The 72,089-nt window shown below is 47.3% G+C and overlaps 1 protein-coding gene and 1 pseudogene across 1 annotated transcript; both read left to right on the top strand.

Moving 5' to 3' along the window:
• Positions 1-2,826: 2,826 nt before the first annotated feature.
• On the top strand, positions 2,827-4,022 carry FOXL2 (forkhead box L2). Its single transcript, XM_036851235.1, has one exon. It carries the CDS (start codon positions 2,827-2,829, stop codon positions 3,961-3,963), a length of 1,137 nt encoding a protein of 378 aa, XP_036707130.1. The 3' UTR covers positions 3,964-4,022.
• Positions 4,023-30,880: 26,858 nt separating this feature from the next.
• Positions 30,881-71,386, top strand: LOC118894509 (annotated as a pseudogene).
• Positions 71,387-72,089: the final 703 nt, after the last annotated feature.

Raw genomic sequence — 72,089 nt, 5'->3', positions numbered from 1 at the left:
GACTCCTCTTCCTTCCTACTCAGAAAATCCTTGAGAGTAACCCCTTCCTTCACCCCCAACCCCTACACACACACACACACACACACACACACACACACACACACACACAGTCCTGAAAGGCTGAAAAGGGAGCCAAGTTTGGAATTCAGGGAAGTGATGACACACACAACAATGCTGTCACACCTGGCTGCTGCAGGCCAGCAGCGGAAATGCCTGCAAGGGGGAGAGAGGGAGAGGGAGAGAGCGAGGGCGCCAGCCTGGGTGGTCAGAAGAAAACAGAGGAGAGAGCAGCCCCCCACCCCCCAGCTGTATTTGCCCCTGCCAAGGCCCTGGGGGAGGATGGGCAGTGAAGTCAATCTGCAGCAGCCCCAAACCCAACTCACACCACTCCCACCCATAGCCTGGGCACTAATGGGGGTAAGGAAGAAGAAAACACCTTCGCTCTTGCTCAGGAAGCAACCACAGAAGTTTTGAAGAAGAGCTGCTTGCCCCGGTGTATGTTGGAAGCAGTGAAAGAAAACAATCAAGCCACTTGGGACCTTTTCAATGGCGGGTGGAGAAAGGTATTTAGTGAGGTGAGTTTACGAGAGCCCTGCTCGCTCTTACTGTGGTGCTCAGGCCAGGCTGCCCTGCTGAGCTCCCTGGAGTCACCTTCAAGATGCTGAATTCCAGAGAGCCTGATCACCCTGTCCTCCTTTCCTTTAATCTCAGAATGCAGAGCAGGGGCCTGAGTGGGAAGAGGCCGCACATGAGGGTGGCCTGTGGATGCTGGGGAAAAGGCCCATAGGCCACCAGTGGCTCTTCAGGCTTCCTCAGAGACTGGGCAGCTTGGGAGGAAGAGGTAGTGACAGGCATTGGGCCAGCCACTCCAGACATGCCAACCACTACACACACCCACATGACATCCATTCAGTTCACCTTCCTCCACAAAGTATCCTGGCCCCGTCGGCGACAAGGGGTTTGGGGCATGAAGACTCAAAACACCGGCCAGCTCTCTCACACTTTATGATTGCAGACTTTTTGTTAAGGCTGAGTTAACTGTTAAAAGACACACCTGACTATTTTGCCAGCACTGATTTCCCCTCAGACAACCTCCCTGCATGCAACTGGGTCCCAATCAGACCTCTGCTGAAAGTAGGTGAGAATTCACCCCTCAGCCCTGGAGAAAGATCGAACAAATGTCTTGTCAGGAGAGAGATTTGAACAAGTACCTCCCTTACAGCCTGTTGTTTTTCTTCCTAGGCTGTGATAGATTATATACACCGGCAGCGAGAGAGGCAGGAAGAATTGAGAAAGAAAGAAAAGGGGAAATGGGGAAGGGAAGGAAAGAATAAATAAAGGAGAGAGAGGAGGAGAGAGAAAAGAGGAAAAAGAAACAAGATGCAATATTCATGAGCCACATTTACTCTGATACATGATACACATATACCATTACGTATCTATAAGTATAAATGTGTTTTACCCCATAAATATAAATATCACACCTTGTATACGTGCATACCTGTGTTTCTGCACCAGCACACGCACACCCGGACAGCTGGTATCTCACATGTCACAAGAACAGACCCTCCCCATGACTTCTATTTGTGATGCGGTGCACATACATATACAGTCCCCCAAAGCCCCACGGCAACATCTGCGCCTGTGTCGGAGCAGGAGCAGAGTGGGGTCTACTTGGTTAAAGGGAGTCTCTGTGTGTTAAAGCACACATCCAACCCGTAGGATTACGAAGCGGTCACTGAGTAGGGGTCTGGTCCCTAGGTCCAGGAGCGGCGCAAGGAAGGGTGCAGGGGCTTCAGGCGGAGCCCCTGGGCCCCTCTTCCCAGCGATCTTCTTCCCTGGCTCCGTCCCGGCCCAGTCACTCTGAGAGCGCAAGGGACAGGCCAGGCCGAGGTTTCTTCGTTCAGTGACACGCGTTTCTGGGCTGAATTTCCCAAAGCCAACGCGCAGCTCTCTGCACCCCACCCTCGTCCGGCCCCCTCGCCGTCCCGCCCCTCCCCCGGACCGGAGCTAGAAGTTTAGCCCCAAGCCAGCAGCGAAGGGCAGAGCAAAGGAGTCGTTTTCTTTCACCTGGAAGCTGCGAGGAGGCTTGGCGCGCCTCTCCCCTTTAGGGCTCGAGCTCCCAGGACACGGGCCGAGTGCAGACGGACCCCGCCGAGGCCCTCGGCATCTCCCGGCCCAGTCCGCAGAGCGAGCACCGACAGATTCAAGGGCTTGTGAGAGCGTGAGCGCGGCTGTCCGCCGGGCCCCCTAAGCTCGCTGGGAGGGGGCAGGCCGGTCCGGGCTGTGCGGGGCGTTTACAAAAAGTGACTTGGAGATGAACTCTCCCATGCGCGACTGGCCGCCCCGCTATAGGGGCGAAGGCGCCTGACGCAAGCGGAACTCGGCGGAGCCCATACGAATCAGAACAGAGCGAGGCTCCTGGCGCACTAGGGACTCCAGGAGGCAGCTCCGCCAGAGACGCGGGTCTTGCCTCGGGAAACCGGAGGGTGGGGGGAGGGGAAGAGCGCAGAAAAGAAAACCCACCGAGGCGGGGACTGGCCTGGGCGGGGAGGGGCGGCGGAGCCGGAGCCCCTCTCTGTTGGGCGGACTCCCCATGGCCAGAGGCTGAGTTCCACTCCCGCCGACCTCTCCCTAGGGGAAGGGAAAGAAGAGAGAGGCGCGAGAGGCCGCCAGCGAGAGCGCGGGCGGCATCCGCAGTCTCCAGAAGTTTGAGACTCTGCCGTGAGCCGACTTGTGCGCCGGGACTCTTTGCCGCGCCAGCGCCAGCGCCAGCGCCAGCGGAAAAGAGCAGGGACTACCCGGCCGCGGCGCGCCGGCTTTGTCATGATGGCTAGCTATCCCGAGCCCGAGGACGCCGCGGGGGCCCTGCTGGCCCCGGAGACCGGCCGCGCAGCCAAGGAGCCCGAGGCGCCGCCGCCGCCGAGCCCGAGCAAGGGTGGCGGCGGCGGCGCCGGGACAGCCCCGGAGAAACCGGACCCGGCGCAGAAGCCCCCATACTCGTACGTGGCGCTCATCGCCATGGCGATCCGTGAGAGCGCAGAGAAGAGGCTCACGCTGTCCGGCATCTACCAGTACATTATCGCCAAGTTCCCGTTCTACGAGAAGAACAAGAAGGGCTGGCAGAATAGCATCCGCCACAACCTCAGCCTCAACGAGTGCTTCATCAAGGTGCCGCGCGAGGGCGGCGGCGAGCGCAAGGGCAACTACTGGACGCTGGACCCTGCCTGCGAGGACATGTTCGAGAAGGGCAACTACCGGCGCCGCCGCCGCATGAAACGACCCTTCAGGCCGCCGCCCGCGCACTTCCAGCCGGGCAAGGGGCTCTTTGGGGCCGGAGGTGCCGCGGGTGGCTGCGGCGTGGCAGGCGCGGGGACCGACGGCTACGGCTACCTGGCGCCCCCCAAGTACCTGCAGTCCGGCTTCCTCAACAACTCGTGGCCGCTACCGCAGCCGCCCTCGCCCATGCCCTACGCCTCGTGCCAGATGGCGGCGGCCGCTGCGGCGGCGGCCGCAGCAGCGGCGGCCGCAGGCCCGGGCAGCCCAGGCGCGGCCGCTGTGGTCAAGGGGCTGGCGGGCCCGGCTGCCTCGTACGGGCCGTACTCACGCGTGCAGAGCATGGCGCTGCCTCCCGGCGTAGTGAACTCGTACAACGGCCTGGGAGGCCCGCCCGCCGCGCCCCCGCCGCCGCCGCCTCACCCCCACTCACACCCGCACGCACACCATCTCCACGCGGCCGCCGCACCCCCGCCGGCCCCGCCGCACCACGGGGCCGCCGCACCGCCCCCCGGCCAGCTCAGCCCCGCCAGCCCGGCTACTGCCGCGCCCCCGGCGCCCGCGCCCACCAACGCACCCGGCCTGCAGTTCGCCTGCGCCCGGCAGCCCGAGCTCGCCATGATGCATTGCTCTTACTGGGACCACGACAGCAAGACCGGCGCGCTGCACTCGCGCCTCGATCTCTGAAAGGCCAGGGCCCGCCGGCTGCGAGGATGCAGGAACGCGCGACGCCGGCCTTGGACGCAGCCACCGCCGCCAGCCAGACCGCGCGCCCGCTGGGGCCGCCCCCTGAGCCAGCGCCCACGGCCCCTCTGCGCCTCCGCGCTCCCCTCGGCTCCTCTTTGTCTCCGCTTCTCCTCCTGTGCTCGCCTCCCTGCCCTCTATGCCCTTTCGCTCCTTCGGCCTGCAGGCCGCCTCTCCACCCGTTTTCTGCAGGCCTAGTCTTCTCCGGGCGCCCCAGCGTCCGGGCTGGACACCGGTTGCCAAAATTCACGGCGGAGAGGAAGTGCCCGGGGCCGAGGTGCAGCCGGGCGTCGGCGGCGCAGACCTCCTGGCCTTCTCTCACAGGTCGGTGCGCTCGCGCTCGGCTCTCTCCGTCCGGCTGCCGCGCCATCCTTGGCTAGAAGCGCCGGCCTGGGCGGGCAACGAGACCCGTGCCGACCGAGAAAGGGACGAAAGTGTGTGCTCCGCGTACCCTCTTGGAGCTGTTCAGAAGCCCCTTGCTGGGGCCCACTGGGCCGGGCGGGGGTTGGGCCGGAGCAGGGAGCCGGGGCCGCCTCTCTCGGCCGCCTGCGCTCGGTTTTACACGGCATCCGGGCTCGGAGAGAGGCTGCGTTTCCCCCGCTCTCCATCCCGGCGCTTCGGGCCCCTTCAGGCCCGGGCGGCTGGCTAATGTTTTGCTAAAAAGATGGGGAGGGCTATTTTAGATGATATCAAAAAATATATTTTTTAAAAGAAAAATCTCACCGGAAAACCGGCCAAGTATTGTGGCCTTGGAGTTTGCTAAAGCAAAACATGAAAATCTTCTCTACAGGAGATTTGAAGTAGAATTCCTGTCGGCCCTTCAAAAAGCTGTGTTCAGAGAGGTAGGAGAATATGCCCAGTAACAGACGGTTTCCTCTGCAAACCAGAGGATTTCCCCCCTCAACCTATCTTTTAAAAAAATATCAAAAATTTTCCCCTATCTTCCGCTGCAAACCCCCGAGCGCCGGGAGATCACTGCCTGCCTGGCGGAAGCTGCAGGGACAACTCATCCCCTCCCTGATTTTTGTTTTTCAAACGTCTTGCTTCTCCCACCTTGGGCAGGAGAAATGTGAAACCCGGCAGCAGTCGGACCAGGCGGGCTTGTGGCCCCGAGCCTGCTGGCCCAAAACTCTAGACCTGGTTGTTCTGTAGTGTGTCGTTTGGAGGACCAAATTTTTCTAGAAAGAACTAGAGCACTTTTGTTGTTTTGTTGTTTGTTTGTTGTTGTTTTGTCTTGTCGATTCCCGAATAAATTTTTTGTTCTTTCTTTTCACACGGACTTATATTATTTATGTCGCGCCTAAGTTTGTTCAGCAGCTAGTTAAAAGAGGGAGATTTTCAGCAAAAATTTATCCTTTTTCAGATAAACAAGGTTTGAGGGCAGCCGGAGTAGGGGACCTTTGTGGTTGTCGCTGCTGCTTTGTTTTCCCGGGGATTGTTTGTCTTCTGTGTCATCGCTGGTCTGTTGAGGCTGTTTCACGTCATCGCAGAGACATTATTTGCCGTGGTTCTTTCACAAGGCGTGACTGTATGTAGGATTTGTTCTATTTTTGCATCCATGCAAGTTTGAACTTTACCTCCTCCACAGCCGTGCTAGGTGTATGGGCCGTGTTTTTATTATATTGTCTTCATGCTTTTCAATTCTTCCAGTTAAATCTAACAGCCAGAAGAGTTTATTCCAAATAGATAAAATCCTGGTTGCGGAAATGCTCTGTAAGCTGCAAACCTCTGTACAAATGTAACGAGTGACTGATTGCCTTATTTTTAATGGTCAGAATTCATTTACCTTGAGATATGTGTAAGAGATTTGGGAATATCAGAGATAGGTGAACATACGGCCTGGCTGTAGAAATGTAATCTTTTCTCTCTCTTTTTCTTTACTGAGACTCTTCGAATAACGAATTCAGACCGGTGCTTCCGCGCAGGCACACGGGAGTTCGACCGGATTACAGGCCGGGGCTGAGAGGGGGATTAGAGGTGGTCGGCTTTCAGTCGTTCGGTGGGATGACAAGTATCAGCCAACTCTTGCTGCCACTGCAGCGGCGCAGCTTGAGCTGGACCCCGCTCCCAGCCACGTGTCGCTCACTGCCCCCCACTCAGCCTGTACAGCAGTGGCCACAGGTCCAGGCCGACCAGTAAGCCGGGAGGAGCTGCCCGCGGCAAGGAATGAGCCTGCAGGCCTCCCACTTCAGCCTGTACTGGTGGTTACGCCTTGGCAATGTTAGAGTGGGAGCCCTGTTATGTGTCGTTGGCCCCAAGGGGAAGTGGCTCAGGCTCAGAAATCCCACTTCTTCCTCGGGCATCCCGGGGAGGCTGGAAGGTGGAGGACGAAGCCGTGCGGGTTCTGAGGAACATCACCCTGAGACCGGCACTGGAGCCTGCCAGGGCCAGGGGAACCAGAGCAGGCTGCACATGAGGTCCAGCCCCGGCAGGCGAGAAACCCAGCAGGCTGGTCAGGCTTGGTGTCTGGGTGCTTCTGGCAACCTGCTGCACCTTTGTCTGGCTGACTAAGGTGAGGTGGGGAAAAGAAAGTAGATGGCTGCGTGGTTGCCCGTGCTTTCTGTGATGTGAACATGTATCTCATTGGTAGTTGTATAGTCTATGCTTGCCGCAAATGTGTGTGTACAGTGTAAGTCATGTCCTGGTGACAGGGAGAGAGGTGTGTATATCTGTCCTTCACCTTCAGAGAGGGCATATATTTTAGGCATTGTAATAATCATATGGCTAATATTCAGGGAATGGTTACTGGGACCACAGCGTGTGTTGCATTCATAAGTCATTGGTAACATATGCAGTTATGTTCTGGGTATATAATTTTGGTTTGTTGAATGAAAACAGAGAATACATACAGAGCCTTTGCTTCAGCTGGTTGAGGCTCTCTGCTCCAAGGCTGGCTCTCAGCACCTGACAACTGCTATTCCAAGCAGAGAAAGCAGAGAAGGGAAGTCTTCTGGGCAGAGCCTCCAGTGAGGTGGGGAAGTTGGCCTAGGCCAGCGCTGAAGGACAGAGCCTTTCTCTGTCCCCCAAGAACTGAAAGGCGAGAGGCACCCACGACTGGGGAAAGAGCAGTAGCCTCACCCAGTTCGGAGGATGAGATGGAGGAATCGGGGAGGGATTCCTGGTCTACACAGGGATTGGAGGAGTTGAGAGAAGGGAGCCAAACCATACCCCACTTCCCCACGGATGCCCGCAGAAAGACATCTGTCTCTAATTCCAGCCCCAGGAGGTTCTCCAAATCTCTACAGTTTGGTCATTTCCCCCCAGTGTTACAAGTTCGGGGCAATGGTTGATTTTCTTCATCTTTCATTTCCTTTCTTTCCTCTCCCTCTTTGCACTTTTGAGTTTCTGTTAGAGAAGATGATTTAAGGAATTCCCTAAGCAAGGACAAAAGTATTTAAGAGAGTTCCTGATATGTAGCAATTATGCCTTAGCACATACAGTCTGGTCTAGATGGCCAGACCATGTGGGTATATGTATATATGTTTGCCAGAGTGTATTGTAAATACAACGTAAATAGCTTGATATAAATACGCTGCCAATTTCTGCATGTCCTGGGTAATGAGTTGCTACACATGGCATTGAATGAGGAGTATGTGTGTACTTGCATGCGTGTAAACATCCTCACACTCAGCGCTGACAAGATGAGCCCCTCTCCTCACATTTACACACAAATTCTTGGTCATCCCCACCGCCTAGAACTGCCCAGCCAGAGTACTTGGGTTCGGCGGGGGAGAGTGTCCAGTCCTCAGGGGGACCTGGGAGGAATCTTTGCCAGTGCAGTACATGCACCAAGGGACTGTAAAATGGGGACCTAGGGGGTTCTCTGGGATGGCCCCGCACCCTACTCCAGAGGGTGTTCTGGCCTGTTTCCCCCTTGCCTAAGTAAAGTGTTTACTCCTCTGCCTCCTGGCTTTGGGCAGGCAGGAAGCCCAAGACCTTTCACCTGAGGTTAGGTGTCCTTCTGCCCTTGCCTGGGCCTCTCACTAGCCAAGGCTGGAGCTCCAGGCTGGGAAGAGCCCCCTGGTGGTGGGTGGAAACCAGGGGTGGACCAGGGCTTCTTGCAGCCAGATGGGCAGGAGAGGATGGGCCAGGAAACTGGGTCAGACCCAACACAGTCTGCCCATGAATAAGCTCTTCCCTTAATGGAGGTCTGGAGCACCGGAACCGCTGAGCCAGGCTCCTGGTCTCCAGGAGCGTGTCAGGGGCCAGGAAGAGCGGCCTGGTCAGGCTCAGGAGTCCTGCGGTGCTCCCACTCTGTGGAGATAAGCCAGTGGTGACTATGCCTTGTCAGTCCCGCTGCCTCTGGAGGGCAGCCCCTGCTTCTGGGAGTAGCCTGTGGAACCTGTATGAAGGGATGGGCCCAGGAGCCCACACCTCTCCTCTGTGGTGGGGACCGGAGGCCTGGAGTGGTTGGGAGCGACCTTCATGCCCCAGAACCACAACCAGAAGTGAAAGATTCTTCACTTCACTTCTGAAGGATTCTTGAAACCAAGCGGTCTGATTGGCTTTCTGCTTTCTGGAGAGAGGGCTCCATTCTGTCACAAGAGTGTCTGGGCCCCAGGAACCCCAAATCTTGTATACATTTAAGGAACCTGGGGTCCTGAGAAGAGAAGGAGCCAGCCAGAGGCCACCCAGCTGTCTGTCGGGCAAACAGCCTCAGAAATTTTAAGGAGAGACCTGAGAGTACCGAGCCCAGCTGCCCACTGGGCCCTGCCAACCGATGTTTGATGTTGGGGAGCTCAGTGGGTAAAGGGGGAGCCAGCCAGAGGAGAAGGAAGCACAGGGCTGGGTCTGAGCTGTAGGCTGATTTTACTCTGGAAACTTCTGCTATGCCAGCTGTTTGCTGCTCGCTCCTCGGTGGTAAGCTCTCACAAACTTGTTCTGGGGCCATGTCACGCCAGGGAGATGGTTTGTGCAGGACGGGGCAAGGACAGGGACTGTTCAGCCTGGAAGGACTAGTGTGGAGGCTGGTGACCTCCTTTAATAACTGTGGGACCTTGGGGGGAAAAAAAATTCTGAATTTCAGTTTTCTCATCTGTAAAATAGAATTATATATACCTTGCAGGGTTATTAAAATAATTAAATGTTCTAATGTGAAAATGCCCAGTTTATAATAGATAGTCAATATGGTTTTCCTTCCCCTGTTGAAAGAGGAAAGTAAGAAAGAAGGGAGGAAGGGAGGGAGGGATGAAGAGAAGGGGGAGAATGGGGAAAGGAGGGAAAGAGGAAGAAAGGAAAAGCCTTTGGTAGTAACTCTGTAGGGTATGACATCCGAATGCAGCGGCTATGGTCACCCCTGCACGCCCCAAGAGCCCAGGCCGCTGATCACCTTCGCCGTCCGGGCTCGGGGGCGATTGCGTCCACCCTGCCTCAGCCCCTTGACTCTGGGGGTGAGGCGCATTCTGTTGCTGGGAATACCCGATTCGTGGGGGCACAGATGGAGAGCCTGGTCCGGGCCTCCTCCAACCGCCCTCTCGCTTCTCCTAAGCCAGTCTTCACCGATATATGAGGTTTTCCCCGAGAAAGGCCCACAGACCTGCGAAGTGACACCGACTCAGGCGCTTGGGTCCAGGCGCAGCCGCCACTCTCAAGCTCTTGGGCCGACGCCCCACGCGCTCATGTGCCTCCCTCTGGAACGCGGGGCTGTTAGAACTTTTCCCCCCTTTTTCAGAAAAGCAGTAGGTAGCCACGAGGCGGGAGGTGGCGGAGGTCAGCTTGTGGGAGAGGCTCCCCCCGGTCTTTGTGGAGAAACGGGAAACCTGAGGGGTAAACGCAGGAAACGGGTTGGCCGAGCTGCGGCGGGCAGAGGCGCAGCCCGAGGATGACAGCGGAGACCGCATGGGGCCGTGGCTCCGCACAGCCGGGCCCGGGCGCCAGAGCCTCCAGTCCGCGGGCCTGGTGACGGCGCGCTGCAAGCGCGGATCACCAGGCGCGGACCCGGTGCCTCCTGGCAGCTATAAAACTTCGGTGAGAACGAATGGGCCCGTCTGAGCTCAGGGTGCTCCGGACAGCAGGGCGAGCAGGGGAAGCGCAGGAGACCCTGACCGTCCCCGGAGGTGGCGGAGCGCACCGGGCATTGGCCGCCCGAGCCCCCCGCCACGCCGGGAGACTGACTCCGCTTCTCCGCGTTAGGAACTCAACCTGACCTCGTTGTCCTTAGTAATAGCAAAGGACAACGAACCGAATAAAATAAAACTTTTTCCGGATTCTCCACGAAAAGTTTTCTTTAGGCAGGCGAAGAAAAGGAAAGGACAGGATCCCGGGAAACTTCAATCCCCATGGATGAGGAGGGAAGGTGAATGTGCTTTTTGCTTTTTTTGTTTGTTTCTAGGGAGAAAGAAGGAAATTCGACACATATTTTTAAAAATCTACCCCCAACAAGTCCCAAAGGCTGTGAGTGTGAGCAGAGTCAGGAAACCGAGCCCCCGCCCGCAGTGACATCGGGCCTTTGTCTTCTTTCCTGAAGCCCCCATGACTGCTGACCGCGCCAAGATAAAGGCCGGGTCAGAGCCCTGTGGAATCCCGAGGGAGGGGGCAGCGGGGCCGTCCATTGGCCGCTTCCAACAGGCCGGCCTTGCCGGAACGGGGCTACCCAGCCAGGGGCTGCTCCCCCAGCCCCAGGCCCAACTGAGGCACGGATCCGCGTTTCTCGACTTGCCCTGTGTCTTCTGCCACTAAATTCCCTGGACCCAGTCCCCAACAGCGTTACGTTTTCCTACTTAAGGGCTCCAGGAGGGGTGAGGGGCCATGCCGGCCATCTCCCCCCAACTCCCACCCCCGGGACGGACGTCGCCTGACTTGGTCCTCTAGAGTGGAATCGTGAGCAACTTCTGCTGCGTCTCTGGCGTTTGCGGCCGCTGGGCTCGGTTGGCCAACAGGATCCGAACCCGTGCCGTGACTTCGCCGCTGCGCCTCTGTGCCTTCTCGCGGCCCTGGAGACCCTTCCAGCTCTTGGCCTCAAATTTTCGGCGTTACGCCCTCCTGTCGGCCGAGCGGGTCTGCGGAGGTGGCGGGAGAGCTTTTCTGACCCTATCCTACCGCTTTTTGTGATTTAGAAACGCGGGTCGCCGCGGAGCTCAAGCCTCCGTGGTGTTGCCTTTGCACGGCGGCGCGGGGACCCCAGGGTACGCGTAGGGTCCGTTCTCCGCAGACACACGCAGGTGATGCGAGTGCTGCGCAGCTCAGACTTCTTCCGAAGAAAGAAGGGGGAGACGAGCCCGGCGACCTGCGCGTGCGGAGATGGAGGGATCTTCAGCAGTCAGGCTGCGCGCCTCCCACGTACACCAGGTTGTGCCCTGGGGCCCCCAGCCGGCGCTGCAGCCGCACATTTTCCCAAGCTGAGGGCGAATCCTCGGTTCCCCTCCCTTCATGATGGCTTGTGGGGGTAGGGGCCCGGGCCGTTCTCCCTGAGCCTACTGGAAGATCCGGGCGCCTCTTTTATCTTCCACGGGGACGCGACCTGGGGAGGAAAAGGAAAGGCGACAGACCGGGGAAGTCAGGCCCTGCAGCCTCGCGTGCCGGGAGCGCCCTCCACCTCTTCCTCTCTCGCCCCTGGCCCCCACCCGCTGACTCGGGGATCTTGGTCCCCACTGAAACTGGAGCTGCCCACCGGCCATCAGATGAGAGATAAAGGAGCCTGGCGGCGCCGAGGCGCTGACCGGATCCGGGCTTTGCCGCACCCTGGAGCGGCACCTGAGATCCTACTTCCCCAGGTGGCACTGACTCAGTTGGAGAGGAACGGGTCGGCTGAGCAGTGTGCACATTCTGCCGCCAGGCACAAACAGTCGCGTCCGCGTGCGCAGTGTGCATAGACACCTCTGCACGAGGGTATCCCGTATCCGTGTGCATGTACACGCATACGTGTGTGCATCTGTTATCAGTCTAGAAAGACAGGCAGACACATACACACACGCGTGATATACCTGTGCACACGTTTGAACTCTGTTCTTGCATCTGCCCTGTTCGCGCGCTGCGCAGACGCCGATGGAGCCGGCTGCTAGTGAGTAGTAATTATGCCTCATATTTACATAGGCCTTTACAGTTTCTAATCACGATTTTTACAACTACCCTGGAGATACTGTCCTTTCGAATTTTAAGTGGGGAAACAAGCCAAGACAAGTTAATGGGTGCCCGTTTGCATGCAGACTGTGAGAGAGCGGGGCCAGCCAAAGACCTCGCCCGCTGTTGAACGTGGATGTGTTTGCTAGACGCGCTCCGAGGTTGGCCCGTTTACCGCCCTAAGCTACCTCCAGGCCCGGCGGGCCTTGGCCTTTCGCCAGGCTTCCCGGGAAACCCACCGCGCCGGGTGTCTAGTCTCAATTCGTTCGCTGATAAAGTGCGCACTGCTAGAGCTCGGTGACCCTGGTGCCCAGAGGAGGGGAGCTCGGGGCTCGCCGGACTGCCTCGAAAGAGAGCCCTAAGATTCCAGGGCCGTGACTGCCCACGCGCAGCTGGGTCCCAAAAGTCTGGCTGGCCTGCATCCCCAAGGCAGCCACGATAGGCAAATGCGCGATCCTTTCACCCCAGCCGCAAAACCAGGAGCCCTGAGTTGTGCCAGAGCAGAAGCAGTGACGAACGAATTCTGCTGTCTTGAATCTCTAATGACCCTGCAAGACTCGGAGCTCACCATGCCCATTTTACAGAAGTGATTAGTTGGAGGCAAGAGAGGTACAGTAAGTTGCCCCAAATTCAACAGCCGGGAAGTGACCAGGGTCGGGACTGGAATCCCCAATTAGTTGAGTCTGGATCCCTAGACCGCGGCTCCGATGCCCCCAGCCGGGATCGCCAGGTCCTTCCTTGAGCCACGTCTCCTGCGCGCGGCTCGAGACATCCGGCTCTTAGCCTACGACTTCCCTCGCCAAGGACGCGAAAACTATTCTAGCTCTCACCAACATAATTAAAAAAGGTTCCTACACGCTTGGAACCTGTTTCTTATATATATATTCCCTGTGTGTTGGGCTTTGCTTCTTGCTTTTTCTCCTGGGGCATTTGGTTCCCCCCCCGCCGCCCCCCCCCGCTTCCCCGCCCCAAGCCTTCGCACTCGGAGACTAAGGTTGCCCGAGGGCTGCAGCCTGACCACATCTCTCCGGGTGCCCTTGGGCCTCGGCGCCCGACTCCGGCAGACTGAGGTCGCTGGTCCCCGGGCTCCAAGGCCGTCCCCATCCCGCCGAGCAAGGGCACTGGAAGGGAGCCCGCGGCACGGCGAGGTCGCCTTGCGGCCTCGCTGCCTCGAGGCTGCCCTCTGCTGGCATTAAGCGACATCATCGCAGCCTCCCTCAGCGGCCCAGGAGCTGAGCCCAAGAGAGGGGCTCGCACAAGGCAAGGCTACCCCACAGCGCAGAGTGGCTGACACCACTCTTGCTGGATCCCGGGAGTGCCCGACGCGCCTTCAACCACTGCCGATACCCTCTGATATCTCTCAGTTTCTGGTCCCTGCTCCCCGCCAGCCCCGGACTCCGGGTGCTCCAACCAGGGGCTGCTCAGAGAGCCGAAGCTCTGCGCTGGCAGTCCAGCTGCTCTGGGGCTACCGCCCGGATCCCGGACCCACCGTCCCTCGTGGGAAGCGGGGGAAGGGTGGGAAGCCGCAACCCGCAGGCGCCCACCAGGCACGTCACGGCAGGCCATTTGGCGGACTCTGGGGAGCCCGAGGAGAACCCCAGTCTGTGCTCAGGCCCCTTTATTCTCAGCACCATGGCACTGATTGGCACCCCTGGGTCAAGACCCAGAAAACCCTGCCCTCCCACTCCGTTCGACTTGCAACTCCACTAGATAGTCTCCTTGTCGCTTGGCTGCCTCTATTTCTTGCAGAGCACTTGTCTCCTCAACCAAATTAAGGGAGCCCCAAGGATCCGAAAGGACCGGTTCCCGACCCGCACGGCACACGGCCTCGCTCAGAGTTGGCCTACTGGTGACCGCGCCTCCGTCGTCACTCTCGAAACAAGCCTTGGGCCGTGAGGGGGGAAGACGCTTCCGCCTGCTGGAATCTAAGGTGGGATAAAAATTATTCAGTAATCATACCTGTGCCCTTCCAGTGCTACATATTAGGACTTTGCACGTTTTCACTTTTCCTCTTATTTACAAAGATAATTCAAGTTGAAGAAAACTGAGAAAATAGAAAATTGAGAAAACAAAACAAAAATTACAGGTGATCCCACCCCTCCTCCACGAGGTAACCACAGTGAACATTTTGGTGACTTTCCTCTGATCTTTTATTTATATATTTTAATAAGTCTAATTTCCATAATTACAAGAATATATTTTATATAGAATTTGCCATTTTGTATCCTGCTTCTTTTAACCTCTCACTATGAGAGTTTCTCCATATCTGATTCTTTGAAAGATGATTTGGAATGAATGCTTAATAATCCATCATATAGGTGAGCCATAATTTTTTAATATAACAGCACTATTCAGCTTTGTTTCAGGTCTAGGAATCACACTCTCTTGGTCATTAAATATGGAATCAGTAGTTGATCAAAAAATCTTGAGTCCCTTGCTGGCCCAAAAAGGAGTGTTGTGGTCCCACTCTCAGGGCACAAAGGATCCACCCAGAAATTTGGAATTGCCTTGAGCTGGGAGAGGGCCTTCCAGACTCTGCTGACAGCTGTTATTTCTCTTTGCTGGAGACCAGTGGAGCTGGGGTGCTGGAAGAAATGTCCTGAAAGAGAGCAGGGACCAGCAATGTGCCTGAAGAGCTGCCCTGGCCTGCCTCTAGGACCAAGCCCTGTATCCCCAGCTGGCACTCAAGATGGTATCTGCAGCTGGGGTTTCTGCATGCAGTGTCTTGTAATAGGAGTCAAACATGCATTTATTTGGATCCTGGATCTTCCCTCAGAGGATGTGTGACCTCAGAAAAGCTGCTCAACGTCTCTGAACCTCATTCTAAAAATCGGAATAATAATGCTATCACATTGAGCCTTTTTAAAGTATTCAGCTAAATGATTACATCACTTAGCCTGGTGCCTGAACAAAGAAATTCTCAATACATGGTAACTACTGCTCCTACTGCCTCTGCAGCTGCTATTGCTATTGCTTCTGGCATTAGCTTTGGTCTTGGGGATCACTGCAGTTGCCCTCTCCCTCAACTCCTGACCCCATTGCTACTGTTAAACACAAGCCTGAATCCTGGCACTAGGCCGGGTCCAGGTTCTCAGGGCTGAAGGAGTCATTTCCAGCACTCTGGTTGGGCTGCTCAGGACCTACTGACAATCAGGCCTGGGCTTGGGTTGTTTATACTAGAACCGTTAAAACAGGAAAATATGCAAACCCTTCATTCACAGGGATCCGGCTATTGTTGGGTCAGAAATGATATTTTTGTTTCTAAAATAAAAAGTACATTTGCTGCTTTACTCACACACACATACAAACACTTTTTTGGGGGTGGGGGTTGGGTGGGGAGGAGTTGAGTCTATAGGCAAAGTAAATGATCTAATTCATTTGACCAGTTCAACAAGCCTGAACTTCACTGGGCTCTTTTGTATATGTCCACAGACTAGGCTCTTATCCATCTCTCTAACAAAATGCCTTCACAATCCATCTCCCAGGGACTTCCCTGGTGGTCCAGTGGTTGAGACTCCACGCTTCCAATGTAGGGGGCGTGGGAACTAAGATCCTACATGCTACACGGGGCAGCCAAAAAAAAAAAAATCCATCTCCCAGACATGATGGAGGGACACCACCTCCAACCAGAAAAGAGGCTAAAGGGGAATTTCATAAGTTACACTAATTCAGCCCACCTGATCCCAGTAGACTCAAATGCACATCAAAATCTCAGAAAGGGGACTTCCCTGGTGGTCCAGTGGTTAAGATTCCATGCTCTCAATGCAGGGGGCACAGGTTCGATCCCTGGTCAGGGAGTTAACATGGTGTGGCCCCGCCCCCAGAAAAAAAAATCTCACAAAGAAAGTTTTTAAAGGGTGGATTTCATGATCCTCTTCATACTGGACAGCTTTTGCCTCTCTGGGGCTAGTGCTTGGCGATCCGTGTATGTGTATCTGTAAGTCAGTTCCTCCAGGTGATTCTGATGAAACCCATGGAGCCACATTAGGGAACCACTGCTGTTCCCAATTGAATTGAAGGCTGAGGTTTCTCCAAGTGGACTCCGGAAAATACAGATTCCAAAGAATCTTCCATTGGGACCACATGGAGTTACAAAAAGCCTGGTTCAAACACCGGATGTGTGTGCGAGTGTATGTGTGTATGTGTGGGGTGGTGGATACACGCTTGTTTTTGTGTGTTTTTGTTGTACTGTTGCCTGTGCATGTGTCAGGCTTCTTCGGTCACAAGTAATGTAAACCCACTAGAGCTGGCTTAAGCCAAACGGTAGGGGTGGGGGGAGATTGTCATAAGGGTTTGTGGGTGACCTTGGAGCCCCTGGCAGGGTGGCAGCCACCCTTCCCGAAGGACTGGGACAGGGGCTGAGGTGACGGCAGGAACAGAGGTAGTTTCTCTCTGCAGACCAACTTTTTTTTTTTTAATATATATATATTTTTTTCACTTTGTCAATCTTTTTTAAATTTATTTTTGGCTGTGTTGGGTCTTTGTTGCTGCAGGCGGGCTTTCTCTAGTTGCGGCGAGCAGGGGCTACTCTTCAGTGCAGTGCGCGGGCTTCTCATTGCAGTGGCTTCTCTTGTTGCGGAGCACGGGCTCTAGGCGCGCGGGCTTCAGTAGCTGTGGCACGCAGGCTCAGTAGTTGTGGCTCGCGGGCTCTAGAGCGCAGGCTCAGTAGTTGTGGCGCACGGGCTTAGTTGCTCCACGGCATGTGGGATCTTCCCGGACCAGGGCTCAAACCTGTGACCCCTGCATTGGCAGGCGGATTCTCAACCACTGCGCCACCAGGGAAGCCCCAGACCAACTTTTCTTGCTGCTCTGACCAGGCCTCTCCTCTGCTCTGTTCAAGGGAAGAGCCCAGTTATAGCTAAAATCTCTGGGTCCCAATTCCATTTTCCTGTGAGAGAGAAACTGGCCCCCCTGGGTTGGGTCTTGTCAACTGGAGCTGTTGGTGAGGGGGAGGGTCTTGTAGTAGTTTCTGATGGTTCCTTCCTGTGGGGAGAGAGCAGTCATGGCACTCATTGAAGGCTAAGCAGACACCCCAAAAGTCTGATTTGCTTCAGGATGTCCCCTTCAACCACTCAATCAGTAGCTCAGGGGTTCATGATACTAGCTGCACTCCAAAAATCACCCAGGGATCCTTAAAAAATATTGTGTCCAGGTTCCATATATGGGGTATAACCAGGGCATCAGGATTTTTCAAAGCAACCCTGGTGATCCCAACATACAATAGCAATAACTAAATAGGGAACCTAGAGCAAATTTAGCCATTTCCTAAATACGCAGTGTCAAAGTACAACCAATTAAAAGAAAAAGTTTGAAAACCTAATGGGCTGCACATGGCTTATTTTCATCTAAATTGGAGACTGACATCCTAATCCCAAAGTTAAATGCCATGATGATTCACATCTGACGTTTTCTAAACCTCCTGGTGTAACTGTTCAGTTATTCCTAAAGAATCTTGCCTTTTCTGGAGATCCTGAGCTACTAAAAACAAAGGATGCCTCCCTGTGGCTTTGGTTGACCCCAGCCCACGAAGGAGCACCTGCCCCTTCTTTTCCACGGTCTCCAGCTTGCTGACACAGTCCCAAAGCTCCCAGCACTGAAGCACGCTGACCTTGCTGACTCCTACTGCAGGCTGGTGCTTCAGGGTTCCCACCCAGGAGCCTCTGACACAGGAGACCAAAGAGGAGAGACCCTGCCTCCTTAGCCAAGCTGGCAAATGCCAATCAAAACTTTGTCCTAGTCCATGGCAGGCTTGAGGAGAATCATTTTATTCTATTTCCCCTCCTGGTAAGTTTCCCCAAACAGTTACTCAGCCGATCAGCAAATATTTCATAAATCGCTATGATGTTCATAGAAGGGAAAAAAAAAAAAGCATCACTCCCAGGACATCCTGTCACTGGCAGAAGTGCAACAGCGACCCCTCTAGGCCTGACCTTGCATGAATCTAAAGGAGCACATTAAAGGGATCCCTTCCTCAGGCCCTTTCCAGCCTGGCCCAGGGCTAGGTCTCAAGCACACCTAGAGGGTGAGGGATGGCAGGAAGGAGAAGGTAGCTATCATGCCTGGTTGTGTGCAAGAATGGGGGTAGGAGATGCTGCTCTTCCCACGCCTGAACCACCCTGAGAGCTGTTCCCTGCCCCAAGAACCAGAGAGCACAGACAGCAAGACCAAATTGCCTCTGAAAGCTGGGAAAGGCAGTCAACACAAAGGCCAGTGACTGATGAGGATGTACAGAGGGTGGGGCTGGGCACTCACACCATGACCACTTTGCAGCTACAGTAAGGGCTTAGAGATGCCCAAAAAAGCCTAGGGTACTGGTTTTCAAAGTGTGGAATCCAGATCATCAGCATCACCTGGGACCTTATTGAAATGTAAATTCTCAAATGACTCAAACCCACTGAATCAGCAACTCTGGGGGTGGGGACTGCAATCCAAGTCCTCAAGTTGGAGAACCAATGGTCTACTCTAGAGAATGCAGGGAGAGGAGGCACTCTTTCCAGACATGGGAAGTCTAACTCTTCCAGGTTCTTAGATCTCTAAATGGGTTCCATGAAGCCAGGCAGGACCTCAGAGATGTCACCCCAGCAAGAATTACTGCCCCTGTCTTCCCTATACCAACCCACTCACCCACCCAACACACACACACACACACACACACACTCACTCACTCCCTGCCAGGAACTTCTGGCACAGGCAGGGTGACGCAGAGCCAGGAGACTCTCTAGAGGCAGGGAAGTTGGAACAGAAACATCACCCAGATGCGTTGCCTAGAGTCTTGGAGCTGTTACCAGTTTTTTTCCAAAGGCCTTTGGCAGTTGCCAGCTTACCTGCACAGGCTGCTGGGAAATTCCAATCCTTGAGCTTTGGAGTGGGACTTGATTGGTTCACTTTTGGACAGAGGTCCTCTAAGCAGTTACTGGATAGCTGACCCCCTGTAGACCTCTGCGAGACTCAGCCATCTGAATGCCAGGGCCATATTTGTCAGATGGTTCTCAAAGTGCTGTCCGTGGACCAGCACCAGCATTACCTGGGACGTGCAAATTCTCAGACCCCACCCTACCTCACCTACAAATCCGAAATTCTGGGGATGGGGCTCAGCAATGCGCACTTTAACAAGGCCTCCAGGAGATTCTGAGACTCCCTAGCCCAAGTCTGAGGACCACTGGCCTGGGGGTGATTTCGGCTCAACCGGGAACCAGCCCAGAAGCAGGGTGTTTAAATGACTTAAAGGGTTCGGACCCCCGAGGGTCAGGGATCGCCTCTCCCCGCTGTAGTGCAGTGGGCGAGCAGCCCCCCCAGTGCACGGTCCCTGCGAAGCTTCGCGGGGTCGGCAGGTCCCGGGGCCGCCGGCAGCGGCCTTGCGGATTGGAATGACGGCCGTGAGACTCCACTCTGACTTGTTTTGTTCCATTCCGGGAGGAATAATTTGTTTCGTATTGGAATCAAAGCGCCTCTCGCGGCGCTTCCGTTTTATCTCGGAGGCTCTCCGGCCGGGGCGCGACGGCTGCTTCCCATTAGGGCGGGCATGGTCCCCATTACGCGCTGAGCCCGTCCCGCCGACGGGACTGCAGCTGACCCGCCTCTGCGCCGCGACATCCAGAGACCCACCCCTCCCCCCCGGTTACAGTTGGCCCCAGGGAGAAGCTGGATCTGCCCTGGCCATCCCAAGAGCTGGCCTCCGCTGCTTGGCTGTCCCGTGCCTGCCACTACACCATCAGGGCGCTCCTTGGGGTCAGGCACCGCCCTCCAAAAGGGCACTTACAGGCCTCTAGCTCTTCAGTGGAAGTAAACTCAAAGAGCTCTCAGATTCAGGACTTGGGCCTACCAAAAACGGCCCCTAAGGAGGAAAGCATCGCAGGGATTTTCTAGCCGGAGAAGAAAATGTTTGCAGTTTACCTGTTTACCCAATACCTGAGCCCAGACCCTTCATAGCTGCTCAGGGAAATCAGGCCGACCTGGTTTTCTCCTACTTTTGGTATCCATTTTACAAACAGTATAGAACATCAACGGGGAGAAGATTAAGAAAGAAAAGCCACACCCAATCCCCCTGACTTAATGTCCCCTGCAGATAAGGGGGACGCTGAAGGCTCTCCACCACCTACTGAAGAAGGAGGGGTCTCCACACACCCTGGCCAAATCAAGGAGCTGTGCCTGCCGCATCCTGGCTTCCCCAGGATGGCAAAACATCTGTGCTGGGGACCTGCCAGGGCTTGGGGAAACAGCCAGATATCCCAACAACCACCAGAGCAAAGTGTTAACAAATGGCCCTCATGTTCCCGTCAAACTTCACACTTATTTTCTTTGATTTCATTTATTTTTTTATTGCACAAACAATACTCTAATAATCACGACAACTTTAAATTAGGATGGAAAGCCTATAATCATCCTAAGTCTGACCACTAACAAAGCAATTATTTTCATTTTTCCATTTTGCTACACAGTTCACAATATTCAACAAGTGTGTGGTATTCAGCCATGTGGATGTGGCCCAATTTATTTAACTCTGCCATTTAGGATGCTCCCAAGTTGTTCACCATTATAAAATGGAAACATTTGTTGAGGAGTGTATACTATATCTTAATAACTTTTACGGGATTAGGCAATGGATTTTTTTGCAGGGAATTTGAAAAATTCAGAACATTATAAAAATTAACTATAATCCCAACTCCCCTTTTGTTCATCAAGCTTTTCTCACCTCTGTACTCCTATAGCACGTGTCTCTATATTCCTATGACTTTACTCCCTTTCATCCGTCAGGTTTTGCTTTGCATTTAATGGTGGTTTATCTTTTCCATACTCTTTGATTAACATTATTGCTTAACATTATTGAAGCAAAGACCATACCCTTTTCATCTCTATAATAACCATAAGAGCTAGTTTTTATTGGGTGCCTAGTCTGTGCCAGACATAATACAACATTATCTCACTGAATTCCCACAGGCTATATTTTATTTCCGTTTACTATATGAGGAAAGTGAGGCTGAGCAAGATTAAATAACTTGTGCGGGGTCACCCAGCTTGTAAACAGCAGCCAGGGGACAGAAGCTGACTTCACATTCATGCCCTTTCCACTGTATGAACTTAGAGTAGAATCGCATTGATAGATGACTTCTAAAGTCTTTACTGGTTCAGAATTATATTAATCTAGTTGGGATTAATAACCTGCTGTATCTTTGCATCAATTACAATGCTTTTGGATTTAAAAAAAAAAAAAGAATTTTAACGATGAGGTCTTTATTATCTCACAAAAGAGAAGACTCAGAGATTAGTGGCCCCTGGCTTTGGTTAGTCATTCAAAGATTTGGGTATGAGCCCCGCTCCTCGTCATCCTTCTCCTTTGTAGACTGTAGCCAGTCCAAGCATCACATTCAGATCTTTAAATGTCCGATGGGAAAAGGAACCATTTCCTCCAGGCCCTTTCTTAGGAATCTGGACCACTTTCCCAGAAGCCCCCAGCACACCTCCCCACTCATCTCATGGGCCAGGACTGAGCCACATGCTTGTTCCTATTTGCTGACAAAAAGATGAGAGCACCATGGCTGGCTCAGGAGTGCGGTCTGTGGTCTGCCCAGGAGTGCGGCCAGGGTCTCTGAAGTATTTGAGTTACCTGCATCACTGAAGAAAATTAGGGTTCTCTGAAGAAGGAAGAGAGCAGGAAAGGGCGGGCGGTTAGAGAGGCAGCTAGCTCGATAATCTTAAAGGGCAATGTACCGAAAAATTAATGCATGTGAGCTAAAGTGAAAGCAATTTGAAAATTTCTTCCCCCCACTTGAAATACTATTATTTGTCTTTAAATCTGTCTATAGTTTTAAGTAAATCAGTTAAACGTAAACTGTCAAATGATTGTGTTTTAGTTAGACTATGAAGTGACTTTGGGGAAAGAAAAGGGGTTCAACTGTATGGCCTTGAGACTGAACTGCCGCTGGGATCCGAGATTGCTCTGCTGTCCGGCCCTGTCTTTCTCCTTGACTGCCTGGTCTCTCCCAGGGCCGCCCTGCTTCCCTGGCACGTCCCCCTGCTTCCCCTGCTTTATCGAGTGCCCCCTCAGGCCACTGGCCCCCTTCTGGATTTGGTGGCCACCGAGGCCCCTCCAACCACCACTCCCACTGCAAATTAACAATCTCTCTTGCAAACTCCTAATTCCAGTCTCCAAGAGAGGTGGCTCTTTTTGGGGCTGCTCATCCTGTCAAAACAGCCACTTCAGAGGCTGCTGACCCGGCCAGCGTCTGGAGCGGCTGCCCTGGGGTCAAGAGTTACCCCAGGCCCAACTGGCTGACCAAGGAAGGGAGCAGGTTCACTTGTCACAAAAACTGACTGCTGAGATCGGCCCCTTTGGGAAGGCGCTGGCGCTGGCGGTGGCAGGGTGAGGCTGGGCACCTCCCATTAGAAGGTCTGACACTTGGAGTTCATTTTGCTTTTCTATGGCTGAACTTCCACTCCAGATGAGTCAGCTCCTTATCTCGTTCAAATCTGAGCACACAGTACGTGCTCCATAAATGCAAGCTGGTTGGTCTAGTCATCCTAAGGGGCTGTTAGAGGCCAGTGTTTATCCAACTTTAACATGCATGCAAATGACCTGGGTCTTATTAAAAATGCAGATTTTAATTCAGAAGGGCTGGGGTGGGGCCTGAGCTCTGCATTTCTAACAGGCTCTGCATCAGGCTCATGGGAGCAGTTGCAGCACATCTGGGGCAAGGTTGTAGGTGACCTTGGGACTTTCTTCCAACCCAGGACGTCTGTGGTTTTAAGATTCTATCGGCATGAACCCTCCCCTCCTGCCAGGCTGCCTATGACCTGCCCCCATCAACCAGACACTTCTTCCTCCTTCAGTTCCTTTGCTTGGGCACTTCCTCTGCTTAGAATGCCCTCCCTTGGTTCCATGCTCTCCAGACTGCCACATGACTACTGACATTTTCAATCAGGACTTGGCTGTGAAGGGCTGTCCCGTTTGCTGGACGACGTTTAGCAGCATCCCTGGTCTCCACCCATTAGATGCCAGGAGCCCCCTTCCTCAGGTGTGACAACCAAAAATGTCTGCAGACACTGCCAAATGTCTCCTGGTGGGGGGGGCGGGATGGGCGCAAAATCGTTCCTGGTTGAGAACTACTGCTCTAAGACCTTGAATCAGAATCTACATTTTAACAGGGCCCCAAGTGATTCACATGCATATTAAAATTTGAGAAGCACTGCTCTGTGACACAGCTCCAGTCCGAACATTCACTCCCTCCTCCGAGCTCTCACAGCCCTTGCTCTCTGTGCCTCACATCTGACGGGTCCTCGCACCTCTTCTGTACCGGTATTTAGCAGGATGCAGATGGGCCTGGACGTAGCACACACCTGAAATTTTGGTCCTACCTGACATCTGTTCTCCTTTCTTCTTCTAAGAGAACCTTGATTTTCTAGGGGAACTACCTCTCCCTCACTCTCACTCCAGTAGTTCAGAGGGAGCCATACACACTGCTATCTCCACTCTCATGGGAGGGGATGTATATTTCACCCCCATCTTCCACACGGATTGCCCCAATGGCAGGCAAGTGATTTAAGCCAAGAAGACCCAATTCCAGAACTTTTGTAGGGACTGAAGGCAAAGAGAAGCTCTCTTTCCACCAAGACTGATAGCTCTAGAGAAGACATAAGCCTGGAACTTTCTAGGGCACCCAAGTGGAGAAAGTCTGCCTGACAGTGAAGCCAACACAAAGGAAAGCAGACTAGACAGGAGAGACTGAGTTGCAACCACATTGTTTGAGCTCCTGGTTCCAGCCATACCTGAAGACTTGCCATGAGTTTTCAGTGATATAAACCAATAATTTTCTTTTTTAAAGAAAATTGTAAGCAGCTTGAGTTGAGTTTGCATCAACTGCAAACAACAGACTCATGATTAATACGCAGGGCCTTTCTGAGGAGCTAGGTCGTCATGGATGTATGGCAGGGTCCTATGGAACCACAGGCTGAGGCAGAAGAGTCCTCATCAGGAGGGTCCTCACAGCCCCAGGACAACAGGCAGCACTACCTCTGCGCCCAGGTCACCAGGTGCAACCCTGAGCAAGGGAGGGGGCATCCTCCCACTTCCGCCGAGGTCACTGCCTGGCTGCAGGGAGACCACAGCCGTGTGGCCCCCTGGATCCTCAAGGACTGCAGCTTTGAGAGGCTGGCTGATGCCCCCTGGACAGGAGAAGAGCCTCCCAGCCATCACAGGCCTGGGCAGCAATGGCAGTGAAGAGTCACCACCCTCAAGTGGCGTCACAGGCAGCCACATTCCACCAGGGGGCGGGGCAGACCAGAGTAGAAGACGGTGAGAGACATGTATGAGCTCTCCTGAAACGTCGCCTGGCGACCCCAGAAGCACGGAAGGCCCGCAATTTTGCAGCAAGTTGAGGTCTTGCATCCCGCAGATGGAGATCGAAACCACCCAAGTCGGGGTTAGAAGTAGGTACCCTTAGCACCCACACACAGAAAAGACTCCATAGCTCTAAGTTTCAATAAGTTTTCCTGAAGATGCCCTGGGGAGGTGGCAGATAGAGGGGATGACCACGGGCTACCTGTGACCTGGGCACTGGGGTTCCCAGCTCCACCAGCATGGCACTGAAACAGCAGAGATGCCAGGCCCAAAGGGACCGTGCAGTTTGGGACAGCAAATAACTTGGCAGTAACGTCTGAGGACTGATGTCGCAAGGCCCCTGATATCAGACAGGATGGGGGATTAGACAAAATTAGGATCATTTGAAGAGGACCACAGCTTGTGCTGTTTCTTTCACACCTGAGTTTGTGGAACAGCATTCAGTCCTCTGTGTGTAGTCTCTGCCCTGTCCAGGGCAAGCTGTCAGGGAAGGGAAGGTCCCTGAGCGCCTGAGCAGACTTAGGAAGGGTATCCCAGCAGCAGAGACCCGTAGGAGCCCAGCTTTCCCGTATCCCAGGGCCCCTGTCCCTGGGAGCCTGGGTGTGAGGTCTGAAACATCCTTTCCAGCCGGGAAAGGGCAGCCATGATTCAGCCACGCAGCCTCTCTCCTGAGCATAAATGCAAGTGCCCCAACCTGCCACCACTTAGGAAGCAGAAACCAAACTCCAGCAATAAATAAACAGACTGGCGGGAAACCTGCTCTGCAAGTGGAAGCATCAGAGGAAATTCTAGATTCAGAGGCTCTGAGATGGAAACCTCCTCACACATCACCCAGCCCAACCTGCTCAGGAAGCTAGAAACCAAAGAAGGCAGGGGACTTGCCTAAGGTCACACAATGAGTTGGTGGCACAGCCAGGAGCCAAAACCAGGCCTCCCAACCCCAGGTCTGGGGCTCTGTGCCCTGGGCTTCAGACACCCCCTCCCCACCCCAGGGAATCTCCACGTTTCGGAGGAAGAAAGGGACAAGGACTTCTATGCCATGTGTTTATCTTTGCACTTGGACTTCACCCTCTGGAACTTTATAGTGGGAGCTCATGGCTATCACTTCCTCGGGATAATGCCCATTGCCCTGACCTATAAAGCTGCAGCCTTATTTATTGCCTCAAACCAGCCTCAACCAGAATTCAGTTATATGGTAACAACAGTAGCCACTATTGATTGAACACTGTATTAGGGTTCTCCAGAGAAACAGAACCAATAGGGAGAGAGAAAGAGGGAGCGATTGATTTTAATGAATTGGGGGCTGGCAAATCTGAAATCCTGAAATCTGCAAGGCATGCCAGCAGGCTGGAAATTCCAGCAGGAATCCACATTGCAGTCTTGAGTAGAAAGGCAGTCTAAAGGCAGAATTGCTTCCCCATTGGGGGACCTCAGTCTTTTCCCCTAAGGTTTTCAACTGTTTCAAGGCCACTCACACTCTGGAAGGTAATGTGCTTTACTCAGACGCTACTGATTTAAATGTTAATCACATCTAAAAAGTAACTTCATATCAACATCTAGATTAGGGGACTTCCCTGGTGGTGCAGTGGTTAAGAATCCGCCTGCCAATGCATGGGACAGGGGTTCGATCCCTGGTCCGGGAAGATTCCACATGCCGTGGAGCAACTAAGTCTGTGCACCACGACTACTGAGCCTGCGCTTTGGAGCCCATGAGCCACAACTACTGAGCCCGCGTGCTGTAACTACTCAAGCCCACACTCCTAGAGCCCGTGCTCCGCAACAAGAGAAGCCACCACAATGAGAAGACCGTGCACTGCAAGGAAGAATAGCCCCCACTCGCCGCAACTAGAGAAAGCCTGAGCACAGCAACGAAGACCAAACGCAGACAAAAAAAAAAAAAACATCTAGACTGGTGTTGGACCAAGTAACTGGGTACCATCACCTAGGCGGGTGACACGTAAAACCAACCATCACAAGTACTTACACTGTGCCGGGTACTCAGATAATCTTGACAAGATGCTATGAGGGGACTTCCCTGGTGGCGCAATGGTTAAGAATCCACCTGCCAATGCAGGGGACACGGGTTTAATCCCTGGTCCAGGAAGACCCCACATGCCGCGGAGCAACAAAGCCCACGTGCCACAACTACTGAAGCCCGCGCACCTAGAGCCCGTGCTCTGCAACAAGAGAAGACACCGCAATGAGTAGCCCACACACCACAACGAAGAGTAGCCCCTGCTCGCCACAACTAGAGAAAGCCGGCACGCAGCAACGAAGACCCAACTCAGCCAAAAATAAATAAATTAAAAAAAAAAAAAAGAATGCTATGAGGTGCCCAGCATCATCCCCATCTCACAGAACGAAAACCGAGGGCTTAAGCCCACAGGAAGTTGTGGACCAGGCCTGGAACCCCAGTCTCCCTTCCTTGTTCATAATTTCCCCCTACCCCACCGTTTCCTCTCGCTCAGTTGCTAGAGCACAAAAAGATGCTTCTAGGCTACAGGCTCTCAGTCACTGATGCACATTAGAATCACTGGGGAAAACTACTTTAAAAAACAAAGATAGGGGAATTCTCTGGCAGTCCAGTGGTTAGGACCCCGCGCTTTCACAGCCGAGGGCGTGGGTTCCGTCCTAGTTAGGGAACTAAGGGCTGACAAGCGGTGGGGCATGGTCTAAATAAATAAATAAAACTACATAAACTTCTAAAAAAATTTTTTTAAAACAAAGACACACTATTATATATAAAATAAACAACAAGGACCTACTGTATAGCACAGGGAACTATATTCAATATCTTGTAATAACCTATAATGGAAAAGAATCTGAAAAAGAATTAATATATATATCATATATAACTGAATATACAACTGAATCACTTTGCTGTACACCTGAAACATTGTAAATCAACTATACTTCAATTTTAAAAAAAGAAAGCAAAAATAAATATAATTTTTTAAAATTTATTTATTTATTTATTTATTTATTTATTTATTTTTGGTTGCGTTGGGTCTTCATTGCTACCCGCGGGCTTTCTCTAGTTGTGGAGAGCGGGGGCTACTCTTTGTTGTGGTGCATGGGCTTCTCATTGCGGTGGCTTCTCTTGTTGTGGAGCACAGGCTCTAGGCACGCGGGCTTCAGTAGTTGTGGCACACGGGCTCACTAGTTGTGGCTCACGGGCTCTGGAGCACAGGCTCAGTAGTTGTGGCACACAGGCTTAGTTGCTCCGCGGCATGTGGGATCTTCCCAGACCAGGGATTGAACCCGTGTCCCCTGCATCGGCAGGCGGATTCTTATCCACTGCGCCACCAGGGAAGCCCAGTATAATTTTTAAAACAAATAAAAAATTAAAAACAAGACCAGAAAACAAACAAAAAACAAAGCCCAGACCCCATCCCCAGAGATTCTGATTCCATTGGTCAGAGGTGGAGCCCAGAGCATCAGTATTTTAACCTCTCCCAATTGATTCTAATGTGCAGCTGAGAACTTCATATCAACGTCTAGATTAGGGGACTACAGGCTGAGAACACCTGTGCCAGAAAATGGAGCAGTGAAAGGCATGAGTTCCTCTCTTTTGTGGAGTGTAGGTTGCCCAACAGAAAATATACATCCTAAAAGGAAATCAAATAGCTATAAAATACCCTGTGGGAAAAACTAGCAAATATATTTCCTCTCTCAGCATGAAATTAGCTATTTCCCCTCTCATTCAGAAGTAGCTTACAATGAGGACTTCCTTAATTATTTAATTGGAAATACAAAAGAGTGAAATGGAGTATAATTCATTCGGGCAATAAGCATCTGGTGAGCACCTGCTGAGTGCTGGGCACGGTGCCGGGCAGCCAGCAGCCAGATCTGAGGCAGTTCCTCTCTTTAGCCAGCAAGCCTTTGAGTGGGGCAGTCAGAACCGCAGAGTAATGCGGGGAGGGCAATGACAGACACCTGTCCTGAAGTTCCCAGATTCCAGAGATGGTGACCTGCCGCAGACCTGGCAGGTGAAAGTTTGATACAGTGGAGTCTGTGTTTTCAGAGACTTACACCCTAAATGGATGTCCCTTCTAGGTCAGCAAGACCTCAAGTGCTCAGGCCAGCCAGCCTCCTGTGAAGGAAATCAGCCAGGGCTCCCAGATGCCCAAGGAGCATATGGGAGCCCTGTTCTGCCAGTCCTTGGTGAAACGAGAAAAACTTCATTTTTTGAGTTTTCTTAAAACTCTTGGGGTTAAAATATCCCTTTTCTGAACCCATCATAGAATTTGTTCTTGCTAATGTCCTGGTGTGCCGAAGCAACAGTGGACAAGTCTATGTTGTTTCCCCAATAACCACAGGGGATACTTCACTGGTTTCCAAAACCTGGGAACCACCAGACTAGACAATGACCTGAGGCCTCATATGAGCAGAAATCTCTGGAAACATCGCCTTCTGCACCCAGACTTGTCCCCACCCTGTCCACCCACGGGCTCCTGAATAAATCGCGTGACATACATAGGTTGTCAGCTCTTTGAAAGAGGACGCCTGTGTTTTGGAGCATTTTCTGGGCGGAATTGTTGAACTGGTATTTTCAGGTGTTTATTAGGAAAAAATAAATACAATTTTGTACTATGTAAGGTAGAAAATGAGCATAACTTTGGTACTATTGGAACCTGGACTTCTGGGACTGGACACCCCTGACTAAACCGGGAGAGGGGGCCACAAACTTGGCCTCTGCCATCCCAGATCTGGGATACTGGCCCATCATTGATGTGGCCCTTTGTGAGCAACTCAGATCAACTGAGAAAAGGGCTCACCCATGGTATGAGTGGCTACTAATATGTCAAGGTAAACCTACTTCAATAAAATAAAACTGTCTTTGAGTAGGCAAGAACCTGACAAGGACAAAAAAAAAAAAAGTAATCAAGTTATGCAAAAAGAAAAAGAGAACAGTGAGAAACCTTGAGGGATGCCCCTTGCCTCCCCTCTGACTGCCCCCAGACTCCTCCAGTTCTAGAGCTGCCTCCAATGTTGTTTCCAGCCCTGGAGGCGGGTGGACCAGCCCTACCAAAATGAGGAAGGGAATGCTGACCCTGCGTTAACAGTTCTGCCAGGATCTAGGAAAGAGAACCAGCAACCTTGCACTTCCAGGGAGCACAGACCTACCTTCCAGTGAAGGGGAGGACTTCTAACAGAAACCATAAGATATTTTCTCCGTTTTTTTTTTCTTTTAACAATGATTATGCATTCCTTTTATAATCATACATGCCTTGTCAAAACTAGAATAAGAAGAACAATATAAGGACTTGCCTGGTGGTCCAGTGGTTAGGACTCCGTGCTTCCATTGCAGGGGGCACGGTTCCATCCTTGGTCGCGGAACTAAGATTCCACAGGCCGGTGGCAGTGGGGGAGAATCAGAGATACCAAAGGAAAGAAGAGTACAAAATACTAGAAACATGTAGGTAAATAAAAGTAACTATTAAAAACAAAAAAAGAACAATACAGATGGGGGCAGGAGACAGTGTAGAGGGGAGGGAGGCTCACTTGGAGCCCTCACACCATCCACGAAGGCAGGAAACTAGAGTGCCAACACCAACAGGAACCATCCTGTTTTTGTCAATCCTCAGCAATCCAAAACCTGATCCCACCTTAACGTGCCCAGTTCCAATGATCCAGGACCCCGACCACTAAGTGAAATGGACCCGGGGATCCTGCGTTAAGGGCAGGGCCTGGGAAGAGACGCCCCAACCAGGATCCCTCTGAGCAAATAGCCCCTAAGGCGCACCTGGGCTGCGGGACGCGGGCTGCGACCGCCAGGTGGCGTCCTGACCTCGGCTGGGGTGGCCGCCGGCTCTTCCCTCCCAATAGTTCGTGGGGCAGGGCTTCCACCAAATCGTGCCCGAGGGGACGCGCCTAGTGCCCGCAGACCGTGGAGCTCGATCCCAAACACAGAGGCACCGCCTCCCTTGACCTCAAAGCCCTTGGACAGGGCCGAGGGACGTCAGGTCCCAGGGAGGACACGGGCACGGCCCTCGCCTCCGCCTTCTGACCTCGCAGCCCCTCGCCTCCCGGGGTGGGGGGCGGGGGAAGGCACGGAAGATAAGACCGGAGGGGGGCCGAGGGAAAAGCAAGGCTGTCCCAAAATGAGGAGGCCTCGCACTTGAAAAAACATTTCTTTTTTTTTCTTTATTAAAAATTTATTTATTTATTTATTTTTGGCTCTGTTGGGTCTTCCTTGCGGTCCGCGGGCTTCTCATTGTCGTGGCTTCTCTTGTTGCGGAGCACGGGCTCTAGGCGCGCAGGCTTCAGTAGTTGTGGCCCATGGGCTCAGTAGTTGTGGCTCACGGGCTCTAGAGCTCAGGCTCAGTAGTTGTGGCGCAGGGGCTTAGTTGCTCCATGGCATGTGGTATCTTCCCGGGCCGGGGCTCGAACCCATGTCCCTTGCATTGGCAGAAGGATTCTTAACCACTGCGCCACCAGGGAAGGCCGAAAAAACACTTTTTGCGGATGACGCGGTCGAAAAAGGCGCAGGACCCCGACCTCCCTCCCGCTTCCCCGCCGGCCCCGCGCTTCGCCCTTCCCCAGTCCTCCTTCCTCTTCCCGCGCTGGGCAAAAGCAGAAGCGTCTCCAAGTCCGCAGGAAGCGGGCCCGGGAACTCTAGGGCTTTCCAACGCGCCGGCGGTAGGGAGGTCCCTCCGCAGCCCAGCGCGGCGCCCGCTCCGGCCTCAGGGAGGCCGCCAGAGGGCGCTGTGGGGCAGGCAGTCCGCGCCCCTTAAGAGCACTTGCTGCCCTTTTCCCGTTTCCTTAGAAACGCACCCAGTGATCTTGAGCCCAGCGGCGGAGACCCTCTCCGGGCTTCTAACCCCGGGCAGGATTCCTGTCGGGCCCTGAGGGCAGGTCCTCTGTCCCACTGGCTGCTGCAGCTCCAGCTCCTCGAACAGAGAAGAATAAGTGCCATATTCACCAAAAATTGATTGAAAGCCTGCTAAGGCCAGGAAATGTCCTCGGCACTGATGATAAATGAGTGATCGAAACAGACAAAGCCACTACCCTTGTGAGGTTAATATTCTGTTGTGGAAGCGGGGAGGGGAGACAAGGAAGATAGGCAATAAACAAAATGGAAGTGTTAAAAACTAGTAAATAACCAAAAAAAAAAAAAAAACTAGTAAATAGGTGTCTGAAGAGGATAGGTGCTATGGAGAAAAAGCGGAGTAAGAGGGATACGGAGACAGAGACCTAGGGTGAGGTGGGGTTTCTTATTTTATACAGGATGATTACAGAAGGCCTCTCTTATCTGAGGGAGACACTTCAGCAGATACCTAAAGGAGGGGCCGAGGGCAGCCAAGCAGCTGTCTGAGGTAATAAGGAACACTTCACCCTTGTGTTAAATGAATGAGTTCTCAAAGCAGGAGCCCACACTGGGCAGTGGCCCCTCTGATGTGATCTAGGTCACACCTGTCTGCCCCATTTCATCCATGCATCCATCCGACCACTTCTGAGCAGTCCTCAGGCACCCTACCTTCTTTATGGTAGACCTTATGCTGGGTGTATTTCATTTCTATATCCTCAAAACCCAGGATACGGAAATGAAGAAGACATAGTCCTTGGAGGAAAAAGAGGCATTCATGGTCGCTCTGGTAGGATCAGAGAATGAAACAGCCTTATTGGAAAGGAATTTGACGGCATCTCACTCTTAAATGTGGGCACCCTTTGAACCAAATTCTCAGTCTGGGACTCCAGGCCAGGCATCTCAGCATGGTGGTCAGGACCACTGGTTGGAGCTAGACTGACTGGGTTTTAACTCCAGCAGCAACTCTTATCAGGTCTAGGACCCTGAAAATATTATTCACCTGTGCCTGAGCTTTCACATCAGTAACATTAAGCTAATAATAATATTACCTAACTCATAAGATTTTTGAGAAAATACATCTCAAATGGTTTAGAGCAGTGCCTGGCTGATTGCCAGTATTTGATACACGTTAGCTATTATTATTTGCTTAGGCAACTGTTTGCACAAAAGTGCAAACTGACCTGTTCACCAAAATGCTCTCTGCAGGATTATCCACATAGCTCCAGATTAGAGCAACCTCAGTAAATATCCAACAATAGGGAGATGACTAAGCAGATTATAGTGCATCCATTCTATAGAAGAAAATGTAATTTTAGAAAGGTTGTGCTGGGACGTCTGTGGTGGTCCAGCGGGTAAGAGTCCGTGCTCCCAATGCAGGGGGCCTGGGTTAGATCCCTGGTCAGGGAACTAGATCCCGCATGCTGCAACTAAAGATCCCGCATGCTGCAACTCAGCCAAATAAATAAATAATTTTTTTAAAAAAGAAAGATTGTGCCAACGAGAGACATCATATCAGCAAGTCAGACCAAATGTCAGGAAGTGGTGAGTCTCATGGTATGCTGGGATGTGTGTCATGGAGGACTGGGGGAGACTTGTCTTTGGGGGTCTCTGTTCCTCTGATAAGAGCTATTTTGCCATGTTACTTGAATAGTCAGTCAATATCAATCAAAATTTTAAAATGCACATATCTTTTGACCCAGCAATTCTACTTCTAGGAGCTTATCCTAAAGATATACTTGCACATTTGCACAAAGACTCATTAACAAGAAGGTTTGTGGCAGCATTGTCAAAGATAGAAAGAACATTATTGTCCATCAACAGAGGATTAGTTAAATAAATTATGATGCATCCATCCCGTGAAAGATTGGGCAGCCATTAAAGTTAAAGAAGCAGATCTATATGTGCTGACGTGGAAAAATCTCCAAGATGCATTGAGTTAAAAACACAACATGACAACAATGAGATACCACTTTATACCCATTAAAATGGCTAAAATTAAAAATACTGACAACACCAAACATTTGTAAAAATTTGGTACAACTACAACTTATACACTCTACCAGTGGTTGTATAAAATGGCACAACCATTTTGGAAAACAGTTTGGAGGGTTGTGTTTGTCTGTTTTTTATTTATTTATTTATTTATTTATTTTTCTCTGTGTTGGGTCATCGTTGTGGTGCGCAGGCTTTCTGTAGTTGCGGTGAGCGGGGGCTACTCTTCATTGTGGTGTGCAGGCTTCTCATTGCAGTGGATTCTCTTATTGCGGAGCACAGGCTCTAGGTGCGCAGGCTCAGTAGTTGTGGTGCGCAGGCTTCAGTAGTTGTGACTTGCAGGCTCTAGAGCGCAAGCTCAGTAGTTGTGGTGCACGGGCTTAGTTGCTCCGCGGCATGTGAGATCTTCCTGGACGACCAGGGCTCAAACCCGTGGCCCCTGCGTTGGCAGGCGGACTCTTAACCACTGTGCCACCAAGGAAGCCCTGTTTGTTTGTTTCTAATAAAGTTAAACATGCACATAAGCAGAGACCTAGCAAATCCACTCCTAAGTATTACCCAAGAGAAATAAAAATATATGTCCTCATATGTTGTACACAGATGTTGATAGCAACTTTATTTGTAATAGCTCCAAACTAGAAACAACTCAAATGTCCATCAGCAGATAAGTGGATAAATGGATTGTGGTATAACTATTCAACTATAAAAATGGTGTTCTTGGGACTTCCCTGGCGGTCCAGTGGTTAAGACTTCTCCTTCCAATGCAGGGGGTGCAGGTTCGAGCCCTGGTCGGGGATCTAAGATCCCACATGCCTCGAGGCCAAAAATACCACAAAACATAAAACAGAAGCACTATTGTAACAAATTCAATGAAGACCTTAAAATGGTCCACATCAAAAAAAATCTTTAAAAAAACGGTATTCTTCCTCTAGGAGTTCACCACTATGAACTTACATCTCCCAGTCAACAATAAAAAGGAATGCACTGCTCATATGCAACAACATGAATGAATCTCAAAATTATTATTCTGAGTGAAAGAAGCTAGAACAAAAAGAGTTCCATTTTTTGAAGTTCTATAACAGGCAAAACTAAGCTAAGGCAATAGAAATCTGACCAATGGGTTAGGGTTGGGGAGGTTTAACTGGAAGTGTCAACCGGGAACTTTCTGTGGTGACTGAAAGTTTCCATGTCTTGATTGGGATTTGGGTTGTAAGGGTGTACGCATTATCAAAAGTCAGAAAACTCTTAAGATTTGTGCATTTTATTGAATGTAAAATATTCCTTAATTTGGAAAAAAGAAAAGAAAAGAAAGGAAAAGCTAAGCCATCACAACAGGAGTCATGAAGAATTTGAGGGAGAGGGGGCTGCCCTGGGGACCCCAGGGAGAGGTGCGCTCTCATAGTGGTGAGCTCCTGGGGGCAGAACCCCATTGGATTCTGCACTGTTCTTCTCTCCACCCTCAGTGCCCAGTACAGGACAGGGCAGGACAAGTATTTACAGAGCACCCCAGGGAAGGGGGAGACCATGAGACGGGCACCAGGTCCTCTGAGCCTCACAAACGACAGAAAGGACAGAATGTGATGGGGCAGCCCTTGGAGTGATGCCAAGTCAGAGCTCAGGAGGGCGAGTTCTGTGGGCCTGCGAGAAGGCTGAATGTGTAGACCCCAAGGCTCCCATCCCTTGTCCCTGCTGGTGCTCGGGGCTGGGCTGCAGCAGCTTGTTCTGGTAGATTTGGAACAAACACGAGAGCTTGGAGGTGGCCTAGTAAGACACACTGACCCTCTCATGGCTAGCCGAGCCCAAGGACTCCCTGGCTTTCTCACCATACCTACCCTCTGAGGCTTCTTATCTGGTTCCTGTAAGTCTTGGTCTCCAGCCCACCTCCTGGCAGAGGGTCATCTCAATCCCAAACACCCAGAACCTCTCCCCTCGATATCCTGAAGTCCATAAACTTTCAGTGAAGCAAGGCAGATCCCTTGCTGCTGCAGTTTTCAGTCCCAGAGCAGCGATTCCTGAAATGACTGATTTCACCTAGTACACGTGCTCCGGTATGAGAAGAAATCACAACAAAATTCTCATATAATCTTGGAGGGGAAAAAAAGGCATTTTTAACTATGACCTCAATCACATTCCATAAAACAAAAACTGAGAAATTCAACTAAATTTTAAAAATCTTAATTTTTATAAAAATTCATTTATTTATTTATCTTTGGCTGCCTTGGGTCTTGTTGCTGCGCGCGGGTTTTCTCTAGTTGCGGCGAGCGGGGGCTACTCTTCGTTGCAGTGCACGGGATTCTCATTGCAGTGGCCTCTCTTGTTGCAGAGCACGGGCTCTAGGCACACGGGCTTCAGTAGTTGTGGCACGGGCTTAGTTGCTCCTCGGCATGTGGGATCTTCCTGGACCAGGGCTTGAACCCGTGTCCCCTGCATTGGCAGGTGGATTCTTAACCACTGCGCCACCAGGGAAGCCCTAAAATTTTAATTTTTAAAGTGGTTTTTTTTTTTTTTTTCTTTAATTTCTCTTTGGTCGAGCCGTGTGGCTTGTGGGATCTTAGTTCCCTGAACAGAACGGTGATCGAACCCGGGCCCTTAAGTAGTGAAAGCGCTGAGTCCTAACCACTGGACACCCAGGGAATCCCCTAAAAAATTTAATTCTTGCCTGTAAAACCTGTGTAAACAAATTCAGAAGACAAGTAGCAAACTGGGAAAATACTTTAAAATTCATATAACAGAAGAAGAGCTTAATTTCTCTAATATAAAAAGAGATCCTCTAAATAGGTAAAGAGCAACCCCTAAATTTTAAAATGGCAAAAGTTCTGAGAAGAAAATTATAGGTAAATGACTCTTAAAAATTAAAATATTCTCAGGACTTTCCTGGCGGTCCAGTGGTTAAGACCTCGCCTTCCAATGCAGGGGGTGCGGGTTCAATCCCTGGTCGGGGAGCTAAGATCCCATATGCCTCTCGGCCAATAAACCAAATCATGAAACAGAAGCAATATTGTAACAAATTCAATAAAGACTTTAAAAATTGTCCACATCAAAAAAAAAAATCTTTAAAAACAAAGATTAAAATATTCTCAGTCTTACAATGAGAGAAATAAAACTACGTAAAATTGGTGATAGTCAACCATTATTTTTACCTAAAATTCACGGCAATTTCATATGGCTGACATTAATACATATTAAAACAACATTGAGGTACTAGTTTCATCCTTTCGTATTGGCAAAGATTTATGTTGGCAAAACTGTAAAGTAACACAGACCTTGAGGGCAGAAGGCTGACTCAGACAATCTCTATGGAAGGTGATTCAGCAGTTGTCTCTCAAACGACAAACGTAAATACCCTTCCACCCAGCTATTCCTCCACTAGGAAATGCCTCTACAGATCTACTCACATACTTGAAATGTACACAGTTATTTGCCACATTGTTTGCAATCTCAAATGATTAGGAAAAAACTAAATGCTCGTCCATTGGTAGACTGGTTAAATAAATTATGGTACATTCACACACACACACACGCATACAACAAAGCAACAGAAAAAATAGAATGAAATGATCTCTAAGATACACTGATAGATTTTTTTAAAACCATACACACAAGGTTCAGAACAATGTGTTACCATCTGGGTAAACAAATATAAGCGTGTGTGTTATAGTATCTGGAAGAACTGAAGACGTTTGTTTTGCCTAGAAAGGGGACCTAGGGTGAATGAAAAACAGAGGTAGTAGGGAAACATTTCACTAAATATTGTTTTGTGCCTCTTGGATTTTGAACCCTGTGAATAATTACCCATTCAAAACAAACAACAAACAAAACAACCAGCCCTGGCAGGGCTCTCAGTATATCCTATCAAATACCTCACTCTAACCAAGGCATTAGCGTAACAAGAATTAGAAAGATAGATAATCTCAGCAATTCGGGGTCCCTCCTCCAAAAGTCTGCTCTATTATTGTTTTGTGTATTGTCCCGGGACATTCTGACCGGGCAAAGGTCTGTGGAGCCATTTGGTAACACTAGACTTAAGATCTTAAGCAGATGCTAGTCTGAGCTTCCTGAGCTCCTGCTGGGCTGGCCCTGGCCCTTGAGGAATCAATGAGGCAGGAAGCCAGGGACCTGGTGGCAGGAGCTTAGAGGCAACCTGAGGAGTCAAAACTAATCCAAGCTGGAGACTGAGTTGAGAGACAAGGTAGGAAAGCTGCAAAGTGAGACTGGGGAGCAGGCTGCCAAGAGACAACAGGCCAGCTAAGCCTGAGAAGGTGATCTGCAGTGGACCAGGAAGTCCTCCTGGGTCTGGGAGCCAAAGCGAGGAAGCAGGAGTGGCCCCATTAACCATCACTCCCAGGACCCACTTTTGTGCTTCCCATGCCTGCAACTCAGCTCTGCATGGCTGAAGGTTCTGGCCCCCAAAGGGGCTGTGCTCTAGCCAGGGTAGCACAAGCAGGGTCCCACTGAACTACAAACCACAGCTCCTCCTCAGGGTCCTGCCAATGAGAGGAGTCACCACACTGGCAAGAGAACTTGACCCTGCTGAGCAGATGGAGGTAGAACTGCTTTTCCACCGTGACGGGGGTGAGGGGGTGGGAACCCACGTGACCCACATCAGTGCCGCTTGGTACCCCCTGTGAATGGACACGTGTAGCAACCCCGGCCTCGGGTGGTCATGATTATATTGACTGAAAAAACTGCAAAAATTCTCAACCTAAAAGTTGAGAGTTATGTTTTATTTGGCAGACCTTAGGAGGACTTCAAGCCCGGCAGGCAGCCTCTCAGATAGCTCTAGGGACTGTTCCGAAGAGGGAGAGGAGGAACCAGGATATATAGGAGTTTTGCAACAAAAATCAGATAAAGAAAACCAGACACCAAGTTAATTTAGTGCTTTTCCATGTATGGGAAGATGCAAGAGTCAGGGCTCTTTGAAATCATTCCTTTGATATGCACCTTAGCTATGTAGGGCGTGTATCCTGTTCTTCCCATCCCCAGTCCCCTCAGGGTGTGCCGTTGGGGGCAGCTGTAGTGGCTGATGGCTTGATAGCCAACATCCTTTGTTTGCTGATATGGCAAGCAGCATTCTTAGTCCACAAGTAACAAGAGTCATACCACCAGGTAAGCTACAACCTGCAGAGGTGACCAATGAGGGTGAGTGAAATTTAGAGTAAGTAGTGGAGCAGAGAGAGGATAAGTACCAGTTGTAACCAAGAGATCAGCTGCATGAATGGGGACTGTCCAATAAGCTCCTTCTGTTTCCCCTCAGAAAGAGAGACCTCCAGGAGCCAAGCAGGAGCTGCTCCCTGGACCTGTGGACAAGAGAATTTGTACAGTGAAGTGGCCATGAGACTGTGCCTCTCATATCTCCATCTGCGGGAGTGTGTTTGACCATCACGATTTCCCTCAGGCCGCTCACAGTCAGTGACTGAGCACAACAGGGACCCCAAGGTGGGCCTGTACCCTGGAGACATGGGACTCTTCTGACAGGCAACTTCAGCTCAAGGACTCCTCATCAGCAGAGCCAGAACTTTTTTAGACGTGCACTGCCCTCTGAGACTTCGTGTCTACCCTTCCCCCTCCTTCTTTCTCCTCCACACAGCCTGATGCTCTCCCAACCTCTTCCTCCAGCTTCCTAACTGGTCCCCTCTCAGGTCTTTTCCCGGTGAATCTCTTGGGGTCTAACCTCATCTTGGCATCTACTTCTTGGAAGACAACAAACACAAACATTATTGCTATTGTGTATAAAACATAGTTCTGAGCTTCTTGGCAACCAAAGGAAAAAGCCTGTATTATTGTGCAATAATCATTAGTGCTCTTCATCAAATAATTCCAGTTCCCCCGCTTCCAGGCACATTGGTAAGATCGCTTCCTTGAAATAAGTTGCTCCAAGTCAATAAGGTTCTTGGGATCCTTTTTATAACCTTAACCCAGCCTTTCCTGACTAATATACATTGGTTCTTTTTATCTAATTCATTGTTTGCCAATAGCCACACTACTGCCATTTTGGATCAGACTATTCTTTGCTGTGGGAGACAGAACTTTGCATTGTAGGATGTTTAACAGCATCACTGGCCTCCACTTACTAGATACCAGTAGCCCTCCCACAGTTGTGACAACCAAAAATATCTCCAGACACTGGCAGATGTCACCTAGGGAACAAAATCACTGTCAGTTCAGAATCACTAACATAACTAATAGCAGCAAAACTTCTTCAAAAAGAGATAAAGTTTAAAATGGAATTATATAAATGCTCAATTAAAACCAGACGGTAGGGACTTCCCTGGTGGCGCAGTGGTTAAGAATCCGCCTGCCAATGCAGGGGACATGGGTTCGAGCCCTGGTCCAGGAAGATCCCACATGCCGCGGAGCAACTAAGCCCGTGTGCCACATCTACTGAGCCCGCGCTCTAGAGCCCGTGCTCTAGAGCCCGCGAGCCACAACTACTGAGCCCATGCGCCACAAGTACTGAAGCCCTCACGCCTAGAGCCCGTGCTCCACAACAAGAGAAGCCACCGAGCACACTGCAACAAAGAGTAGCCCCCGCTCGCCACAACTAGAGAAAGCCCGCACGCAGCAATGAAGTCCCAACGCAGCCAAAAATAATAAAATAAATAAATTTATATATATAAAAAAAAAACAGACGGTAGAAAGAAGAGGAGAGGAAAGAAGTAAAGAACAGGTACAGCAAAGAAAAAACAGTTACCAGCATGGTGGATATTAATCTGATGATACCAATAATCACTTTATTTTATTTTTTTATTTTGACTGTGCCGTGAGGCTTGTGGATCTTAGTTCCCTAAACAGGGATCGAACCCGTGACCCCTGTAGTGGGAGCGTAGAATCCTAACCACTGCACAGCCAGGGAATTTCCCCCCAGTAATCACTTTAAATGTGAATTGTCTCAAGCGAATGAGAAGGCAAGCCACAAACTGGGGGAAATATCTGGGAACCCTCTGCTTTCTGCTCAGTTTTTGCTGTAAGCATAAGACTGCCCTAAGAAATAAAGTATATTTTTAAAATAGTTTAAAAATGTAAGTGGGCTAAAAACACAGATTAAAAGACAGAGATTGTCCAAATGGACCAAAAAAAACAAAACAAAACAAAAAACCTTCATCTAACATCATATTTAACAGTGAGAAACTGGATGTTTTCCCCCGATAATTGGGTACAAAGCAAGGATGTCTTTTCTCAACACTCTTGATCAACATTGTACTTGCAGTCCTAGCTACTGTAACACAAGAGAAGGAAATAAAAGATATGCAGATTGGGAAGGAGTTACAGATGACATGATTGTTCATGTGGAAAATCCCAGAACAACTTCTGGAGCCAATAAACAGGTATAGCAAGGCAGCAGTTCATACTGATATAAATAAATGATTAAATAAATAAACATGGATTGGCCTAGAGATTATCACACTAAGTGAATTAAGTCAGACATAGAAAGACAAATACCATATGATATCACTTATATGTAGAGTCTAAAATATGATACAAATGAACTTATTTACAAAACAGAAACAGACTCACAGACATAGAAAACAAACTTATGGTTACCAAAGGGGAAAGGTGGGGGGGGGAGGGGATAAATTAGGAGTTTGAAATTAGAAGATACAAACTATTATATATAAGATAGATAAACAACAAGGTCCTACTGTATAGCACAGGGAACTATACTCAATATCCCATAGTAAACTATAATGGAAAAGAGTATATCTATATGGAGCTGGAGGACTCAGACTCCCTGGCTTCAGACTATACTATAAAGTTACAGTCATCAAGAAAGTATGGGGCTTCCCCGGTGGCGCAGTGGTTGAGAGTCTGCCTGCCAATGCAGGGGACACGGGTTCGAGCCCTGGTCTGGGAAGATCCCACATGCCGCGGAGCGGCTGGGCCCATGAGCCACAATTACTGAGCCTGCGCGTCTGGAGCCTGTGCTCCGCAGCAAGAGAGGCCGCGATGGTGAGAGGCCCGCACACCGCGATGAAGAGTGGCCCCCGCTTGCCGCAACAAGAGAAAGCCCTCGCACAGAAACGAAGACCCAACACAGCCATAAAAAAAAAAAAAAAAAAGTATGGTACTAGTTCCCCAGTGGCCTAGTGGTTAGGATCCCAGGCTTTCACTGCAGTGGCCCAGAGTTAAATCCAAGGTTGGGAAACTGAGATTCTGCAAGCTGCATGGTGTGGCCAAAGAAAAGAAAACAGTATGATACTGGCACAAAAACAGAAATATAGATCAATGGAACAGGATAGAAAGCCCAGAAATAGGGGGTTTCCCTGGTGGCGCAGTGGTTAAGAATCTGCCTGCCAATGCAGGGGACACGGGTTTGAGCCCTGGCCCAGGAAGATCCCACATGCTGCGGAGCAACTAAGCCCAGAGTCACAACTACTGAGCCTGTGCTCTATAGCCCGTGAGCCACAACTATTGAGCCCACGTGCCACAACTACAAAAGCCCACGCACCTAGAGCCCCTACCCTGCAACAAGAGAAACCACTGCAATGAGAAGCCCGTGCAGCGCAAAGAAGAGTAGCCCCCACTCGCCACAACTAGAGAAAGCCCACACACAGCAACGAAGACCCAATGCAGCCAAAAATAAATAAATAAAAAAAAATTTTTTTTTAAAAGAAGAAAGCCCAGAAATATGGTCAATTACTCTAAAACAAAGGAGGCAAGAATATACAATGGAGAAAAGACAATCTCTTCAATAAGTGGACAGATACCTGTGAAAGAATGAAATCAGAACATTCTCTAACACCATACACAAAAATAAAGTCAAAATGGATTAAAGACCTAAATATAAGACTGGATACTATAAAACTCCTAGAGGAAAACATAGGCAGAACACTCTTTGACACAAATAGCAGCAATATCTTTTTGGATCCACCTCCTAGAGTAATGAAAATAAAAATAAACAGATGGGAACTAATTAAACTTAAAAACTTTTGCACAGCAAAGGAAACCATAAACAAAACAAAAAGAAAACCCACAGAATGGGAGAAAATATTTGCAAACAAAGTGATTAACAAGGGATAAATCTCCAAAATATACAAATGTTAGTGCAAGTTCATGTACCCGGTGCACAGTGAGGCCAAACAAACCAAATGTCAGAGTTTGGAGCAGAGAAAGGTTTATTGCAGGGCCATGAAAGGAGACGGGTGGCTCATGCCCTAAAAAGCCCCGAGCTCTCTGAAGGGTTTCAGCAAAGCATTTGTAAAATCCAGGTGAGGGAGTGGGGGTCCCAGGGTAAGTGATCAGCTGGTACACACTTCTCTGATTGGCTGAAGGTGAGGTAACCAGGCAGTGTCACAGGGGTTAACCTTATCAGCCCTTAGGCTCCAGGAGGCTATGTGCTCATGGTCATCAGGTAGTTAACATCTTCCATTTAATGGGGGGTTTTCACTTCTGTAAAACAACTCAGGAAATGTGCATCAAATACTGTTATCTAGGTACTTCAGAGAGGAGCTAAAGCAGAGGATATGGGGGAAGGCCTGTCCCGGGAAAGACCCATAGGGTTCTGCTGGGTTACACAAACAGCTCATGCAGCTCAGTATCAAAAAAATAAAAAACCCAACCAAAAAATGGGCAGAAAAAAACAAAAAAATGGGCAGAAGATCTAAATAGACATTTCTCAAAAGAAGACATACAGATGGCCAAAAACGCACATGAAAAGATGTTCAACATCACTAATTATTAGAAAAACGCAAATCAAAACTACAATGAGGTATCACCTCACACCGGTTGGAATGGCCATCATGAAAAAGAATACAAATAATAAATGCTGGAGAGGGTGTGGAGAAAAGGGAACCCTCCTATACTGTTGGTGGGAATGTAAATATTCTCCACTATGGAGAACAGTATGGAGGTTCCTTAAAAAACTAAAAATAGAACTACTGTATGATCCAGCAATCCCACTCCTGGGCATGTATCTGGAGTAAACCATAATTTGAAAAGACACATGCACCCCAATGTTCATAGCAGCACTATTTGCAATAGCCAGGACATGGAAGCAACCTAAATGTCTATCAACAGCTGAATTGGTAAAGAAGATGTGGTGTATAAATAAACAATGGAATATTATTCAGCCATAAAAAAAGAATGAAATAATGTCATTTGAAGCAACATGGATGGACCTAGAGATTATCATATTAAGTGAAGTAAGTCAGACAAAGACAAATAACATATGATATCACTTACATGCGGAATCTAGAAAATTGATACAAATGAACTTATTTACAAAACAGAAACAGACTCACAGATTTAGAAAACAAATTTATGGTTACCAAAGGGGAAAAGTGGGGGGGAGGGATAAATTAGGAGTATGGGATTAACATACACACACTACTATATATAAAATAGATAATCAACAAGGACCTACTGTATAGAACAGGGAACTCTTCTCAATACTCCGTAGTGAACTATATGGGAAAAGAATCTGAGAAAGAATGGTTATATGTATATGTATAATTGAATCACTTTGCTGTGCACCTAAAACTAACACAACATTGTAAATCAACTATACTTCAATAAAAAATAAAAATAAAATAAATTAAATAAATACATAAATAGGAAAGAAGTGATAAATCTCCTTTGCAGAAGAATTCCAGATAATTTATGTAGATATTCCCCTGTGTTATGGGTTGAATTGTGTCCCTCAAAAAGATATTTTAAAGTCTTAAACCCCAGACTTTCTGCCTGTGACCTTCTTTGGAAAGAGTTTTGCGGATGGAATCAAGTTAAGATGACGTCATTAGTGTGGGCCCCAATCCAATGTAACTGGTGTTCGTATCAGAAGAAGAGAAGGCCGCAAAGACAACAGGGGGAGAACACTGTGTGCCAGTGGAGGTAGACTGGAGTGATGCATCTACAAGCCTGGCAATGCCAAGGGTCGCCAGCAGCACCTGATGCCAGGAGAGAGGCATGGAGCAAATTCTCCCCTAGAGGCTTCAGTGAGAACATGTGGGAGAATAAATTTCTGTCACTTAAAGTCACCCATTTATGGTACTTCGTTACAAAACCCTAGGAAACTAAGTCATTCATCAAGGAGCTAGAGCATAATTCCCCAGTCCTTAAGTGTGTGTTGGGCATAGTGGTTTCCTTCCAAAGAGCACAGTGTGGAAAGGGGGAAAAGAGTAACTTTCCGATGGAGAAACCTGACAGACATGACCTCAGCCAGGTGATCAAGGTCAGTATCAACAGAGATAACTCATGTTGATAGTGTGCACCTTCATATGATACAATGAATATTGGACTTTATCTTTGTGGTCTTCCTCGCAAGAACCCATAACTCCAGTCTAACCATGAGAAAAACACCAGACAAATTCCAACAGAAAAACATTGTACAAAAGGGACTCATGCTCCTCAAAATCGTCAAGGTCATCAAAACCAAGGAGAAATTCTCACAGCCAAGAGGAGCCTTAGGCATGATAACTCAGTGTAACTCAGTGTAATGGGATCTTGGATCAGAAAAAGGACATTAGGCAAAAATTAAGGAAATCTGAATAAAGCATAGTTAATGATTAATGATTATTTATCAATATTGGTTCATTAATTGGAGCAAAAGTACCATATTAACGTAAGACGTTAATAGTAGAGGAAGTTGGGTATGTGGGAACTCTCTGTACTAGCTCCTCAATTTGTATGTAAGTCTACAACTGCTCTAAAAAATAAAGCGTATTTAAAAAAAAATTTTTTTTAATGACAAAAAAAGCCAATGCTGCAAATATGTCAGTATTCTCCAAACTATAAAGGTTGACAGATTTTTTTTTAGAAAAGAGATCAAATTTTCTCTGGTGCTCACTCAAAGAAACTTTGGCCTTGGCTCTTCATACCAGTGCTGGTGGTCACTGTAACAGGGCCACTTGTCTTCTACTGAAGCTTTGTGTTTTTCGTGACAGGACTGTTCCCTGTGTCACTGTAGATGAAAGATCAGGGCCAGAAAACCGATCTGACCAGGTGATCTCTTAGGAATATGCAGAAGTAATAAACAATTCTAGGTAACACACAGAACTTGCTATGTAAGCATTTTAATTATAATGACTCTTTTTATCCTCACAATATCCTTATAGAATAAATATCATTAATTTCCCACATTACATTATGGAAACTAGGGCACAGAGAACTTTAATAACATGCCCAAATCATATAGCAAGTAAATAACCTAGCTGGGATTCGAACCCAAGCCAGCTAGCCCCAGACTCTGGATCTAGACATTATAGCATACTGTGGGAAGCCAAAATGTAATAGAGAATTTCATGATAACTTATGAAATCAGGGGAAAAGCGTGGCTGGAGGGATTATGCAAGTCATAATAAACTATTCCAAACCTGTTACTATACATTTGTACAGGAAGCATAACATAGGGATCAAATCAACTATACTTCAATAAAAATAAAAAATAAAAAACAAAGCAAAACATAGGGATCAAAAATGTGGGCCCTGGAACCAGACTTCCAGAGCCTAAATCCCAGCTCTGCTACTTACTTGCTGTGTGAACAAAGCAAGTTACCTTCTGTGGTAGCCAGAATAACGGCCCCTTCAAAGATGTCCATGTCCTAATCCCCAGAAACTGTGAATATATTAGGTTATATAGCAAAGGAGAATTAAGGTTGCAGGTGGAATTAAGGTGGACTAATCAGCTGGCTTTAAGATACGGAGGTTGTTCTGGGTTATGCAGGTAGGTCCAGTGTAATCACAAGGGTCCTTAAAAATGGATGAGGGAGACTCAAGTGAGATTCAGTCAGAGTCAGAAGAGATGTGACAATAGAAACAAGATCGGAGAGATGCTGTATGAGAAGAACTCGACCCAGCATTGCTGGCTTTGAAGCTGGAAGGGGACCATAAGGCAAGCAATGCAGGCAGCCACTAAAAGCTGGACAAGGTCAGGAAACAGATGTTTCCCTAGATCCTCCAGAAGTAAAGCAGCCCTGCCTGCACCTTGATTTTAGTCCAGTGAGATCCATTTCAAACTTCTGACCTCCAGAATGCTAAGGTAATAAATGTGTTGTTTTAAGCCACTGAGTTTGTGGAGTTTTGTTACAGCAGCAATAGGAAACTAATACACCTCTCTATGCCTCAGTTCCCTCATTTATAAAATGGAGAAAATAAAGTTATCTCATAGGGTTATGGTGATGATTAAAGAAAATACAGGTAAAACCCTTGGAAGAGGGCACAGTACATAGTAAGTTGCTCAAGAAATGCTAGAAAAATACTAAATATAAACAGTTGAGGGAAGGAACCACAGTGGATGCTAAAAATATTAGGTGAAATATTGTTCAGGAACAGGATGTCACAATGGTGACCAAAGGTTACCCCACAGTTTACATACTCATTGCAAAGGGGGAAGTGACTTTATGATGGAGAAATCTGCAACCACCACCTAAGCTCAGTCTTCAAACATAACATCACTGAAGGTGGGACCCCAGACGTTGATGTTCCTCCTGATAGGATGCAATTTAAAGTACAACATTGACTTTGAAATACTTCTTACTAAAAAAAGTTAACCTGAGTCGAATCAAGCTACAGAGCTGACTTTCCATTTGCAGGAAATGCAAGGAATAGAGGAGGAAGTTAAATAACAACATGAAGAAACATTGAGATAAATCCTGTACGTGGGGATACTCTACAACTGTCCTTTTCTCTTCAAAACTGTTGTGTCATGAACCAAAAAAAAGGTTGTGAAGAGGTGGTTCTCGACTCTACCCGTCATTCAGGAGCCCAGGCCTCTCCCATCTGTGATGCTGCCATGGTTCACACTCCTCCTATAAGGAAGGAGAAGGGGGCAGGATGTTGTGGGATGGCTTTTAATACCATGCCTTAGAGTGGCATACTTCAGCTGCCACTTACATTTCTTTGGCCATCACTTCACCTGGCCCGTACCTAACTGGAAGAGAGCTGGGAGATGGGCCTGGACTCTTGGGAAGGTCAAGAAAGGGGTATGGTGACCATCCAACCCGACTCTCCACACACATTAACACCACTTACCCCCAGTAATGCAGCGCTCAGCGTGGCCTCTGCCAGGCAGTCCTAAGCCATGCACACCTTCATTGCCATGGTATTCCTCGCTCTGAGATGGACCAGCAATCCAGGGTCCTCCCTTCCCCCTTCACCCCACACAGCCAGTCAGTCACAAATACCAGTGTCTCCACCTTTACATATCGCTAAATAACCTTCACCTCTCCCACTGCAACTGCCAGAACCTAGTGCAACAGACTGTGGTCTGGCCTCCCTTCATGCAAAGATCCTGCTCTTGGAGGAGCGGGCGGGAGGTGGGACTATATTCTTGTAACAGGCGGCAAGTGAGCAAATAAATGGGCAAGACAACTTAACTTGCTGTGAATAAGCCAGAGACTGAAATGGTAAAGAATGACTCTTTGGGGTGAGGAGGAGGAGCGAATTTATATCGGGCTGTCAGGGAAGGCTGCACTGAGGAGGTAGCTGTGGCAGAGAGAATCATCCAGAAAAGCAATATTCCTATTTCTGTGTGCTGTTGCAGAACCCTGCCACTCCCCCTTCAAGTGGTAGAGCCTGTGTTTCCTCCACTTGAACTTGCACAGGTGTTTCTTTTTGTTTGTTTGTTTGTTTTAATATTTATTTATTTATTTACTTTTTGGCCACGCAGCGTGTGGGATCTTAGTTCTCTGACCAGGGATGGAACCTGCGCTCCCTGCAGTGGAAGCCCGGAGTCTTAACTGCTGGACCACCAGGGAAGTCCCTGGACAGGTGTTTCGACTTGCAAAATTAATAAAGTACAATAGAAGCGATGCTATGTGACTTCTTAGGCTGGGTCATAAAAGACATCACAGCTTCCACCTGACTCTCTTGGGACCCCTTGAACAACCAAGGTCCCTTGCCTTCAACCCTGGTTTAACTAACAGACGACTGCCAGCCCCAGTGTGCCAGCCATGGAAGAGAGCCATCTTTGAAGCAGATCCTCAGATCTCGGTTGATTTGCCCCAGCTGTTGCCATGTGGAACAAAAATGCATCTTCCTCATCAAGCCCTACCCATATTACAGACAGATAATAAGCGAAATAGATAACTGCTGTTCTGAAGCCACTGAGTTTGGGGGTGTTTCATTAGGGAGTGATAGTACTGAGTTAAGTTCTAAATACTAAGGAGCCAGCCATGAAGAAATCTTCACAAAGCATTTTAAGCATTGCTAGCAACAAATCCCATGGCTCTAAGGCAGGAACAAACTCGGCACACTGAAGGAGCAGGTGAGGCCATGTGGCTGAGAGGGAGAGCAATAAGACGTGTGGCTGGAGAGGAAGGCTGGAGCCATATCATGCAGAGCCTCGCGCACTGTGGTGAGAAGTCTGAAATGTATCAGAAGTTCTGTGGGAGCTTTTGGAGGGTTATGAGCAGGACAATAGCGGGATGGGCTTGTCCCTGAAAGATGGCTCTGGCTGCTCTGGGGAGAGTGATCTACAGCAGGACAAGAGTAGAAGCAGGAGGACCAGTTAGCACATCACTGCAGTTGTTCAACACGAACACAACGGTCACTAAGCGGTGAAGAGAAGAAAATAGATTCTGGGCATATTCTGTAGACACAACAGGCCTTGTTCTTTTGTTTTTAATGAATTTTTTTTTAAAGTATAGTTGATTTACAAAGTAGTGTTAATATCTGCTATACAGCAAAGTGATTCAGTTATATATATACACACACACACATATATATACCTTCTTTTTTTAATTTTTAAATTTTTGATTAAATTATTTATTTATTTATTTATTTATTTTTGGCTGCGTTGGGTCTTCGTTGCTGCGCACAGGCTTTCTCTAGTTGCAGCGAGTGGGGGCTGCTCCTCATTGTGGTGCGCGGGCTTCTCATTGCGGTAGCTTGTCTTTGTTGTGGAGCACGGGCTCTAGGCACACGGGCTTCAGTAGTTGTGGCGCATGGGCTCAGTAGTTGTGGCTCACGGACTTAGCTGCTCCGTGGCATGTGGGATCTTCCCGAACCAGGGGTCGAACCCATGTCCCTGCATTGGCAGGCAGATTCTCTTTTTTTTTTTCCTCTTCAAAACATTTTTTTTTATTATGAAACATATCATACACACAGAGAATTATTTAAAACTTACATGTTCAACTTAACAACTAGGTATAAAATAAACACCCTTGCCATATCACCCAGGTCAAGGCAAGAACATGGCCAACAGTCCAGAAGCACCCCCAGTTATAATTATTTTTCAGTTGAATTAGTTGTCAACACTTCAGATTTGGGAGATTTTATATAAAAACCCATTTTCTGGCCTCTCTTGAAAAATCAGACAATGCAGTCGCACTGGACCCACATCCAGCAGGCAGATTCTTAACCACTGTGCCACCAGGGAAGTCCCTATACCTTCTTTTTTTAAACATTCTTTTCCATTATGGTTTATCATAGGATATTGAATATAGTTCTCTGTGCTATAAAAGGACCTTGTTGTTCATTCATTCTGTATATAAAAGCTCACCTTTGCTAACCCCAACCTCCCACTCCATCCCTCCCCCAACCCCCTCCCCCTTGGCAACCACCAGTCTGTTCTCTATGTCCGTGATTCTGTTTCTGTTTCATAGGTTCATTTGTGTCATATTTTAGATTCCACATGTAAGTGATGTCATATGGTATTTGTCTTTCTCTTTCTGACTTACTTCACTTAGTATGATAATCTCTAGTTGCATATACAATAGGCCTTGTTGATACACAGGATGAGAGGTGAGGGATAAGGAAAAATGAAGGTGAACTTCTAGTTTTTTCTCTCAAGCAGTCAGGTGGATAACACTGCTACTGGTTGGAAGGGGAGGACTTGGGGAGGAGCAGGGTTGGGGTGGGGAAACTTCCCTTTCCCTCAGGATATCCAATTTCAATGTGGTTGTAGAAAGAATTTCAAGCTGCTTAAACAATGTTCACTAAGTTATGGGGAGGCGAGTATAGAGCTTCCGGGTCTGGTGGGGTTGGAGATTCTGATAACTACTTGACTTTCCTTAAGAGCTCCTTTCTGTTTGTTTGCCTATATAGCTTTGAGATCCTCCATGCAGAGTGTGGTTATTATAATTACTATGGCAAAGATCCCAGTTGGAAGCTAAAACACACCCAGAGGAGGAAACTGAACTCAACATGTAGGGGACCCAGCCAAGCACTTTCCCCAAACCGGATTCCATTAGCTAGTCTGGAGAAGAGTCCCTGAGTGACCAAGAGAAGGGGACCAGGCCTTAGGTGCCTACTGGAAGAATGGCTAAGAAGAGTCAGGGGAAAGAAAGATGAATTTCTGGAAGGACTCTTAATATAGGCAGAAGACCCAGACTGTTGGAAGCAGCTGCTGGGTCTCCTATGGGGAGAGGGAGGAGAAGGGGACATGGGGCTGCCCAGCAGCAGAGGAAGCAATCTCAGGCCAAGCCACACCTAGATGCCTTCCTTAAATTTCCTCTCCAGCCCGAGTTCCAGGAGCTTGCCTGATCCACTCAATTCCCTCCCTCGTTGGAGGCATCTCTGAAGCTCAGAAGGAAACTGCTCTTCACCTGGTCTTCAGTGAGGGTCATTCACCTCCAGGCTTCATGGAAATCACCTCACAGGACCCCGGGTTGGACGGGTCAACAGAGGGAAACAGGGTATCCAGCCAGGTTCTCTATACAGGCAAAGGATAGGCAATCACAACAGCAGGGACAAGGACACTCAGTGACCTGTATTGTCTTTGTTGATTCCCACTCAGAGTCCCAATTCTACTGATTCCTCTCTCCTGTATTTTTCAAGTTTGCTTCAACTTTCCACCCCATTGTCTCCTCCATGGGCCCACAGTACTTGCTGCCCAAATACTACTTCTTCCCACTCTCTCTCCAAAATATGGTAAAGGGTCTCAAGATTAACCATGAGCCATCAAACAGCCAAAGATAACTCATACCTGGGAATTGCTTCATTTATTCATTCAACAATTATTTATTGAGGTCCTACCATGGGTGACTGTTAAGGAGGTTATTGCAGTAATCCAAGTAAGAGATGATGGAGACTTGGGCCAGTATGGTAGTAGTGGAGGTGATGAGAGGTGGTTGGATTCTGGATATATTTTGAAAGATAGAGCCAACAGGATTCCCTGATGGATTGGACGTGAGGTACGAGAGACAAAAGAAGAGAAAGATGCTTCCAATTTTTGGGCCTAAGCATCTAAAAGGGTGGTGTTGCCATTTTCTGAGAGAGGAAAAAGAGCAAGACAAGCAAGTTGAAAGAACTAAATCAAGAGCTTGATTTTTGGACATATTAAATTTGAGATGCTTATTTAGACATTCCAGTGGCAATATTCAGTTAGCAACCTGGAGTTCCTGAGAAAGGTTCAGGCTGGAGATAAAAATTTTCAAAACCTTATCCTGCCTTACTCTGCTCATAAGCAAAAAGAAATGTTGGAATCAGAGGGAAACTGCAGAATTTCAACCAACAAATAGCAGGAAGCATAACACCAACCAAGATATCTAGAAATGTTGTGGTTGGCATTGTTTAACAGAGTTGGTGAGCAACTTCTCTCAGAGACTGAATGAGATCATGTATCTAGAGTTCTAAGCTCCTATACAATGGGCACCATCAGTGAAAGTGTCTGCAGTGGTCCCCTGCCCATAGAGACTGATGTAGGAATAACCTTACCCCCCTAAAATGGAAATGGACCAATGGCCTTTCTAGATCTCTTCTCTCGCAAGGTCAATATCACTATTTAAAACCAAACACCCTTTCCTCCCTCAATAAACTTTCTCCTCTCTTCCTTCACCTTGGCCTATCCCTTCTCCTACTTAGAAAATAAAAGCTACCATCCACATTAATGAGGACAAACAGAGGGTAGGGGTAAGGGAGTAGGGAATAAAGCATGACCATACCTAGCAATAACCAACCTTAAATTTCTTGTTATGTGTATTTTATTTTATTTTAATTTTTTATTTTTGTCTGGATTGGGTCTTCTTTGCTGCGCACGGGCTTTCTCTAGTTGCAGTGAGCGCGGGCTACTCTTCATCGCATTGCCCAGGCTCCTCACTGCAGTGGTCTCTCCTGTTGCAGAGCACAGGCTCTAAGCGCACGGGCCCAGTAGTTGTGGCGCACGGGCTCCAGAGCGCAGGCTCAGTAGTTGTGGCACACAGGTCCAGCTGCTCTGCTGCATGCGGGAGCCTCCCAGCCCAGGGATCGAACCCGTGTCCCCTGAGTTGGCAAGCGGACTCTTAACCAATGCGTCTCCAGGGAAGTCCCTGTTATGTGTATTTTAAAAAAAAATTTTTTTTGCAGCTTCTGGAATTTATTTGGATTTGCTTCTTTTTTTTTTAAATGTATTTTATTGAAGTATTGTTGATTGACAATGTTGTGTTAATTTCTGCTGTACAGCAAAGTGATTTAGTTATACATATATGTACATTCTTTTTCATATTCTTTTCCATTATGGTTTATCATAAGATATTGAATATAGTTCCCAGTGCTATACAATAGGACCCTTTTGTTTATCTATTCTATGTATAATAGTTTTTATCTGCTAATCCCAAACTCCCAATCCAACCTTTCCCCAACTCCCCCTCCTCCTTGGCAACCACAAGTCTGTTCCTTAAAATAATTTTTTAAAATTATTGTTCTGTTTTAAGATATTTGCTGTCAACGTAATTGTCCTTTTATTGTTGGTTACTTGTTTTTCTTTCTGGATGCTTGGGTGTTCTTTCAATCTCTTGGATTTTTTTTTAATAGACATTTTCAGAGTTTTAGAGTCACAGCAAAATTGAGGGGAAAGTACAACGAGTTCCTATTTAACCCAGACCTCTACACACACACAGACTGTCTTTACTATCAACATCAGTCACCAGAGTGGTAGGTACATTTGTTACAATCGATGAACCTACATTAACACATCATTATCACTCCAAGTTTATAGTTTACATCAGGTTTCACTCTTGGTGTTGTACATTCTATGAGTTTGGACAAATGTACAATGCTATGTATCCACCATTATATTATCATACAGAATAGTTTCACTGCCCTAAAAATCCTGTGCTTCACCTATTCATCCCTCCCTCCCCAATAACCCCTGCCAACCACTCATCTCTTTACCATCTCAATGGTTTTGCAAAACTTTTTTGCATTCTTCTGGAATGTCATATACTTGGAATCATACAGTATGTAGCCTTCTAGGATTGGCTTTTTTCACTTAGTAATATGCATTTAAGTTTCCTCCATATCTTTTTACAACTTGATAGCTTATTTCTTTTAGCACTGACTATTTCATGTGTTAATGTACAATGTACACATTGTGTGATGTACCATTGCCTGCTTACCCATTTACCTACAGCAGCCTTCAGTAGTTGATCATGCATCTGTGTTGCTCTCAAGATGCTATTAATGTAGTCTCCCTGTCTTCAATCTTCTGCAGTTTCCCTAAAAAGACTGTAGGTTTGGGGAATTCCCTGGCGGTCCAGTGGTTAGGACTTGGAGCTTTCACTGCAGTGGCCCGAGTTCAACCCCTGGTTGGGGAACTAAGATCCTACAAGTCATGCAGCACAGCAAAAAAAAAAAAAAAAAAGACTAAGTTTAGATTTATTTTTATTTATTTTTATTTATTTTTATTCTTGAGATTCATTCTGATTTCTGAACCAGAGAGTTCATATTTTTCACCAATTCTGGAAAATTTCTCAGGCATTTTGTGTTCGAATAATATCTCTTTTCTATTTTCTATATTCTTTTCTTCTGGAGCCCAGTTGTCTATGTGTTAGACCTCTCATTGCATCATTCATGTTTCCTAACATCTCTTTGTTTCTCTGTTTTGCATTCTGAATAATTTCTGCAGCTGTATCTTCTAGTTTATTAATTCCCTCTTCAGTTATATCTAATTTGCTTTTTGACCTGTTCATTTGGTGTTTTATATTTTTTAATTGTAAAAACACATAACTTAAAATTTATCATCTTAACCATTTGTTAGCGTACACTTCAGTAATGTTAAGTGTATTCACATTGTTTTGCAACCAATCTCCAGAACTTTTCCATCTTGCAAAACTGAAACTTTATGCCCATTAAACAACAACTCCCCGCATTCCCCTCCCCCTGGCAACCACCATTCAACTTTCCGTCTCTATTAATTTAACTAATTTAGATACCTCATATAGGTGAAATCATACGTACGGCATTTGTCTTTTTGTGACTGGCTTATTTCACATAGCATGATATCCTCAAAATTCATCCATGTTGTAGCATGTATCAGGATTTCTTCCTCTTTAAGGCTGAATAATCTTCCATTGTATGTATATAGCACTTTGTTTATCCATTCATTAATTAGTTGACACTTGGCTTGCTTCCACATTTTACCTATTGTGAATAATGCCACTATAAACATGGGTGTGAAAATATCTCTTTGAGACCTTGTTTTCAATTCTTCCAGATACATACATACTTCCAGAAGTGAGTTTGCTGGATCATATGGTAATTCTAGTTTTAATTTTTTGAGGAACTGCCATAATGTTTTCCACAGAGGCTGTAACATTTTACATTCCTACCAACAATGCACAAAGCTTCCAATTTCTCCATATCCTCATCAACACTTGTTATAAAGCACAACTGTCCTGGATCAACAAACATAGACAATTTTGAAATTCCTCATTTTTAAAAAAATTTAATTAATTAATTAATTAATTTTTATGGCTGTGTTGGGTCTTTGTTTCTGTGCAAGGGCTTTCTCTAGTTGTGGCAAACGGGGGCCACTCTTCATCGCGGTGCGCGGGCCTCTCACTGTCGCGGCCTCTCCCGTTGCGGAGCACAGGCTCCAGACGCACAGGCTCAGTAGTTGTGGCTCACGGGCCCAGCTGCTCCGCGGCATGTGGGATCTTCCCAGACCAGGGCTCGAACCCGTGTCCCCTGCATTGGCAGGCAGGTTCTCAACCACTGCGCCACCAGGGAAGCCCGAAATTCCTCATTTTTGAGGGAAGTCTCCAACCACCCCATTTGTGGTTAATTGTTCATTGGCCAACCTGAGCTATTGACTCCTAAATGGGGAGTTTCATGGATGTGTGACAATAACTAGTGGGAGAGTGTTTCCCCGCAGCTTCTGGAGATCAGTCCCCAGAGAAACCTGAGAATACAACTCTGGAGAAAAGTTGGAGGAGGAAGTGACTCCTGAGCAGCTGAGGACCACAGCTACTTCCTCAGGGTGACCAGAGATTAGCAGGTCCTTTGAACAGGTTTCTCTATTCCCTTCCATTCCAAGGACAAGAGTTCCTCTGCCCTTGTCAGAGAATAGACACCTGCTGTGTTCATCTAGAGGAGGATCCTAATCAGAGAATATTCAGCCTTTAGAAAATTGAATGAACTCCCTGGTGGCCCCGTGGTTAGGAATCCACTTCCACTGCAGGTGGCACGGGTTCAATCCCAGGTCATCCCACAAGCCGCATGGTGTGGACCACCCCCCCCCCCCACAAAAAAGAAAGAAAAAGAAAATGGAGACTTTCTTCGGTGGAAAGAAAGCTGCACTGAGAATCTGCAGCTCAGAACCCTGGATTTCAGTTCTGCTACTTTGGCTCAGAGGCTGTGTGATATGAAGTAAAGTTCCTCCAGGAATTTCCTTTTTCATGGAATACAACTCACTCACCCGCTCTGGACCCAAGGGGGAGACAATGGCTCTCAGAATGCTCTGAATGCCTGTTCTGGTTCAAGTGTGCCTTGCTCTTTTATCATTCATATAGAGCAGTGAAAAGTCCACCTTTATGAGAAATCTCCATTACTATGTGGTTCCTTCCACCACAGAAAGCCAGGCAAAAATATGACCATGTGTGATCCCTGCTCAGGGAAGTACATAGAAATGAAATGACTTGTGCTACAGTAGTGAGACTACTGGGTGGGAAGGGGGAGAGTTATGGGGGCATGAGAGTTTCTTTTTTAAAAGTTAGCTCAACCTTGTTGTTATAGCTTCTATTTAACAGTAATATTTAAACACAAATTAAAAATTATACAAGTCTTATAAATGAATTATTCCAGTTTATGTAAGGGAGCAGAATGTGAAAAACCCACCCACCTACACTCCACCACTCAATAATTTATTGCCTATGGCAGTAGGCTGGGTAGCCCAGGAAATAGACTGTCAGACAAACTTGTGTGCGGGTGGGTTATTGGGAAGTACTTTCAGAAACATCTGTGAGGGAATGAGAGAAGCGAGACGCGGCCAAGAGAGAAGTTAGGTTGCCAAGTAGTAGCAGGTTGCAACAGAGGCTGCAGCAATCCCTGGGGGAGCTCTGAAGCTAGGATTGCCCTTCATAACTGTCCCAAACTGAAGCAAAGAAGACACGCATTTGTACTGCATAAGAACCAGTCACTGGATGCAATCTGTCCCCAGGGAAGGGCTTAAACTTGGCAACACAGCTACGTGCAGCTGAGGGCAATGTCTGGAGAGGCACTCTGCATAAGTTGTCAGCAGGAAACATTCCTGGCAAATGGGTGAAGTGCCTTGGTCTTAAGAAGGTGCATCTGGATGACACTACACAGTATCCAGGACACCCCTACCCTCGTACTCCCTTCCCCGGAAACAAAAGCCATGACAGTTAAAGGTGTATCCCTCCAGAACTGGGTTTTTGAATTCATATATATTTTCATACATGGGCATATACGTATATAACTTTTCTTTTTTTAATTCAAGAGATTCATAAGGTATACATTGTTCTGTTGTTTTCTTCACTTGTATTGGAGATCTTTCCATTAAGGTACAAATAGCTCTCTTTCTTGCTCTCTCTCTCCTTTTTTTAGACAACTGCATAATATTTCATATTGTGGATGTTCAATTTTATCGAATGCTCTTTTGACATCTATTGGAATGACAATATGGTCATCCTCAAGCTTATCTGAGTCTCAGGATTGTTCAGATTGAAAATGCATGAGCACAGAAAAGAACATTTTAAAAAATGATCAGTGAGGAGAGCTGCCTTATCAGATAGCAAATCACAGTAAAAGGCAATAGTAATTAACACAATATGGTATCATAGAATATCCAAAAACAGACCCTGTGTATATATGAAAATACATTTAGTTTATAATAAAGATGACACTTTCTTTTTTTAAAAAAAATATTTATTTATTTATTTGGTTGTACCAGGTCTTAGTTGCAGCTTACCAGCTCTGTAGTTGCAGCACATGGGCTCCTTAGTTGTGGCATGAGAACTCCTAGTTAAGGCATGCATGTGGGATCAATAGTCCCCTGACCAGGGATTGAACCCAGGCCCCCTGCATTGGGAGCATGGAGTCCTAACCACTGCGCCACCAGGGAGGTCCCAAGATAGCACTTTCAAATCAATGAATTGGAATGAGTATTCAGTGCCTGGTACTGGGCAACTGAATATTTGGAAATTAAGATATATTCTACCTCACACTCTATACTAATAAAAATTCCAGACAGATTTAAGAGAACAATATAAAAACCCATAAAAGTATTATAGGAAAATAAGAAAGTATTACCATAAACTCAATTTATAATGGAAGGTTTTCCTAAGTATGAAATGAAACACAGAAAACATGAAAGGAAAATTTGGCAGTTTTTATTGCATACATTTTAAAATCTTCTATGCAACTAAACACAGACACACACACAAAATAAAAAACAAGATTAAAAGACAAGTGATAGCGGCTTCCCTGGTGGTGCAGTGGTTGAGAATCTGCCTGCCAATGCAGGGGACACGGGTTCGAGCCCTGGTCTGGGAAGAATCCCATATGCCGCGGAGCAACTAGGCCCGTGAGCCACAACTACTGAGCCTGCACGTCTGGAGCCTGTGCTCCGGAACAAGAGAGGCCGCGACAGTGAGAGGCCCGCGCACCGCGATGAAGAGTGGCCCCCGCTTGCTGCAACTAGAGAAAGCCCTCACACAGAAACGAAGACCCAACACACCCAAAAATAAATAAATAAATAAATAAATAAATTTATAAATACAAAAGACAAGTGATAAACTGGGAAAATCATATAATTGTCCAAATCACTAATACACAGGATATTCAACCAATAAAGAAGAGACAGTCACAAATTGTAAAAGATAATAAATGTGTAATTTATAGAAGAGATATAAACATCCAACAAAGATACGAAAAGTTACTCAACCTTCCTAGTAATCTGAGAAATGTGAATTAAGACAACATAATACAATTTGGGGGGAGGAGGGCAGAATTATCAACAATTTAAACATCCGATAATATACATTACTGGCAAAGCTATGGAAAAATGGGTGCTGTATTTTATTGCTGAGCAGAAAATAAATTGGTGAAGTCTTTGGAAGGGCAGTTTAGCAAGTTCTATCCAGAATTTAAGTGGATAGATCTTTAGCCCTTAAATTCTGCTTCTCTAAATTGATCCTAAAGAAATACACATGTACACAAGTTAGTACATGCAATTATATTGAATGCAGTAGAGTTTGTAATTGAAAAAAAACTTTTTGAAATGACCTAAACATCCATTAATGAGAACATTTAGTCAAATTACAATACATTCATGATACAAAATTAAACAGCAATTTAAAAGTGATAGACCGGACATTAAGTCTTCAATACACAGTGTTAAGAGAAAAAAGCTTGGTCATATGTTTAAATATATGTACCCATGCATGTCTACAAATACAATAAATTTTAACAGTGGTTATAAACTTGGGAGGGAACTGGTATTGACTGGCCCTTAGGTGAAGTGATCCTTTCACTTTTATATGTAGTTGTCTGTGTGATATGAAAATTTTACACTGAGCCTACATTACTTTTGTGATTTAAAAAACAACTTAAAAAAGGAAAAGGTAGGGACTTCCCTGGTGGCTCAGTGGTTAAGAATCTGCCTGCCATTGCGGGGGACATGGGTTCGAGCCCTGGTCCGGGAAGATCCCACATGCCAATCCCACGTGCCACAGAACAACAAAGCCCGTGCGCCACAACTACTGAGCCCACGCGCCTAAAGCCAGTGCTCCGCAACAAGATAACCCTCCCCCCCACCGCTCACCGCAACTAGAGAAAGCCCGCGGGCAGCAACGAAGACCCGATGCAGCTATAAATAAATGGAAAAGGTAACACCTACTGGTAGAAAGGATATAAAGAAAACTGAATCACTTTGCTCTGTACAGCAGAAATTAACACAATATTGTAAATCCATGATATGTCAATAAAAAAGAATAATTATTTTTTAAAAAGAAGAAAAATCAGCTGTAATCTCATATTAAAAGAAAAATCTGGGGCTTCCCTGGTGGCACAGTTGTTAAGAATCTGCCTGCCAATGCAGGGGACACAGGTTCGAGCCCTGGTCGGGGAAGATCCCACATGCTGCGGAGCAACTAAGCCTGTGTGCCACAACCACTGAGCCCGCGCGCCTAGAGCCCGCGCTCCGCAACAAGAGAAGCCACCGCAATGAGAAGCCAGCGCACCGCAATGAAGAGTAGCCGCCCACCCCCCCTCCACCCCCCGTCACTGCAACTAGAGAAAGCCCGCGCACCAACGCAGCCAAAAGTAAATAAAATAAATCAATTTTTAAAAAATTTTAAAAAGAATAATCTGTCAACATTTCAATGTTAATCTTTTCAGCTCCTTTTTTATGTATGACTAATTTTTTAACCTAGTTGACAGACTGAATGGTATTCAAATTCTGTTTATCCTTCTTTCTTTAACTTTCTCTGGAGCTTATCTCTAGTCTGGAATTCTCCCTCTTCCTTTGAAGTCACTATCTTCATTCAAGCTCTGCCTTTGGGTGAAAGACAAGGCCACTAGCTCAGGAAGGACTCTCCCTTGCTGACGACTTTAAACTCCAGATCCTAGCCCCAGGGCACAGGAATGGCCCAGCAGGAGTCACTATCTTCAGACTGCTCTGGGGCAAGCAGGAAGAAAAGGCATTCCAAGGTGCAGGACTGATTGGGCTTGAGGATCAGAAAAGGGGACTGAGGACCCCTGGCTGTGGCTGACTTTGATTATTGAAAAGAACTACTCAAAAGACAACAATTAGTAAAAGAAGTATCCCCAGGTGAGACTGGTCACTGCTTCTGCCAGGATCAGGACCCCACAGAGTCTAAACTTTGCTCCCTTTAATCGGGTTGCAAGGTGGTGTGAACCGGAATAAGGGCGTTTACTGCACCATGAGCTCTGGCAGTCAGGGATTCCTTAACACTTGAGCCTAATTCAGGAAGGAAAGTGTTTACCTAGACCACAAGGGCAAATCTACATTTCTGGTTTAGAAAAGACCCTTGGAAAACGCTCCTTTAAACTTAACCGCAGGAGGAGCAGGCCAAGCTTCGGTCAGAGTCTTAGCCAGAAAACTACTCCTTAGGGGTTCCAGCTGCGCCTGCGCAGGACTGCATCTGCTGGGGTGAGCAGAACCTGCCCCGGGTGAGCGGGCCCTGACGTCTGGAGAAGGAGCCCCCAGTTATGCTAGCATCTGAACTTTAGATAATAGTGATCTTGTACACTATGGGATAAGAATCCATGGATAAATTTATAATCAGAGGAAATAAACATTTAGTATACAAGAGTCAATAAGGAGATGAAAATCCATTACAGAACCAAAAATGAAAGTTACCGAGATTGGTTCAAAATCCCTTAACAGTAATCATTTTGCAATAGCTTCATATATCAAATCATTATGTTGTATACCTTAATATAATACAATGTAATGTCAGTTATAGCTCAGCAAAACTGGGAAAAAATAAAAAATAAAATCCTCTTTGGGAATTCCCTGGTGGTCCAATGGTTAGGACTCCGCACTTTCACTGACAAGGATGTGGGTTCAATCCCTGGTCCGGGAACTAAAATCCGCCAGCCGGCCAACATGGTCCCCCCCCCCAAAAAAAAAATCCTCTGGTCCTCTGCTGTCACAATCTAGACCCTAGAATATTTTAGAAGTTCCTATAGCAAACATACTTGCTGATTTATAAATGAACACTACGGCAGTAATATTGTCTTTGCAATGGCCAAGGTCTTCATGATTAAGGTTTGGACCTGCCACCTCTTTACATCCCCTGCTCTTTTACCATAGTCTGAAGCTTCATAAATGTTTTTGATTGATGGCAAAGCTGTTGAGTTTCAGTAGACAAATCTGATTACTCTCCCGAAGGAGTGGGAAAAAGGCACAAATAATTGACTCCATGAATATATTTGATTTTGAAGTATAATGTGATAATTTTATGATAAGTTCGCCTTGGTATTCACTTTACTAATAGTTCCTGAGCATAAATTAATTACTAGGAAGCTGCAAGTGTCCCTAGAAGATTCTTTCAATAGGAAGTTCCTCTCACTGCCCCCTTGGGGCATGTGACAGAAGCTCTGCCAATCAAATGCTGTCTCCCAGGGCTTTGATATTTCAACAAAAAGGAGAGGAGGGGTATAACCTTTGGTCTCAGTGGACTAAGAGTGGGGTAGAGCTCTAAAGACCAAAAGGAATTTACTGTCCATATAGTAAACTCAAAAAGGGACACTAGGATTCAATTCCCTCGTTAAATTATTCATTTTACAAACACTTACTGAGCATGCAATGTGTACCAGGCATTGTACTAGATGTTTGCACATACTCATTTCATTTAACAGACGAAGACAGATTCAAAAACTTTCAAGATGGGCTTCCCTGGTGGCGCAGTGGTTGAGAGTCCGCCTGCCAATGCAGGGGACACGGGTTCAAGCCCTGGTCCGGGAGGATCCCGCATGCCGTGGAGCAGCTAAGCCTGTGCGCCACAGCTGCTGAGCCTGTGCTCTGGAGCCCACGAGCCACAACTACTGAGCCCGCATGCCACAACTACTGAGGCCTGCGCGCCTAGAGCCCGTGCTCCGCAACGGGAGAAGCCGCCACAATGAGAAGCCCATGCACCACAACGAAGAGTGGCCCCCACTCGCCGCAGCTAGGGGAGGCCCACACGTAGCAACGAAGACCCAATGCAGCCAAAGATAAATAAAATAAATAAACTTATAAAAAAAAAAAAAAACTTTCAAGAAACTTGCTCAAGGTCACACAGCCAGGCGAGGATCCAGGCCCCTGAGTCCATTCTAGTGCTTTATCTTCTATTCCACAGCTTACGCCAAGGCTTGCCCACATCTAGTTTTAGGGGTAAAATGAAAGAAAAACACCAAACAGATTCTTTTTAAACAGATGAGGCTGACTTAAAAAGTAGAATTAACTTTATTTCAAGTGAGTATTAAAACTTATGTACAGTCCCTGAGAACACATGGCTGGTAGGGGTGGAGACTGGAAGGGAGATTTCCCAGGAAAGAATGGGTGAGGCCACATGCACACACACCAATACACACAAAACAGAATTCTCCCCCATCAGAGGGGATGAACCTCAAACAGCCAACAGAAAGCTGATGGTTGAGGTGCTTGGAATGAAAACGGTTAACAGTTAGCCTGCCAAGTGAAAGAAACCCAGCTCTACTAGCTTAGACGACCACAGAAACAGCCTCAAGGGCAATGGCAAGTAAGACTGACTCTCTCTTTCTCCCCTTCCTTTTCTTGTCTGTGCATCTCTCTGTAGGTCAACCACTTTGTCTCAGTCAAGTTTCTACAAGTGAATTGAGCAATAGCTGTTGGCAGTTTTCAGACTGCACCTCCCACCCAAGAAGAATGTTACACCTTCCCCTAGTGCCAGTTCAAACATCCTGGTGTAGTGCCAGAGTGTGTGTGTGTGTGTGTGTGTGTGTGTGTCGTTAGCAGTGAGGGAGGGGGAGGCAGCCAGTGGTGATAATTATCCAGGAGAAATGGGGAGATATGAGCCTGCAATGAAAACATTAAATGTCCTCCACATGGAGTTATCATTCTAATAAGCCTCTGTTCTTTCTGGTTATAATTGCATCATTGTCTCCACAAGTTCAGGAAAGAAGTGGCTGAAACAGGAGGTTAATCAGCTCAGCTGTATCCCTCATCTACATTAACAGCATCATTATTTTCATTTATGGGTCTATTCTGTTGATTAGCTTTTATGCCTATTAGCTTTGACGGACTGTGACGTATGGAAATGTGAGCGTGCTGATCATCTCTGATAACCATCCTAGACTTTTCTGTAGATTTTCTTTCTATATTGACTCAACTTCTATTTCTGTATGTGGCCCATTAACAAGAATAATTCCAAAGACTTAAATATAACATTTCAGAATTGATCAAGCATGTTATATCCCAGTAGGTAGATTCAAACCGATGTTTGCTTGCACAAGAATTCATTATACTGTATAGCAAAGGGAACTATACCCAATCTCCTGGGATAAACCATTATGGAAAAGAATATTAAAAAAAATGTATATATGTGTATAACTGAGTCACATTGCTGTATAGCAGAAATGAAGCACAACATTGTAAATCAACTATACTTCAATTAAAAATATAGATTAGAGGGCTTCCCTGGCGGCGAAGTGGTTGAGAATCTGCCTGCCAATGCAGGGGACACGGGTTCGAGCCCTGGTCTGGGAAGATCCCACATGCCGTGGAGCAACTAGGCCCGTGAGCCACAACTACTGAGCCTGCACGTCTGGAGCCTGTGCTCCGCAACAAGAGAGGCCGCGATAGTGAGAGGCCCGCGCACCGTGATGAAGAGTGGCCCCCGCTTGCCGCAACTAGAGAAAGCCCTCGCACAGAAACAAAGAATCAACACAGACAAAAATAAATAAATAATAAATAAATAAATAAATAAATAAAATATATAGATTAGAGCCCTATATTTGTATTTTCCTCCTCATTTAGCGTAGGATAAAAAGGGGGGAGCAAATTGGGGTGGGAATGTGGGCTGGATTGACTCCCTGCCTTATCACACACCCTGTGACCTTGGGTAGGTCCTTTAGTCATTTAAATTTCCTTTTCATTCTCTCTGAAATGGTTAACATCACCAATTTAGGGATATTGGGAGGAGTAGAGATAACAGATGCTTAGCACAGGGTATGGGAGGCTTAATAAATGGTGCTTATTGATTTTAACCAAAGCCATTCTCCTACAATGCCCTGAGAGATCTTTATCCCAGGTTGGGAGGACTCAGCAGTGCTCCGCTATACACTCATTCACCTGTCCAAGGTACATAGAAAGCGATCAATCATCAGTTTAGTGGGATATTCCCTCTCTGAGCCCAAATTGCCCTGCACGGCTCATGGTCCATTTGATCTTCCTATTGCACTGCTGTATGACATAGCTTGCATTGTTAACTCAGACTGTTAACTCTTACATTGTACAATGTTTCACCAACAGTTGCCAAACTGACCTCATTTCCTGCCAAGTTAACCTCATTTCCGTTTTTGATAGGGTTGCTAAACTGAACGGATTCCGAGAATACTGCAGACACAGTATTATCTGGGTTCTGCCAGGGGGACGATAAGGTCCTGTGGTGTCTCTGTGGCCAGGATGGCCAAAACAGTGGGGAGACAGTGTAGATAGCAGGAGTCATAACTGGCTGGACAGTTCCTCCAGAAGCCCTTTGATCAGACCAAGAAGTTTGGTTGTGGGAAGTAGGTGGGTACAGAGAGGTCAAGCTGGGAATAAGAACTGAAGTGGTCATGAAAAATATCCTCCAAAATCTAGAGTAGGAAGCCCTTTCACTCATTCACAGAGCAAACTGAGTGCATGGGCAGGGCACTGTGTAAGGCTCTGGGGATAGAAGAGAACAAAACAGACATGACTTCTGCCTTTTTGGAGCTTACATTCTAGTGGTGGGGAGAGAGACAACAAACACACAAATCATCTGGAAATTTCTAAAACTGATGTGATACCAAGAAAGTAGCATGACTTGGGGCAGGAGAGGGGTGCTCCTTTAGGTATGATTGCCCAGTGAGCTAGAGAATGAGTAGCCAGCTGTGTGAACTTCTGGGGCCATAGCCAGCTAGGCGGAGGGAAGAGCAAAGGCAAAGGTCCCGAAAAGAGAACGTGCGGGGCTTCCCTGGTGGCGCAGTGGTTAAGAATCCACCTGCCAATGCAGGGGACAAGGGTCCGAGCCCTGGTCCAGGAAGATGCCACATGCCGTGGAGCAACTAAGCCCATGCGCCACAACTACTGAGCCTGAGCTCTAGAGCCTGTGAGCCACAACTACTGAGCCCGCGAACCACAACTACTGAAGCCCGGACACCTAGAGCCCGTGCTCCACAACAAGAGAAGCCACTGCAGCGAGAAGCCCGCGTGCTCCACAAGAGAAGCCACTGCAGCGAGAAGCCCGCGCACTGCAACGAAGAGTAGCCCCCGCTCGCCGCAACTAGAGAAAGCCCATGCGCAGCAATGAAGACCCAACGCAGCCAAAAATAAATAAAATAAATAAATTTTTTAAAAAAAGAGAGAGAGAATGTGCTTGGTATATTAAGGTCTAGAAAGAAAAGCAGGTCTGGGGAGCAGAAATGGGGTGGAGAGGTGCAAGGAGTGGACCTTCTAGTGAAGAGCCTCCCAGATGATGTGCCCTAGGGGGTTTCACAGGGTCCCAGCTGTAGCTCCCTCAGCAAGTCAGCAGAAATAGGGCCTGGAGCAGCCTGATTCCCTCCTTACCAACACCAGCACCTTGGACTGCAAAAAGTTCATCTACTTACCCCAGTGTTCAGTGCACATTTACAATTTCCTTTGTGTTCCATGATGTAGAAGGTTGGGAAGCACTGATGTAGCTTTTTGTAGATCATGTTTAACACTTTAAATGTTAACGCCTATATAGTCTCAAACGACAAAATTAGAACTATTGCCTAGAAAATATAGAGAAAGAGATATACCTCAAAACAAGGGGAACTTTAAAAACCATCAGAATCATCCAATGATAGAATGTGTTGCCTCAAAAAATAGTCTGATAGGAAGAGGAAAATACATATATTGGGTAGGAAGACTCAATATTATAAAGATGTCAATTCACAATAAATTAGTCTACACATTTAACATAACCAGGATTAAAACATCAAGTTTTTTTTAACTACACAATTTTTAAATTTATATTCTAAGAATATCTGGGAAAATTCTGGGGAAAAAAAGATGACCATCTCTTCTAGGTATTAAACATATTAAACACAGAATAATAAAAACAGTATGGTAAGGGACATGAGGAAAGTTAAAAAGAAAACCACAGGGCTTCCCTGGTGGCGCAGTGGTTAAGCATCCGCCTGCCAATGCAGGGGACACGGGTTCCAGCCCTGGTCCGGGAAGATCCCACATGCCGCGGAGCAACTAAGCCCGTGCACCACTACTACTGAATCCGTGTGACACAACTGCTGAAGCCTGCGTGCCTGGAGCCTGTGCTCCGCAATGAGAAGCCCTCAGCAACTAGAGAAAGCCCGCGCACAGCCACGGAAGACGCAACGCAGCCAATAAATAAATAAAATAAATCTATTTTAAAAAAAAAAAAAAAAAAAAAAAAAAAAAAAAAAAAAAAAAAAAAGAAAACCACAGTCCCAAAATGGCATCACTCATGTTAAAAGCCCATGACACCAAACCTAGATTTAATACCTGATCTAATTGCAGTTTCAACCTCTCCCAGAAATGTAATCTTAACCAACCAGTCTGGAATTTTCCGATCAAGCACCAGTAAGGTAATCTGTCACATGGGCCCTCTCCCTTTCCACCCCGCCTTCCCCAACCAAGAAGAGCCAATCTGCATGACAAAACCATTGCTGTTCCCTTCCTCTAAAAAAAGATGCCCTAGCCTAAAAATAATCTTTTCTTTTCTTTTGCTAATAGCTCCCTTTCCCCACCCTTCTTCCTATAAAAACCTTCCATATTGTACAACTCCTTGGAGGCTCTTCTAGTTTCTAGATGAGATTCCACCCAAATCATGAATCGCCTAATAAAGCCAATTAGATCTTCAAATTTACTTGGTTGAATTTTGTTTTTTAAACACTAGGCAGGGGACTTCCCTGGTGGTACAGTGGTTAAGAATCCACCTGCCAATGTAGGGTACACGGGTTCCAGCCCTGCTCCGGGAAGATCCCACATGCCGCAGAGCAACTAAGCCCATGCGCCACAACTACTGAAGCCCGTGTACCGCAACGAAGAGTAGCCCCCGGTCAGCGCAACTAGAGAAAGCTTGTGCCCAGCAACGATGACCCAATGCAGCCAAAACAAAAAACAAACAAACAAAAAACAAACAAACAAAAAACACTAGGCAGATAGATCAATGAAACAAAATTAAAAGCCCAGAAACATATATATGTGTAAAATTTTATATATAATTTGTATATATAAATTTAGTTTATTATAAAGATAGTATTCTAAAAATAGATTATTCAGGGAATTCCCTGGCTGTCCAGTGGTTAGGACTTGGTGCTTTCGCTGCCTTGGCCCGGGTTCAATCCCTGGTCAGGGAATTAAGATCCTGCAAGTCACACAGTGTGGCCAAAAAAAATAAATTAAATAAAAATGGATTTTTTTCTTTTTGGCTGTGCCGGGTGGTTTGTGGGATCTTTGTTCCGCAACCAGGGATTGAACACGTGCCCCCTGTGGTGGAAGCACAGAGCCCTAACCACTGGACTGCCAGGGAATTCCCAAAAATGGGTTATTCAATAGAAGGTGTTAGGAAACTGAAGAGCAATCTGGAAAAGAAATACAATTGGATCACTACTTTATAGTCTAAAGGAAAATAAATTCCAGATGGAGGAAAGGTTGGAATGTGAAAAGTGAAAGAACAAATGTACTAGAAGAGAACGTGGTAGAATTTTTGAATCTTGCTATAGACAAGCTTTGCTCAGTATGGTAAAACAAACACTAAAATAAATAGATAAAACAAGATGCTGTAAAAGAAAATACTAATAAGTTTCAGCTTTTTTCCCCCCAGTTTTACTGAGATACGATTGGAAAGTGAAATTGTATATATCTAAGGTATACAACATGATGTTTGGATATACATTGTGAAATGATTACCAAAATCAAGCTAATTAACAAATCCATCACCTCACCAAGTTACCTTTTTTTTTTTTTTTGGTGATGGTGGTAAGAACCCTTGAGATCTACAATGTTAGTTGATTTCAAGTATACAATACATTATTATTAACTCTAGTCACCATGCTATACATTAGGTCTCCAAAAGTTATTCATCTTATAACTGAAAAGTTGTACCCTTTGACCAACATCTCTCCATTTCCCCCACCCCCAGCTTCCAGTAATGAGCATCCTACTCTGTTACTATGAGGTCCATTCTTTTAGATTCCACATATAAGTGAGATCATGCAATATTGGTCTTTCTTTGTCTGGCTTATTTCATTTACATTCACTGAATTGAACAATTAAAAAATTAAAAAAAAAATTTTTTTTTAATTCCTGCATGGAAAAAGAAAGTCATAAGAGAAATAACAAACTGGAAAAAATTTTCAATTTAAATTGTTGTTATTTAAAAAAACATATGTATATATAAAGCCTAATATTTACAAGAAAAGCAACAAGGAGAAAAAAATAGAAAAACAGGTAAAGGATATGAACAGACGGCACACAGAAAATAAACACAATGACTCTCACATATATGAAAGATGCTCAACTTCATTCATAAGAGAAGTGCAAATGAAAACAGCTAAAGGTAACTATTTTTAACCTACCAAGTTGGCATAAGTTAAAAAGAAAAGTAATTAATATCCTAGTAATAGCATGGGCATTACATAATGCCAACTCTCATAGTTGATGAATGGAATACAAATTGATACAACATCTACTGAGAGCAACTGGCAATATCTATCAAAATAACAAATGTTATTTGTTATTTTGATCCAACAATTTGATCCAACAATTCTACTTTTAGATATTTATCCCACAACCTTGTGTGCACGTGAAAAAAGATGTAGTATAGTCAAAGTTATTCATTGCAGCCTTGTCTGTAATAGCAAAAGGGCAGGAACCCCAAAATAGTCATAAATAGATTGATTTATTAAATTATGACATATCCATACAATGAAATGCTATGCACCTGTTAAAAGGAATAAAGCAGCTTGCTCTAAGTATGGAATAATTTCTAAGATATGTAATTAAGGGGGAAACATTGTATTTAATCTGCTAACACTTGTGTTAAAAAAAAAAAAAGAGAAAAGAAAAGAAAAAAAAAAGAGGGACTTCCCTGGTGATCCAGTGGTTAAAACTCTATGCTTCCACTGCAGGGGGCATGGGTTTGATCCCTGGTCAGGGAACTAAGAACCCATATGCCACGCAGTGTGGTCAAAAAAAAAAAAAATAATAATAATAATAACATATATGCTTGTAAAACGCACAGACTATCCCTGGAAGGATGCATACAAAAGTAGTAACAATGGCTGCCTCTGGGGAGAAGAACTGAGGTGCTAGAGGAAGAGGGATAGAAGAGACTTTCTTTTCATTGCATATTCTTTCATACCCTTTGATTTTTATATTGTATATGTTATCTAATTTTAAAAATAGATTACAATTGAAAGTATGGGGTGAAAATGTCCATATATGTGTTTGTACAAATATAGAAAATAGCCATTCTTAGCATCCTGTAACAAATGGTAGGGAGGTGGGGGATTTGAGGTGAGGCTTGACTTTTTACTTTGATACTCTGCCGTATTTTTTCAATGTGTTACATTAAGCACATACAGCTTTTCTAATTAAAAAAATTAATACTAGTTTTCTCACCAGAGGAGTGTTGGTACAAAGCTGAAAAGACTATTTGCAGAGTACTTTGTATGGGGAGTTCCACCTTGGTAGGGAATTTCAGACCAGATGGGTCTTTAAGCAGATTTCAACATAAAACATTCCTTAGTTCTATGATCTATAATTCTAGGTGGACGGGCCTTATTTCTCCAACTGGATTATAAGCTCTTTAAGGATGGGGAGTGTCAATTTTGCTTAAAAAGAAAAAAATGTCCCTCATCTCTTAGCACAAAGGTACATAACTTGCCAAATAAAGTCTGTGACTTGAACGAAGGGACATCTGTTTTTTTCACAGGCGACATAATGCAGATTCAGTGCCCAGAGTTGTTAAGGTCACATATTGTTGTTCTAACCTTTCCTATCACAAAGAGAAATGTAATACAGTTTTACTGGTAAAGAAGGCTTAGTCAGCACATTTTGCTTTGGGTTTAGTAAAACAAGAATTTATTTGGTCAAAGTTAGTGGACCGGGCTTCCCTGGTGGCGCAGTGGTTGAGAATCTGCCTGCTAATGCAGGGGACACGGGTTCGAGCCCTGGTCTGGGAAGATCCCACATGCCACGGAGCAGCTGGGCCCGTGAGCCACAACTACTGAGCCTGCGCGTCTGGAGCCTGTGCCCCGCAACGGGAGGGGCCGCGATAGTGAAAGGCCCGCGCACTGCGATGAAGAGCGGTCCCCGCACCGCGATGAAGAGTGGCCCCCACTTGCCGCAACTAGAGAAAGCCCTCGCACGAACCGAAGACCCAGCACAGCCAAAAATAAATAAATAAATAAAAGTACACAATTGAATGGGAATAGAATAAAAAAAAAAAAAAAAAAATCTTCCATTTAAAAAAAAAAAAAAAAAAAAGTTAGTGGACCAAGAACTGCTGGCCAGCGCACCGCCGTGATCTCCATTTACATAATGCCAACAACAGGACTGTAGGTCTGGAGCCTGGGACTTTTCCCTGGGCACCCACTCGGGTCTCTAATTATCATCAATCCTTCTGGCATCAAAGTAAAGAGTCATAACTCTTTTTTTTTAAGTCACAACTCTTATAGTCAATGTGTACTGAATAAACGACTGTGCTAACCTACGAATACATGCCCAAATGAATAGATGGATCAATTATTGGGTAAATAAGTGCATAAATACATGCATTAATTAATGAATGAAACACTTTCTCATGGGGCAGACAGGCATACTATGTATGGGTCATGGACGCTGACAGACCTAGAAAGTAGAGATAGGAACTATGGAGTGACAGGCACTCGGAGCAGTCCCCACGGCTGTCCACAACCTGTACCTGTTTGACCGGAACGGAGTGTGTCTGCATTACTGCGAGTGGCACCGCAAGAAGCAAGCGGAGATCCCCAAGTAGGAGGAGTACAAGCTGATGTACGGGATGCTCTTCTCTATCCTTTCCTTTGTCAGCAAGATGTCCCCGCTAGACATGAAGGACGGCTCCCTGGCCTTCCAAACTAGACGTTACAAACTCCATTAGTACGAGATGCCCGCTGGGATCAGCGCTGTCATGAATACTGACTTGGGCGTGGGACCCATCCGAGATGTGCTGCACCACATCCACGGTGATCTGTACGTGGAGCTGGTGGTGAAGAATCCCCTGGGCTCGCTGGGCCAAACTGTGCAGAATGAGCTCTTCCGCTCCCGACTGGACTCCTGCGGCCACTCTCCGCCCTTGTTCTCCACCTGGGCTGGTTGAAGGAAGCACCCTACCTCACCCCTCAGAAGAATCCCTGTCTGTCTGGGGCCCTTCCTGACCTGTTTCACCCGATGGCCCCCTACTGCAAATGCCACCGCCCCAGCACCCCCAGCCCAGTGAAGCTCCTCGGTAGCCCTCCCAGGGGAACAGCCTAAAGCCATCCCTGGTGCCCTCCCCGGCACAGGAAGAAAGCCTACCAGAGTCCCTACACCTCCAAAGCAGGCCCTCTCCAGTTTTATCCCCTACCTGATGCTTCGAGAAGTACAGAATAAACTTCTTATCACTTAAAAAAAAAAAAAAGAAGAAGAAGAAAGAAGGTAGAGATAGACACAATGAGCACAATGAGCCCAAGACTGGGGCCCGTCCTGTGAGGACCACAAGCGGCCCCATCTCCTGGTCAGTGCCTAAGAGTGTGCCCAGCCAAGCAGAGTACATAGCACAGGGTCAGAGCCATAAACGCCCAGATGGGCGCCCACCAAGGAAACTTTTATCACTACTAAGGGCCAAGATTAGGCTGCCACTTCAAGAAATACCTACCCGGGCTTCCCTGGTGGCGCAGTGGTTAAGAATCCGCCTGCCAATGACACGGGTTCGAGCCCTGGTCCGGGAAGATCCCACATGCTGCAGAGCAACTAAGCCCGTGCGCCACAGCTACTGAGCCTGTGCTCTAGAGCCCACGAGCCACAACTACTGAGCCTGCATG

This window comes from Balaenoptera musculus, chromosome 4 (assembly GCF_009873245.2).
Source record: "Balaenoptera musculus isolate JJ_BM4_2016_0621 chromosome 4, mBalMus1.pri.v3, whole genome shotgun sequence".
NCBI classification, from domain to species: Eukaryota; Metazoa; Chordata; class Mammalia; order Artiodactyla; family Balaenopteridae; genus Balaenoptera; species Balaenoptera musculus.
Note: the sequence above shows the minus strand (reverse complement) of the source record. Positions and strands in the feature narration are given on the sequence as shown.

What these genes read in the sequence shown, in the direction of transcription:
- FOXL2 (XM_036851235.1), top strand. Translation starts at nt 2,827, where the DNA reads ATGATGGCTAGCTATCCCGAGCCCGAGGACGCCGCGGGGGCCCTGCTG.